The 72,089-nt window shown below is 42.7% G+C and overlaps 2 protein-coding genes across 2 annotated transcripts; one reads left to right on the top strand and one right to left on the bottom strand.

Moving 5' to 3' along the window:
- Positions 1-12,784: 12,784 nt before the first annotated feature.
- LOC106577821 (cytosolic phospholipase A2 gamma) lies at positions 12,785-48,907 on the top strand. The gene is made up of 16 exons (XM_045701420.1): positions 12,785-12,899; positions 13,484-13,539; positions 17,730-17,837; positions 18,114-18,256; positions 18,471-18,663; positions 18,912-19,008; positions 19,109-19,249; positions 19,342-19,419; positions 23,004-23,039; positions 28,469-28,636; positions 28,731-28,889; positions 30,858-30,938; positions 31,224-31,307; positions 31,582-31,736; positions 32,966-33,140; positions 48,180-48,907. The coding sequence occupies exons 2-16, from the start codon at positions 13,495-13,497 to the stop codon at positions 48,380-48,382; spliced, it is 1,866 nt and encodes a 621-aa protein (XP_045557376.1). The 5' UTR covers positions 12,785-12,899; positions 13,484-13,494; the 3' UTR covers positions 48,383-48,907.
- Positions 48,908-53,654: 4,747 nt separating this feature from the next.
- On the bottom strand, positions 53,655-58,422 carry LOC123728665 (negative elongation factor A-like). Its single transcript, XM_045700595.1, has 4 exons — positions 58,393-58,422; positions 55,255-55,569; positions 54,882-54,981; positions 53,655-53,898 (listed from the first exon to the last, which is right to left on the bottom strand). The coding sequence occupies exons 1-4, from the start codon at positions 58,420-58,422 to the stop codon at positions 53,714-53,716; spliced, it is 630 nt and encodes a 209-aa protein (XP_045556551.1). The 3' UTR covers positions 53,655-53,713.
- Positions 58,423-72,089: the final 13,667 nt, after the last annotated feature.

Raw genomic sequence — 72,089 nt, 5'->3', positions numbered from 1 at the left:
TGTTAAGGTGGGTTTCGGAGCTCTGCGAGATTTCTGTGATTTTCTGAAATAACACAAACTCATTCAACCCTCTGTAAATAAGTCAGTTCTTAACCTCTCTCGGGGAGTTGGGACGAAATTACACCATTCAAACAGTTTTAGAAACTTCAGAGTGTTTTCTATCCAAATCTACTAATAATATGCATATTCCAGTTTCTGGGCCTGAGTAATAGGTTGTTTAATTTGGGTACGTTTTTCATCTGGCCGTGAAAATACTGCCCCCTATACCTTAAGAAGTTAGCGTAAAGACTTAAAACTCAATATTCTATAAGAGCCTAACCCAAGGAGGATATGTGTTCACTTTCAGCTTCCTGTGTCAACCAGAAGTGCCTTAAAATGGTGTCATAGGGGCTGTTTCGAAGGGTTAAAAAGGTCAGATCTTTCCAAAACTTCATATGTGTGACTAGGTAACCCTCATGAACTGTAAATCAGTCATTTATCCCATCAGATGTCAAAGAAAAGCTCTCACACACACATATACACACACAGCAAGGATGGAGTGACACAGTGCGGTGCTTAAAGACACACAGAGCCTGCAATGGCATTACCATTATCTCTAGGCTGTGCTGAGTTCAACGAGATGCCCCGCTTGACCGTAGCTCGCTCGGTCTGAGCGCAGCGACCTTGAAAAAAAGTAGGCCCATAATGAAGCCTGGCCCTAAATTGCAGGTGCTTTTGGGTGACAGCGAGAGAACCGTTAGGGTTAGAAGCACAATTCGACCCCAGGAACGTTCCTGAGGTCCTCCCGATCTGTGCAAGCCTAACCTTGATCGTGTGGCATTAACGCTTAACCTGTTTAGGATAGGGGGCAGTATTTTCACGGCCGGATAAAAAACGTACCCGATTTAATCTGGTTATTACTCCTGCCCAGAAACTAGAATATGCATATAATTGTTTGATTTGGATAGAAAACACCCTAAAGTTTATAAAACTGTTTGAATGGTGTCTGTGAGTATAAGAGAACTCATATGGCAGGCCAAAACCTGAGAAGATTTCATACAGGAAGTGCACTCTGACCATTTCTTGGCCTTCTATAGCCTCTTTATGGAAAATAGAGGATCTCTGCTGTAACGTGACATTTTCTAAGGCTCCCATAGGCACTCAGAAGGCGCCAGAACGGGGAATGATGACTCTGCAGTCCCTGGGCGAAAAACTGTAGCGCATTTGGAAAGTGGTCGATCTGAGAACAATGACACGGGCGCACGCAAAAAACATAACAATTATTTTAAGAATTATAGATACAGAACTCCTTTATGCAGTCGCGGTGTCCGATTTTAAAATAGCTTTTCAGTGAAAGCACATTTTGCAATATTCTGAGTAGATAGCCCGGCCATCATGGCTAGCTATTTTGACACCCACCATGTTTGCCACTCACCAAACTCAGATTTACTATAAGAAAAATTGGATTACCTTTGCTGTTCTTCGTCAGAATGCACTCCCAGGACTTTTACTTCAACACCCAGTGTTGTTTTGGTTCCAAATAATCCATAGTTATATCCAAATAGCTGCGTTTCTTCTTGCGTTCAAGACACTATCCGAAGGGTGACACGCCGGCGCATATCGTGACAAAAAATTCAAAATATTCCATTACCGTACTTCGAAGCATGTCAAACGCTGTTTAAAATCAATTTTATGCGATTTTTCTCGTAAAATAGCGATAATATTCCGACCGGGAGACGTATCCGTTCAAACACTGAAAATGTAAAATGGACTCTTCACATGCACGCACGCCCATCTCATTGTTCTCAGATCGACCACTATCCAAATGCGCTACTGTTTTTCGCCCAGGGACTGCAGAGTCATCATTCCCCGTTCTGGCACCTTCTGAGAGCCTATGGGAGCCTTAGAAAGTGTCACGTTACAGCAGAGATCCTCTATTTTCGATAGAGATGACAAAGAAGGCCAAGAAATGGTCAGACAGGGTACTTCCTGTATAGAATCTTTTCAGGTTTTGGCCTGCCATATGAGTTCTGTTATACTCACAGACACCATTCAAACAGTTTTAGAAACTTTGGAGTGTTTTCTATCCAAAGCTACTAATTATATGCATATTCTAGTTTCTGGGCAGGAGTAATAACCAGATTAAATCGGTACATTTTTTATCCGACTGTGAAAATACTGCCCCCTATCCATAACAAGTTAAAATCGGACACCGCGATTGCATAAAGGAGTTCTGTATCTATAATTCTTAAAATAATTGTTGTTTTTTGTGAACGTTTATCGTGAGTAATTTAGTAAATTCACCGGAAGTTTTTGGTGGGTATGCTAGTTCTGAACGTCACATGCTAATGTTAAAAGCTGGTTTTTGATATAAATATGAACTTGATTGAACAAAACATGCATGTATTGTATAACAATGTCCTAGGAGTTTCATCTGATGAAGATCATCAAAGGTTAGTGCTGCATTTAGCTGTGGTTTTGGTTTTTGTGACATTATATGCTAGCTTGAAAAATGGGTGTGTGATTATTTCAGGCTGTGTACTCTCCTGACATAATCTAATGTTTTGCTTTCGTTGTAAAGCCTTTTTGAAATTGGACAATGTGGTTAAAAAAAGGAGAGTCTTGTCTTTAAAATGGTGTAAAATATTCATATGTTTGAGAAATGGAAGTTTTGGGATTTTCGAGGTGTTTGTAATTTGCGCCACGCTCTATCATTGGATATTGGCGAGGCGTTCCGCTAGCGGAACATCTAGATGTAAGAGGTTAACATAGGGCTATATATCATTTGGGCAGTATAAATGCCATTTGGACATGGTTCACTGACTTTTGGGTTTGGAAACCATCTTCCTATGATCGTACATGGCAAATGGACAAACATCCTGATTTGGCACATTCAATACTTTCATGTTGCAGTTGGACATTTCTAATGGCATTTGGCAAAAAAAGGGAAAAAAAGTGACTTTTGACTTCGACTTTTGTCTTCCTATGAAATCATATTGCAAATGGACAAAACTTATGCCTTATGTACAAGCAAAATAAAAAAATAAAAATGATGTCAATAAAATATGTGAAAAGTATGTTCATACGGTTCTTATACATGTGTAATTGACAACAACAAAAAAAAGGAAGAATTTCAAAAAACGGTCCAGAATGCACTTTTTTAAGGGGGTGATACGTTTTCGGAAAAAAACCTTTTCTTCAAAATTTGACTCTTGGGTCTTGACTTGTGTTACATTTGCAATAACAAAATTCCCGGTGGAGCGCACTTTCGCCATCTATTGGATATTTGCTGTAATTTGGCACATTCAATACTTTCATACATGTATAATTGACAAAAAATTATTGGATATTTCATTTGGACATATCTTATGGCATTTGGCAAAAAAAAGGAAAAAAATGTCACTTTTGACTTCCTATGAAATCATATTCCAAATGGACAAAACATATGCCTTATGTACAAGCAAAAACAAACAAAAAAATTCCGTCAATAAAATATGTCAAAAATATGTTCATACAGCTCTTATACATGTGTAATTGACAAAAAAAATCAAAAGAATTTCGAAAAACGGTCCAGAAAGCACTTTAAGGGGGTGATAATTGTTTTTATTTTTTTTTATCACTTTTTCAAAATTTGACTCTTGGGATTTGACTTGTGTTACATTTGCAATATGAAAAAGGTACGGTGGAGTGTGCTCGCCATCTATTGGATTTTTGCGGTGTGACACTTGGCATTTGCAATATGATTTGGATGAAACGGCGTCCAAATGAGTGGTATTGTACATCGTGTGTATGATTCGTACAGTGCCAATATGTTCCCATTCATTTTTGTCCATTTGGAGGGGGTCTTCCCTTACACACAAAACATCGTCTCCGGGATACCCGCAAAGTAATTGGAAAGTGGATTTGGCAGTGAAAACAGCCAAAAGACTGATATCAAAAGCAAAGAGAGCATGCTGACCCATACCTGGCCATGCTGGATCACAGATATACCCCGTCACAAGGAACATACAGCAGCCCTGCAATGGTGCTCATGGGAAGACACTACTTATAACCTCTCTGGGCTAGGCGGGACGAATTCGTCCCACCTACGTAACAGCCACTTGCAGCCTGTGGCGCGATTTTCAAAACCTTAAAAATCCTATTACTTCAATTTCTCAAACATATGACTATTTTACAGCTATTTAAAGACAAGACTCTCGTTAATCTAACCACACTGTCCGATTTCAAAAAGGCTTTACAACGAAAGCAAAACATTAGATTATGTCAGCAGAGTACCAAGCCAGAAATAATCAGACACCCATTTTTCAAGCCAGCATATAATGTCACCAAAACCCAGAAGACAGCTAAATGCAGCACTCACCTTTGATGATCTTCATCAGATGCCAACCCTAGGACATTATGTTATACAATACATGCATGTTTTGTTCAATCAAGTTCATATTTATATCAAAAAACAGCTTTTTACATTAGCATGTGACGTTCAGAACTAGCATACCCCCGCAAACTTCCGGGAATTCGCTAACATTTTACTAAATTACTCAAGATAAACGTTCACAAAAAGCATAACAATTATTTTAAGAATTATAGATACAGACCTCCTCTATGCACTCGATATGTCCGATTTTAAAATAGCTTTTTGGTGAAAGCACATTTTGCAATATTCTAAGTACATAGCCCAGGCATCACGGGCTCGCTATTTAGACACCCGGCAAGTTTAGCACTCACCATAATCATATTTACTATTATAAAAGTTTCATTACCTTTTGTTGTCTTCGTCAGAATGCACACCCGGGACTGCTACTTCAATAACAAATGTTGGTTTGGTCCAAAATAATCCATCGTTATATCCGAATAGCGGCCTTTTGTTCGTGCGTTCCAGACACTATCCGAAATGGTAAAGAAGTGTCGCGCGCATGGCGCAATTCGTGATAATAAAATTCTAAATATTCCATTACCGTACTTCAAAGCATGTCAACCGCTGTTTAAAATAAATTTTTACGCCATTTTTCTCGTAAAAAAGCGATAATATTCCGACAGGGAATCTCCTTTTCGGCAAACAGAGGAAAAAAATCACAAAGGCGGGGGCGGTCGGGTCACGCGCATAAGCCCAGAGTCCCTTGATCGGCCACTTGAGAAAGGCGATAATGTGTTTCAGCCTGGGGCTGGAATGATGACATTCTGTTTTTTCCCGGGCTCTGAGCGCCTATGGACGACGTGGGAAGTGTCACGTTAGAGCAGAGATCCTTAGTAAAAGATAGAGATGGAAAAGAAGTTCAAGAAATGGTCAGACAGGCCACTTCCTGTAAAGGAATCTCTCAGGTTTTGACCTGCCATTTGAGTTCTGTTATACTCACAGACACCATTCAAACAGTTTTAGAAACTTTAGGGTGTTTTCTATCCATATGTAATAAGTATATGCATATTCTAGTTACTGGGTAGGAGTGGTAACCAGATTAAATCGGGTATGTTTTTTATCCAGCCGTGTCAATACTGCCCCCTAGCCCTAACAGGTTTTAAGGGGGTGATAATTGTTTTTTTTTTTTTATCACTTTTTCAAAATTTGACTCTTGGGACTTGACTTGTGTTACATTTGCAATATGAAAAAGGTACGGTGGAGTGCGCTCGCCATCTATTGGATTTTTGCGGTGTGACACTTGGCATTTGCAATATGATTTGGATGAAACGGCGTCCAAATGAGTGGTATTGTACATCGTGTGTATGATTCGTACAGTGCCAATATGTTCCCATTCATTTTTGTCCATTTGGAGGGGGTCTTCCCTTACACACAAAACATCGTCTCCAGGATACCCGCAAAGTAATTGGAAAGTGGATTTGGAAGTGAAAACAGCCAAAAGACTGATATCAAAAGCAAAGAGAGCATGCTGACCCATACCTGGCTATGCTGGATCACAGATATACCCCGTCACAAGGAACATACAGCAGCCCTGCAATGGTGCTCATGGGAAGACACTACTTATAATGAGTGAAAATCTTCTGAGACCGGGGATGGCAAACTGTCAGCTGGAAAAGTTCAAAGAAAGACAACAGAAACAGGCAAAGTACTACGACACCTCTGCTAAGGATCTCACAGAACTGCAATGAGAGGACAGGGTGAGAGTTCAGCCACTCACAGGACAGAAACAGTGGTGGCAGAGGGCCACAGTAGTCAGACCTGTGGAGCAAAGGTCCTACGAGGTGAAGACAGAACAGGGACAAGTCTTCAGGAGGAACAGGCGACACCTGAGGAAGAGCAGAGACATAGAGGAGGATTTCCCCACTGTTGAGGAGCCTGGCACAGAGCCAGTAAACAGAGCACCAGCTGATGCCCAGCAGGGTGCTGAACACAACCTAGAGGTGAACGCTGCACCTCAACAAGAAGATCCAAACATCTCAGGTCAAGCACCTCCTGATGTAATCAACACTCCCCACACAAGGTGTGGTAGGACCTATACACCTGAAAGAATATGTGTGAAGGTAAAAAAAATAAAAAATTAATGGACAGTCAGAGACAGTAAACAAACATTCAGTTCACATTCCAGTTTATTGCAGACATGGACGACAAGCCAAAGTTAGGTGGAGTCTGCCTTTGTTGTAAAAAAATTAAAAAGAGAACATGTAGCAATATTGATGTTACTCATATTGATGTTACACAGGAAACCAGTTGTTACTTACTTGATTAATGTGCTGGTTGACAACATGCCTAGTAAAGTTTGCTTAACTATATATATTTGTCTGTCGTGACTACAACACAAAGCTTATTGAAACATGGATCATAGAACCATAACACATTCACATTGCATGCCTGGAGTTAGATCAGAGATGGAAGAGAAAGTGAGACATCTCACTGGCTCCTTGTTTCTGGTTCATAACAGAGAGGTAGAAGAAGAGAGAGGCCCAACTCCCTCTTCCCTCCCCTCCCCACCCTAGCACTAACACACTTGATTCCACTCATCAACTCACCCTTAATTAGTGGAATCAGGTGTGTTAGTACTTGGGCAAAAGCTAAATGTGTATACAGGATTGGGAAACACTGCTATAGGTAAACCTACCCTACATACACATGCACTCAGATCCTCTACTATAGACCTATAGTCTCACCACAACAGCTCTCAACTTTCAACAACTTTCCCTGTCTCAACACCATTAAATAAATATATATATTTTTTAATGTTTGCACTAGATACGTATCAGTGAAGTTCATCTGTCCCTATTCAAATATACTTATTACTTAGTCTGAATGTCTGTATGGTCTGCCAGCTTAGTGCACAAACATAACAGGCCCAAGTAATTTCACTATCCAAATATTTGTATTCATTTTCATGAATTATTATCATAGTTAAAATGTTCCACCCCCCTCTCTCTTTGTCCTCCAGGCATACCCAACACTGCAGGTCTGGTGTCCCGGCGAGGGGTGCTCTCCGTGGGGGACACTACTCCCCTGGCCCTGCTGAAGGGGGGGCTGAGGCTATCCCCCAGGTGGCAGCTCAGGTGTGGCATTATAGTGCTTATAACATGGTAATAACATGGTTGTAACATGTAATAACATTATGACTGTGCTGATGTAATAACAACACAGATAGATGTCATAGTAATAGGATACCAGGAAGAAGCTCAGGCCTGTTATGTTAAGTGTTCAATTCTTGCCATATCAGGCTACCTCACTCTATAGAAAAGGGATATGGGCTCCTGCCCTGTGGGCCGTTCTGGCTCGGACAAGGTTTACTTCTTCCCCCATTGTCTTCTCTCCTCCTTTCCTGTGGACTCCAGGTGGAGAGGGCATTAAACTGGGGAGAGGAGCATCAGTGATCAGGATGTGTTCTGACATTGGTGGAAGTATTCGTATGCCGTGCTTCCACAACGGCATTTTTGGCCATAAAACCACACCATCCTGACTGGTTGCATCACCTCTTGGTTCAGCAACTGCTCTGCAACATAGGGTAGTGCGTACGGCCCAGTACATCACTGGGGCCAAGCTTCCTGCCATCCAGGACCTCTACACCAGGCAGTGTCAGAGGAAGGCCCTAATAATCTGTCAAAAAAGAGTCCAGTCACCCAAGTCATAGACTGTTCTCTCTGCTACCGCAAGGCAAGTGGTACCGGAGCGTCACGTCTAGGACCGAAAGGCTCCTTAACAGCTTCTACCCCCAAGCCATTAGAATGCTGAACACTTCATCAAATGCCTACTCTGACTATTGACCCCCTCATTTTATATATAAAAACAATGTGCACCGATTCTCTTACACAGGCTCAATGTACACTCCCTGGACTCTAACCACATGCTACACCCCAACACACACACACACACACACACACACATTCCCTCACACGCCTCACATACGCTGCTGCTACTCTGTTTATTATATATGCATAGTCACTTTAACCATATACATATTACCTTAATTACCTCGAGTATCCTGTACCCCTGCACATTGACTCCGTACCCCTTGTATAGAGCCTAATTGTTGTTTTATTGTTTTACTATTTTCTCTTCAATTTATTACGCACATTTTTTCTTACTTACATTTTAAAAACTCTGCATTGTTGCTTAATGGCTAGTAAGTAAGCAGGTCTACACCTGTTGTATTCGGCGCATGTGACAAATAAAATGTGATTTGATTTAAATACCACATTAATCAGATATCATACTGTACCTGACCATTACAACAGATCAACGATTTGACCAAATCAGTAGTCACTGCGTTTTTCCTTTGTTGTGCAGTGTGGTAGAAGTAGGCCTAATAGTAGTACCAGTTACTGTTGGTGGGTTCCACAATCCTGCAGAGTTACATTACATTTGACAAATTGTAAATGGCCGTTATAGACCTAAGTGGAGTGGCCATCTTGGAACACAACGACTGTTCTTTCACAAACTGTTTTTAGACTACTACAGAGCCTGTGTCCAAAATCTGTCTTGCCTACTGCTTACTAAAACTACATACTATGTACTAATTGTACTACATCCTTTTTACAACATACTGTTTAGTAAAAATGTGCTAAGAACGGTGCAAGGACCCCTAATTAAAGCTGCATCAGCATCTTGGGGTCCAAGCTCAAGGCCAGATCCCCACATGGTTCTGTTTAGTCTTTAAAGACTTTAATGTTCTGAGAGATATGAAAAAACTAAGGTTTTATAACAAAGGAGGGGTACCTGCTAGGCTGCACTCCATGTGGTGCAAAACAGAGTTGGGATCAGCAGGGTTTGTGGCGCTTGTGATAATGATGCTTCAAGCCACCCTCTTCAGGAATGTGTGATGGCATGTTGAAGCAGGCAGCAGGATTTGTGGCGTTTGTGATAATGTTTCAAGCCACCCTCTTCTGGAATGGAGGAAGCAGTGTGATGGCATGTTGAAGCAGGCAGCAGGGTTTGTGGCGTTTGATAATGATGCTTCAAGCCACCCTCTTCTGGAATGGAGGAAGCAGTGTGATGGCAAGTTGAAGCAGGCAGCAGGGTTTGTGGAGCTTTTGACAATGATGCTTCAAGTCACCATCTTTAGGAATAGAGGATGTAGGGTGATGGCATGTAGAAGTAGGCAAGCCAGCAGTGTCTGTGAAGCTTATGATGAGGATGCTTAAAGCCACTTAATTTGTGAATACCCTGAAAGTATGGGCCACCAACAACAATGTTAACAATGGAGCAAATGCATCCCATGACATTTCCACATGCAAATAACAGTTGATTTGAATGATACATCTGTATTTCTTAAAAACGTTAATGTTCTGACAGATATGAGGAAACAAAGGTTTAATAAAAAGAGAGGTACCTGAATAAAATATATACTTAAACAGCTGTATCTCCTGATTGGTAGAATATATCTCTATCTGATTGCTCATTTGTAAAGCAGACAAGTAGACTAAGATATCATAAGCTCCAAGTATTAGTCTAATTTGTTGGGAAAGTGAACAAAACAGTGGGTGTTTCTAAAATAGGTTATTAAATCTTGGTCTACTTGTCTACCATTCAAATCTGAAATCAGAACAGAAATATCTACTGTCATTCAAGAGCTATCGCTGTTTTAGTAACCGCATCAGCTACTTTCATTAAGCTAACTTCCCACCGTTTATATAAATGGCATTGACCATTCAGAAATGTCAAATTATAGCACTTCCAGGGGTGAAAGTAAGGCAGTACGGTCCGGTATCGCATCCCGGCAAAATAAATAGTTGGAGTGCGCCGTACCGATAAAACATGAGCCTATAATGAAAACAAAACGTCAAGACAACTGTAGGTTATTAAACCATTATAATTAACGCCAGTCAGACAATTGAACGAATGGACTTGAAAACTGGTGGTATAGCCTACGCTCCAACATGTGATTTTGTTCGACGACAACATTGACATTTTTTGAAGGCAGATATGAGCGGCTGAGATGTGCGCGGACAGCAGTGGATGCATAAATTCTGGCCTAATGACAATCACCAAATGTCATTAACTTTTTGATGTTTTGTGTAACAGATGTCTGTTCCCATTCACCACTGTTTGGAGGCTGTAAATACATATACTGTATGTTGGTAGTGGATGAACGTGCGCGGGTAGCCTAGTAAAGATGAATGTGTGTGGGTAGCCTAGTAAAGGAGACCTTTGAAGTGATTGTTTGACAAGTGCGAGCAGACAGAGGTCCCATACCGGGAAGTAATTCATTCTACTTTCACCCCTGATCACTTCATAATTAAATGAGACAATTAGTAAACAATGAGACTTTTGACACACATAAATCAAGTCTTATTCGCATGTGCTCCAATGTTAACATTGTTGTTGGTGGCCCAGTCATTGAGGATATTCACAAATCACAAAGTAGCATGACAACATGACAAAAAACAGACACAGTATTTACATACCAGTCAGGGCAAATACTGTATATACTGTAGCAGCATCTAAGGTACAGTTGAAGTCGGAAGTTTACATTTACTAGGATTAAATGTCAGGAATTGTGAAAAACTGAGTTTAAATGCATTTGGCTAAGGTGCATGTAAACTTCCGACTTCAACAGTACCTTAAAGAATGTGAAATGTCAGAATAATAGTAGAGAGAATGATTTGTTTCAGCTTTTATTTCTTTCATCACATTCCCAGTGGGTCAGAAGTTTACATACACTCAATTAGTATTTGGTAGCATTGCCTTTAAATTGTTTAACTTGGGTCAAACATTTCGGGTAGCCTTCCACAAGCATCCCACAATAAATTGGGTGAATTTTGGCACATTCCTCCTGACAGAGCTGGTGTAACTGAGTCAGGTTTGTAGGCCTCCTTGCTCGCACACGCTTTTTCAGTTCTGCCCACAAATGTTCTATAGGATTGAGGTCAGGGCTTTGTGATGGCCACTCCAACACCTTGACTTTGTTGTCCTTAAGCCATTTTGCCACAACTTTGGAAGCATGCTTGGGGTCATTGTTCATTTGGAAGAACCATTTGCGACCAAGCTTTAACTTCCTGACTGATGTCTTGAGATGTTGCTTCAATATTTCCACACAATTGTCCCTCCCTCATGATGCCATCTATTTTGTGAAGTGCACCAGTCCGTCCTGCAGCAAAGCACCCCCACAACATGATGCTGCCACCCCCGTGCTTCACAGTTGGGATGTTGTTCTTCAGTTTGCAAACCTCCCCCTTTTTCCTCCAAACATAACGAGGTCATCATGGCCAAACAGTTTTATTTTTGTTTCATCAGACCAGAGGACATTTCTCCAAAAAGTACAATCTTTGTCCCCATGTGCAGTTGCAAACCATAGTCTGGCTTTTTTATGACGGTTTGGAGCAGTGGCTTCTTCCTTGCTGAGCGGCCTTTCAGGTTATGTCGATAGAAGACTCGTTTTACTGTGGATATAGATACTTGTGTACCTGTTTCCTCCAGCATCTTCACAAGGTCCTTTGCTGTTGTTCTGGGATTGATTTGCACTTTTCGCACCAAAGTACATTCAAGTCTAGGAGAGAGAACGTGTCCCTTCCTGAGCGGTATGACGGCTGCGTGGTCCCATGGTGTTTATACTTGCATACTATTGTTTGTACAGATGAAATGGTACTTTCAGGCATTTGGAAATTGCTCCCAAAGATGAACCAGACTTGTGGAGGTCTACAGTTTTTTTCTGAGGTCTTGGCTGATTTCTTTTGATTTTCCCATGATGACAAGCAAAGATGCACTGAGTTTGAAGGTAGACCTTGAAATACATCCATAGGTACACCTCCAATTGACTCAAATGATGTCAATTAGCCTATCAGAAGCTTCTAAAGCAATGACATTTTCTGGAATGTTCCAAACTGTTTAAAGGCACAGTCAACTTAGTGTATGTAAACTTCTGACCCACTGGAATTGTGATACAGTGAATTATAAGTGAAATAATCTGTCTGTAAACAATTGTTGGAAAAATTACTTGTGTCATGCACAAAGTACATGTGCTAACCGACTTGCCAAAACTATAGTTTTTTGACAAGAAATTTGTGGAGTGAAAAACGAGTTTTAATGACTCCAACCTAAGTGTATGTAAACTTCCGACTTCAACTGTACATCAGGAAGGCTGAGTGACACTGAGGCTTGAGTGACGTTTAAAAAAAAAATATGAAGTGACATGTTGGTACTAGCGAAAATAAAATGGTTATAGGTGTCGGCCTACTGGTTATGTTCAGTATAAGAAAATCATCCCCCAAAAATCCTACCACTCCAGTTCCACAAGGAAGTGTCACTAATTATGTGTTCCTGAGCAACAGTTAGGTGTCTCCTAGATATTATCCCAGTATCTGTCACTCCCAGAGTGTGTGTGTGTGTGTGTGTGTGTGTGTGTGTGTGTGTGTGTGTGTGTGTGTGTGTGTGTGTCTGGGCCTATATAAGATGACAGAGGATGGGACTAGAGTGTGGAGATCAAGAGGAGATCAACTGGAGGTGAAGATTAAGACTGGACTAGTCTGCTGTACTACACTATACATCTCTGGTAAGACTTCTCTGTCTATAAACTGCATGTAGCATTTGTGTTTAGTTTTACTATTTTCTTGATTTTATATATATAATAATCAAGAAAATAGTATAATATCATATTGTTGTAAAGACCTTTGTGACAATCTGTCTTTGTAAAAAGTGCTATATAAATTAATGGGATTGAATGTTGTGTAATAGAATGATGCAGGTGACCTTTATTCAAATCAGTCTAGAGTCTTTGGCTTCTAGTTTTGAAGTCACATTGATAGATGTGTTTAGGACATAGAAAATATATATTAGAGTGCCTTTCGGTTTCAACTGAGTACTATGTCCTTGAGTAATTGACTATCAAATCAAATCAAATTTATTTTTATATAGCCCTTCGTACATCAGCTGATATTCTCAAAGTGCTGTACAGAAACCCAGCCTAAAACCCCAAACAGCAAGCAAAGCATGTGAAAGAAGCACGGTGGCTAGGAAAAACTCCCTAGGAAAAACTCCCTTTATCACAGTAAAGTTATTAATTTATATAACATGTTATCAAGAGTTTTCTGACCCTTTGACATGGATAATAACAAAGGGATTGGTTTGTGTTTAAAGGATCTGTGTAAATGAATTCAACAAGAGCAATGTTGAAACCAAAAGATACTCTTAAGGTAAGAAACTCATCTTCACAATATAGAATAGGACATTTGTCTGAAAGAAACTCCACAATACTATAAAAATACCTTCTTATTGAAATGGTATGCTACTGCATAGTGGATATCGCTAAAATATATATTGAATAAAGCCCTTTTCTGTTGCTGTCAATATGAAGTTCACCAAATTGTATCACAATGAAAGGAAGCTTACTTCATTATGTTTATGTACAGTACCAGTCAAAAGTTTGGACACACCTACACATTCCAGGGTTTTTCTTTATTTTTCCTATTTTCTACATTGTAGAATAATAGTGAAGACATCAAAACTATGAAATAACACATATGGAATCATGTAGTAACTAAAAAGTCTTAAACAAATCAAAATATATTTTATATTTAAGATTCTTCAAAGTAGCCACCCTTTACTTTGATGACAGTGTTGTGTCTTTGGCTATGCAGGATTAAGTGATATGACATGCTATTCTATAAAATAATTTCTCTGTAATTAATATTACCTGATTAAGCTAATCAGATAGATAATTATCTAGAAAGTCAGGGCACCATGAAAGAATGTTTATAGTGCTGTTATCTCCTGAATAAACTCTTAAAGACCTAGTAATCTTTTACATCAGTAGCAGTCAATATTTAATTGTCACCTTGTTTAGTCTCATCTGAAAGTGGTAAATTCTTGGTTATCTTCACGAACCCTGGCTAACAAGTTGAACCAGCAATACAAAATTGGGTTTAATTATTTATTTACTAAATGCCTAAGTAATCACACAGAATTACATATACCGAATGGAACATACATTGATTACAAATTATGTCATAAAGAAAACGTCCCTGGTGGACGGAGCCGACATGATGGCTGGTTACACAAATGAAAGGGGGTTGGGTTTGAGTGAAAGAGCGGGAAGACTGAGTAACAAAGGGAGAAGCTATGCTATCGTAAATACAGTATCTTATGCATTGTAAATGACCACCCATTTGAAAAAGGAGAATACAATAAATATTTACTCTCAGCTGCGCTTCGGTAGATTGGTCATCGATGGAAGGCCGGTTTGTCCTTTATGGATCTCTGAAGAATGTTTAGTGGTGAACTGGAGCGTGGTAGACTGGTTACTCTGTCCGTCCTCTCCTAGCCCACGTTTAGCGACTGCTGCTAACTCCAATGGCTAGGAGGTATCACTTCTGGAGTGAATAAGAGTTCAAAGTTCATACCATTTACATTTATATTTACGTCATTTAGCAGACGCTCTTATCCAGAGCGACTTACAAATTGGTGCATTCACCTTATGATATCCAGTGGAACAACCACTTTACAATAGTACATCTATATCTTTTTACTATATCCTATTCCACGTATTCCTTAAAGAGGTGGGGTTTCAGGTGTCTACGGAAGGTGGTGATTGACTCCGCTGTCCTGGCGTCGTGAGGGGAGCTTGTTGCACCATTGGGGTGCCAGAGCAGCGAACAGTTTTGACTGGGCTGAGCGAGAACTATGCTTCCGCAGAGGTAGGGGGGCCAGCAGGCCAGAGGTGGATGAACGCAGTGCCCTTGTTTGGGTGTAGGGCCTGATCAGAGCCTGAAGGTACGGAGGTGCCGTTCCCCTCACAGCTCCGTAGGCAAGCACCATGGTCTTGTAGCAGATGCGAGCTTCAACTGGAAGCCAGTGGAGTGTGCAGAGGAGCGGGGTGACGTGAGAGAACTTGGGAAGGTTGAACACCAGACGGGCTGCGGCGTTCTGGATGAGTTGTAGGGGTTTAATGGCACAGGCAGGGAGCCCCGCCAACAGCGAGTTGCAGTAATCCAGACGGGAGATGACAAGTGCCTGGATTAGGACCTGCGCCGCTTCCTGTGTTGCCATACCAAGTTGCCATACTTTTAACTCATGCTATATTCTGGCTGATATAGTCGAAATTCATCCTTTCGGCGTGTATATCGTCATCTTCACGTTAAAATTCGATGCTAATTTCATTAGGTTATTATCTGAGCCATTTCAACGTGGGGACCGTCGTCCTCGGAACAGGAAGTTACATTTTCGTCAAGAGCTTTATATAGGAGGTGAGAGAAGGGCGTGTTTCATAGTTTATAACCAATGTCTCTTCACTTGGGCGGGGCCACTGAGTTGAGCATAGTTCACTCATGAAAACCCAATTCTCTCATTTGGAAGCTAAAATTACATTTCATCTTTTCACAAATAGTTTCATATTTAAACATTTAAATTGCACAACAATTCCATGTGAATCTGATAACTATAATGTGTAGACTTTCCAAGATACTAATGATAGGATGACATAAACTGTAAGAATGTCTCAGATGCCAACTGATCTGACATCATATTCATTAAGTACCAACGCATATTTTCAACTGGTTGGATTACTGAAATATGGTTCCATTTCCCACCTTTTGATGTCCCCAGAATCTCTATGTTAACCAAGGGATTTTCAATAGTCACATCAGTAGAGTAGAGAGGAAAAAGGGGAAAGGTATTTATGGGAGTCATAAACCTACCCCCCCCTCCCCCCCCAGGGCAACGTCATGACAACAGCTTCATACACTCTTGGCATTCTCTCAACCAGCTTCATGAGGTAATAACCTGAAATGAATTTCAATTAACAGTGTGTCTTGTTAAAAGTTCATTTGTGGAATTTCTTTCCTTCTTAAATGCATTTGAGCCAATCAGTTGTGTTGTGAGAAGGTAGGGGTGGTATACAGAAGATAGCCCTATTTGGTCAAAGACCAAGTCCATATTATGCCAAGAACAGCTCAAATAAGCAAAGAGAAATGACAGTCCATCATTACTTTAAGACATGAAGGTCAGTCAATCCGGAAAATGTCAAGAACTTTGAAAGTTTCTTCAAGTGCAGTCGCAAAAATCATCAAGCGCAATGATGAAACTGGCTCTCATAAGGACTGCCACAGGAAAGGAAGACCCAGAGTTACCTCTGCTGCAGAGGATAAGTTCCTTAGAGTTAACTGCGCCTCAGATTGCAGCCCAAATAAATGCTTCACGGAGTTCAAGGAACAGACACATCTCAACATCAACTGTTCAGAGGAGACTGCGTGATTCAGGCCTTCATGGTAGAATTACTGCAAAGAAGCCACTACTAAAGGACACCAATAAGAAGATGAGACTTGTTTGGGCCAAGAAACACAAGCAATGGACATTAGACCAGTAGAAATCTGTCCTTTGGTTTGATGAGGATGGTTCCAAACTCAGTGTCTTTGTGAGACGCAGAGTCGGGGAACAGATGATCTCCGCATGTGTGGTTCCCACCGTGAAGCATGGAGGAGGAGTTGTGATTGTGTGGGGGTGCTTTCCTGGTGACACTGTCTGTGATGTATTTAGAATTCAAGACACACTTAACAAGCATGGCTACCACAGCATTCTGCAGCGATACGCCATCCCATCTGGTTTGGGCTGAGTGGGACAATCATTTGTTTTTCAACAGGACAATGACCCAACACACCTCCAGGTGTGTAATGGCTATTTGACCAAGAAGGAGAGTGATGGAGTGCTGCATCAGATAACCGGGCCTCCACAATCACCCGACCTCAACCCACTCGAGATGGTTTGGGATGAGTTGGACCGCAGAGTGAAGGAAAAGCAGCCAATAAGTGTTCAGCATATGTGGGAACTCATTCAAGACTGTTGGAAAAACATTCCAGGTGAAGTTGGTTGAGAGAATGCCAAGAGTGTGCAAAGCTGTCATCAAGCCAAAGGGTGGCTACCTTGAAGAATCTAAAATATAATTTGATTTGTTTAACACTTTTTTGGTAACTACATGATTCCATATGTGTTATTTCATAGTTTTGATGTCTTCACTATTATTCTACAATGTAGAAAATAGTACAAAAAAAATAGTACAAACCCTTGAATGAGTAGGTGTGTCCAAACTTTTGACTGGCACTGTATACTGTACTCATAAGAAACTCAGAATATGAGGATGACATTAGTCTGCAACATACCACACTGTACTGTAATACATAGCTATGAATATGCATCCAGAATTACGGAATAAAATCTACTTTTCTGACAAAGTAAGAGTATAAACTGTCAGAATTATGTTTAATTATCTTAAAATAACTTTCAATTGAAATGCCATGTTACTTTATAAATGTTATGGCTCAATTAAAACAAACTGTATCATTATGAAATAATATCCTGTACAGTTTTTTCCATCTCTCGTTCATTCTGTCAGACTGTGCGTCTGTCTCACTCCATCAATGATGAAGAGATAAAATACGTGACGTTGAGGAAGACTCTGATTAAGAAGTGGCTGAAAGATCAGGGTATCAATTGTGAACTGGTGGGTACTCCTGTCTTCTCTATCGATCACTCTCTCTGGTACACATGGTCTTTCTCTAACTCCTCCCTGTCTCCACAGCCAGCTACATATGGAGCCCCCTCCCCACTCCCATGTCTCCAGCTGCCTGCTATTAGCCCCCCCCCATCATCCATATATAACGCACTGTATGATGGGACACTGATGTGAAATCCTTTAGATTTGATCTCTCTCGGTCTCCCTCTCTCTGTCTGTCTGTCTTTCGTTCTCTTTCCTTCCCTCTCTCTCCCCATCTCTCAGGAGGATGTTCCTAACATAGCGTTGCTGGGGTCAGGTGGAGGAGAGAGGGCAGCAGTGGGCATGCTGGGATCTCTGCATCAACTGGCACAGGACAACCTGCTGGGCAGCCTCCTCTACATGTGTGGGGTGTCAGGCACCACCTGGTACGTACACACACACACACACACACACACACACACACACACACACACACACACACACACACACACACACACACACACACACACACACACACACACACACACACACACACAATTATTCTTAGCAGGAAAGTTAATTTTGAATGTGCTGAAACAAATGAGGTATCTCTCTCTCACACCCTCTTACTCACTCACCCACTCACTGACACACACACAGGTGCATGTCATCTCTGTACAGCGATCCAGCCTTGTCGAAGGAGCGTTGTGATGAAATGATAAAGAAGCTGAAGGATTCTACGGTGGACTTGAGCAAAGCTGTGGAGTGGCTGAAATTGAGGAAAGCACAAAACCAGGACTTCAACCTCACTGACTTCTGGGGCGCATTCACTGCATCCTATTTCATGAAAGAGGTCAGTGTATGATTGTGTGTGTGTTTGTGTGTGTGTCTATCTGTCTGTTTGCCAGTGTGTGTGTGTGTGTGTGTGTGTGTGTGTGTGTGTGTGTGTGTGTGTGTGTGTGTGTCTGCCTCTGTATCCCCCATCATCTCTTCACCACCGTTGTTCTCTCTTGCCCCCCCTCCCACCATCTTTCCCTGCCTCTCCACCCCCCCATCTCTCCACTCCCCATCTCTTCCCCCTTGTTCTCTCTCCTGTATCAGATGCACACTCGCTGTCTCTCTGAAGATGCTAACACCAAACCCTACCCCATCTACAGCGCCATAGACCTGGACTGCCACAGACAGGATGACACTAAAGGTGACTTATGCAGGGTTCATGCAAACTTGGAAATTCAGAACTTTCTGAGTCAGACAAAGCCAATGAGTGTACATTTCTGTAATTTACCAACTTTCTGTAGGGGTGTGGTTTGAGATGACCCCCTACGAGAGCGGCTTTTCCGGATTGGGCGCTTTCATCCCCACTTCCTGTCTTGGGAGCCAGTTTGAAGGCGGGACTCTGAGAGAGAAGAGGAAGGAAATGGACATGGTTCTGCTGCAAGGTGGAGAACGCATAGACACACATGCAAACGTGCACACACACACACACACACACACATCAATTTATTGTTGTTTGTTTGTTGTTGCTGGGCAGGTATCTGTGGGAGTGCCTTTGCAGACAAGCAGGTGAACAATGCTTATGTGGTAAAAAAGATCTGGAGCTTATTTGGAGGTAAGCTACAGTACAGCATGCTAGTTAGCCTGCAACCCAGGAACAGACACAGTACAGACACACAAAGAAACAACAACAACGAAGAGAATCACCTTCAATCAAAAAGAAACACAAAAAAATGTAAAACAATACTCCAAAACACTACTAGACCATAAACTACAGGACACTACCAGACCATAAACTACAGGACAATACTAGACCATAAACTACAGGACACTACTAGACCATAAACTACAGGACACTACTAGACCATAAACTACAGGACACTACTAGACCATAAACTACAGGACAATACTAGACCATAAACTACAGGACAATACTAGACCATAAACTACAGGACACTACTAGACCATAAACTACAGGACACTACTAGACCATAAACTACAGGACAATACTAGACAATAAACTACAGGACAATACTAGACCATAAACTACAGGACAATACTAGACAATAAACTACAGGACACTACTAGACCATAAACTACAGGACAATACTAGACCATAAACTACAGGACACTACTAGACAATAAACTACAGGACACTACTAGACCATAAACTACTGGACACTACTAGACCATAAACTACAGGACAATACTAGACCATAAACTACAGGACACTACTAGACCATAAACTACAGGACACTACTAGACACTACTTTGGGGCAGGTAGCCTAGTGATTAGAGTGTTGGACTTGTAACAAAAAGGTTGCAAGATCAAATCCCCGAGCTGACAAGGTCATTTTTTATTTTATTTTTCTGTTATTTTACCAGGTAAGTTCACTGTGAACACGTTATCATTTACAGCAACGACCTGGGGAATAGTTACAGAGGAGAGGAGGGGGATGAATGAACCCATTGTAAGTTAACCCGCTGTTCCTAGGCTGTCATTGAAAATGAGAATTTGTTCTTAACTGACTTGCCTAGTTAAATAAAGGACAATACTTAAGTGATAATGCCAGTGAAGCCGGTGTTTGAGGATATTTTGGCACGGGAGTTGTTAGGTTCGAGACAAAGCCGAGGTCAGCAAACTGTGCCAATATATCCTCCAAACACCGGCTTCGAGGGCATAATCACTTTTATACAATGGGGTAGCTACATATTCAAATAATGATTGACATATTTTTATTAAAAACATTATTTTGATATATTTATTAATACTATTTCATCCTTCCACAAGATATAGTCGCAACACAAATCTAGGGTTGCTACCCAAGCCGGCCGGCCGGTTAAGTTGTTAGAGACGCGACCCAGCCGTTCAGTCTTTTTGTTCTTTATCTATGGACGCGACCCAGTCGTTTGTTCTAAATGATCTTTTGCCATATTGGCTGTGATCAGCATTAATTTTGCAGATAGATTATAGCTTCCATCAATGTAAATGTCTTCATCACTTCCAAACTCCCATATATTCTTTTGCAAATATATATACACACATACAGTTGAACTCGGAAGTTTACATACACTTAGGTTGGAGTCATAAACTCCTTTTTCAACCACTCCACAAATTTCTTGTTAACAAACTATAGTTTTGGCAAGTTGGTTAGGACATCTACTTTCTGCATTACACAAGTAATTTTTCCAACAACTGTTTATAGACAGATTATTTGACTTATAATTCACTGTATCACAATTCCAGTGGGTCAGAAGTTTACATACACTAAGTTGACTGTGCCTTTAAACAGCTTGGAAAATTCCAGAAAATTATGTCATGGCTTTAGAAACTTCTGATAGGCTAATTGACATAATTTGAGTCAATTGGAAGTGTGGATGTATTTCAAGGCCTACCTTCAAACTCATTGCCTCTTTGCTTGACATAACGGGAAAATCAAAAGAAATCAAACAAGACCTCACAATTTTTTTGTAGACTTCCACAAGTCTGGTTCATCCTGGGGAGCAATTTCCGAACACCTGAAGGTACCACGTTAATCTGTACAAACAATAATACGCAGTATAAACACCATGGGACCACGCAGCCGTCATACCGCTCAGGAAGGAGACACGTTCTCTCTCCTAGAGATGAACGTACTTTGGTGCGAAAAGTGCAAATCAATCCCAGAACAACAGCAAAGGACCTTGTGAAGATGCTGGAGGAAACAAGTACAAAAGTATCCATATCCACAGTAAAACGAGTCCTATATCGACATAACCTGAAAGGCTGCTCAGCAAGGAAGAAGCCACTGCTCCAAAACCACCATCAAAAAGCCAGACTACGTTTTGCAACTGCACATGGGGGCAAAGATCATACTTTTTGGAGCAATGTCCTCTGGTCTGATGAAACAAAAATAAAACTGTTTGGCCATAACGACCATCGTTATGTTTGGAGGAAAAAAGGGGGAGGCTTGTTAGCCGAAAAACACCATCCCAACCGTGAAGCACAGGGGTGGCAGCATCATGTTGTGGGGGTGCTTTGCTGCAAGAGGGACTGGTGCACTTCACAAAATAGATGGCATGAGGGAGGAAAATTATGTGGATATATTGAGCAACATCTCAAGACATCAGTCAGGAAGTTAAAGCTTGGTCGCAAATGGGTCTTCCAAATGAACAATGACCCCAAACATACTTCCAAAGTTGTGGCATAATGGCTTAAGGACAACAAAGTCAAGGTATTGGAGTGGCCATGACAAAGCCCTGACCTCAATCCCATCGAAAATTTGTGGGCAGAACTGAAAAAGCGTGTGCGAGCAAGGAGGCCTACAAACCTGACTCAGTTACACCAGCTCTGTCAGGAGGAATGGGCCAAAATTCACCCAACTTATTGTGGGAAGCTTGTGGAAGGCTACCCGACATGTTTGACCCAAGTTAAACAATTTAAAGGGAATGCTACCAAATACTAATTGAGTGTATGTACACTTCTGACCCACTGGGAATGTGATGAAATAAATAAAAGCTGAAATAAGTAATTCTCTCTACTATTATTCTGACATTTCACATTCTTAAAATAAAGTGGTGATCCTAACTGACCTAAAACAGGGCATTTTTACTAGGATTAAATGTCAGGAATTGTGAAAAACTGAGTTTAAATGTATTTGGCTAAGGTGTATGTAAACTTCAGACTTCAACTGTACCTTTAAAAAAATATATACATTTCCTTTATTACTCTTCAACCCTCCCCCAATTGGAGCAAACTAGTGAACAACCATTCTTAGGCCTGTATTTCCAGTTCATACATACTATATACATTTTATGGACAGTCTATTTTACAATAGTTATATATACATATATGTTACTCCTGTCACTCCTCTTCCATCTATTTCTGATGTCCATCCGGTTTGATTTCCATATCTTTCAAATTGTGCTTTTTCAAAAAAGTTCTTAACCTGTATACATTTTACGGGCACAGTATGTTTTACATTAGTTATCTTGTTGTTATTAGTCCCAACCTTCAGCTCCATTTAACCCCTTCCACCTATCTCTTAACACCATCCATATTGGATTTCTATTTGCCATATATTTTTCTACTGTGCTATGATCTTTCACAACATTTCTGAACCTTTCTATTCTCATTGTTTTTACAGATTGTAAATTGAAAATAAACATTTTTGCTAAAAGTATTATTATATTATTGATCAATTGACTATGACTTTTCAGATCCCCCAGTACTGTCATCTGCAGGGTCAGATCCAGGTAAATATTGCAATTCTTCAGCTATTCCTGGGCTTGTGGCCGTATGGACAGTACCAAAACAAATGATCTAATGATTCCTCCTCTTCACAGCAAAATCTGCAGTGCTGGGAAAGTTGTATCTCCCATATAAATAACATTCTATTGGTTGCAAGAATTTGTATAATAATTGAAATTGAAAAGTTTTGAATCCGGCGTCATTTTGCGTATCAGTTCAAAAACCATGTGCCATGGAATCGGTACGTCAGAAATCTCTTCCCAACTATTTTGCAATCTATATGGCACGGCTGTCAATTTTTTGGTCCTTAAATGAAACTGGTATACTTTTTTATTTATCACAATTTTCTTTAACCAATTATGGGTTCCTGAGTGGCGCAGCGGTCCAAGGCACTGCATCTCAGTGCTAGAGGAGACACTATAGACCCTGGTTCGATTCCATAATGTATCCCAATCAGGCCGTGATTGGGAGTTTCATAGGGCGGCACACAATTGACCCAGCATCGTCTGGGTTTGGCTGTCATTGTGAATAAGAATTTGTTCTTAACTAACTTGCCTAGTTAAATACAGTTTAAAAAAAGTTCCTTCTATTTTTGCGGTAATGCTGCAATTAGTTGGTTGTAATTTTGGGTAGAGCAGACATTTCCATATGTTTTTGTTAGCTGCATGTATGACATCACTCCACTCGTATTGATGATATCATCTACAAAGATGATACTTTCTTTTTTTCCTTTTTTTTTAATGTTTTTTTTAATCAATTACTATATTTCAGTTTAACGACAATATCTGGTGTATTATTTGTTTTGTCTTTTCTGGTGGATTTAAACATTACATTTAAATTGCAACCAACCGAGATTATTGTTATAATCTCCACCTGGCACAGCCAGACGGGGACTGGCCACCCCTCAGAGCCTGGTTCCTCTCTAGGTTTCTTCCTGGGTTTCTTCCTTTCTAGGGAGTTCTTCCTAGTCACCGTGGATCTACATCTGCATTGCTTGCTGTTTGGGGTTTTAGGCTCGGTTTCTGTACAGCACTTTGTGACATTGGCTGATGTAAAAAGGGCTTTATATATACATTTGATTGATTGTATATAGACTGTAAACTCTCCTTCCAGACTCATATCAAACATCTCCAATCCAAAATCAAATCTATAATCGGCTTTCTATTTCACAGCAAAGCCTCCTTCACTCACGCCGCCAAACTTGCCCTAGTAAAACTGACTATCCTACTGATAGGAAAACTGACTATCCGACTTCCAATACTCTACTTAGCAAATTGGATGCAGTCTATCCCAGTGCCATCCGTCTTGTTACCAAAGCCCCATATACCACCCACCACTGCGACCTGTATGCTCTAGTCGGCTGGCCCTCGCTACATATTCGTCGCCAGACCCACTGGCTCCAGGTCATCTATAAGTCTATGCTAGGTAAAGCTCCGCCTTATCTCAGCTCACTGGTCACGATAACAACACCCACCCGTAGCACGCGCTCCAACAGGTATATCTCACTGGTTATCCCCAAAGCCAACACCTCATTTGGCCGCCTTTCCTTCCAGTTCTCTGCTGCCAGTGACTGGAACCAATTGCAAAAATGGCTGAAGCTGGAGACTTACATTTCCCTCACTAACTTTAAACATCAGCTATCTGAGCAGCTAACCGATCGCTGCAGCTGTACACAGTCCATCTGTAAATAGCCCACCCAATCTACCTACCTTATCCCCATATTGTTTTATTTACTTTGCTGCTCTTTTGCACACCAGTATCACTACTTACACACCTTCATCTGCTCATCATCATCTGCTCATCTATCACTGCAGTGTTAATCTGCTAAATTGTAATTACTCTGCTACTATGGCCTATTTATTGCCTTACCTCCTGTTATGAGAATTCTGTTCCCAATGTTCATAAACTGAACTTCAATTAAACTACTCAGTCTGCACCCCAGAGTTTGTAAGGTTCTGGTTAAATGACACAGACGGAGGCCCAGCCTACAATAATCAACCAAGTTTATTCACGAGAGCTCTGAATATCATACAATGTACACAGCCTTTTATACCTAACATTTGGTCATATCATATGTCATACCCCTTACAGATGCCTCCTCCTCTTCTTTAACACTGTCAATGCTTATTTACAAGTCTTCTCCATCACATACATTGCTTATCATATCCTGCCCCATGTTACATAATCTACTGTAAGCCTAAAGGTTTCTCCCCTCCCTGGGTGGGGAGACCTTCTTCCTGTTATTAGTTTCACAGTGGTCACAAGTTGTCTGCTGTCTGTTCACCTCTCTAGGGTAGGTGGCACCAAATCGTCCCACCTACGTAACAGCCAGTGGAATCCTGTGGCGCAATATTCAAATACCTTAGAAATGCTATTACTTCAATTTCTCAAACATATGACTATTTTACAGCATTTTAAAGACAAGACTCTCGTTAATCTAACCACACTGTCCGATTTCAAAAAGGCTTTACAACGAAAGCAAAACATTAGATTATGTCACAAAAAGCATAACAATTATTTTAAGAATTATAGATACAGAACTCCTCTATGCACTCGATATGTCCGATTTTAAAATAGCTTTTCGGTGAAAGCACATTTTGCAATATTCTAAGTAGATAGCCCAGCATCACAGGGCTAGCTATTTAGACACCCAGCAAGTTTAGCCTTCACCAAACTCCGATTTACTATTAGAAAAGTTTGATTACCTTTGGTGTTCTTCGTCAGAATGCACTCCCAGGACTTCTACTTCAATAACAAATGTTGGTTTGGTCCAAAATAATCCATAGTTATGTTCCAACAGCGGCGTTTTGTTTGTGCGTTCAAGACACTATCCGAATGGTAAATAAGGGTCATGCGCACGGCGCATTTCGTGACAAAAGATTTCTAAATATTTCATTACCGTACTTCAAAGCATGTCAACCGCTGTTTAAAATCAATTTTTATGCCATTTTTCTCGTAAAAAAGAGATAATATTCCGACCGGGAATCTGCAATTAGGTAAACAGACGAAAGAAAATAAAGCATGGGGTCGACTCGGGCACGCGCATAAGCCCTTTGTCCTCTGATCGGCCACTTGTCAAAGGCGATAATGTGTTTCAGCCAGAGGCTGCCTCGATATCGTTCAGCTTTTTCCCGGGCTCTGAGAGCCTATGGGAGCCGTAGGAAGTGTCACGTTACAGCTAAGATCCTCAGTCTTCAATAAACAGAGGCAAGAACAACAACACCTTGTCAGACAGGCCACTTCCTGCATGAAATCTTCTCAGGTTTTTGCCTGCCATATGAGTTCTGTTATACTCACAGACACCATTCAAACAGTTTTAGAAACTTTAGGGTGTTTTCTATCCAAAGCCAATAATGATATGCATATTCTAGTTACTGGGCAGGAGTAGTAACCAGATTAAATCGGGTACGTTTTTTATCCGGCCGTGTAAATACTGCGCCCTAGCCCTAACAGGTTAACAGTTCCCCTTTTTCCTTGAATGTCTTGCTTACATTGCTAAATCCTTAAGCTTAAACTTTTCCTACACACACACATTAGTACCTTCATCTTATAATCACTCGGTTATACATTTTCAGGGTGAAATCATTTAGTCAAACCTTTAATCATAAAATTTTCATAACACCTCCTCATGCCATTTGCACACACTGTACACTTGTGTGTAACTGTGTTGTTGTTTCTGTCGCACAGCTTTGCATTATCTTGGCCAGGTCGCAGTTGTAAATGAGAACTTGTTCTCAACTAGCTTACCTGGTTAAATAAAGGTGAAATAAAAATTTAAAAAATGGATTGAAAAATAGCAATATTTTCAAATAACTGAAAGTGAGAGGTTAACCTGAATAAAGGGAAAAAGGCCTTTTTTTGAATATAGGGTGAGACATTCTTACTAATTTGCTAGAGAACCAGTTTGGATTAAGTATAACTTTTGTATGACTGAAGCTCTTAGTGCGAGGTCTAATGCTTTAATATTTAATCACTTCTGCCCTCCAAATTCATATTCATTATATAAATAGACCTGTTTAATTTTGTCTGGCTTGCCGTTCCAAATAAAATTCTATATTTTTTTCTCATATCATTTCAAAACTGTTGGCTAGGTGTAGGCAAGACCATAAGCAAATAGGTAAACTGGGATATGACTAAAGAGTTAATCAGGGTGGTTTTTCCACAAGGTATTTACCTTTCCATGGTAGCAAGATCTTATCTATTTTTGCTAACTTTCTATTAAAATTATTGGAATGAGATAATTTATTTCTTTCGGGATATTTATACAGAGTATATCCACATCACCGTCAGACCATTTTATTGGTAAACTACATGGTAATGTAAAACTAGTATTTTTTAGTGATCCAATACGTAATATAGTACAGTTATCACAATTTGGTTGTAATCCAGAGAGGTTAGAAAAATTATCTAGATCCTCTATGAGGCTGTGGAGGGACCCAAGTTTTGGACGTTCTTATCCCTTGCTTGCTAGCTAGCCAACTACGGCTAATTACAGTCATGGCAAAAAGCCAGAATAACAGCAATGTAGCCGCATTTGAATTTGTTTAATTAAGCTGTTTTCTAGTGACATTATTTGCGTACATCCATAAGTGGGCTAATGAGGCGTGATTTCGCATGGCATAGAAATTTGTTCACTTGTCAAGGCCACTGTTGTTCAGAGGAGCTATCCAACAAGACAACTAACAAAATCACTTCATACTGAAGCTGAAAAGACTGCAAACTAGTTGCACTTTGTTTCGTTTGACCTGTTTTCAATTGATATTTCATTGTATACTCGTTCATTACTATGGGGCAGCTGGAGATCGAATTGGTAAATTGAAACAATGTTGCAAATGTCAGAGATAGACAGCAATGTTTATACAAATCTCTGCTGTTGAAAACTAAATGTTAGTCTAAATTAAATGTGAGATTATGTCAACATGCTTTTTATAGTAGAGATCAAGTTTATAAATTGCCTGGCTGGGCTGATGAGACAGTGGATTGCGTAGTCAGATGGAACAGAGTAAATAGCTATTTTAATGTCATAGATTTAGACGTGGAATCGACACCGGCTGGAAACTGGTTTTAACCAATCAGCGTTCAGGATTAGACCCACCTGTTGTATAATAGACAATAAACTACAGGACAATAGCAGACAAACTACAGGGCAATACTAGACATTATTCAACGGGTGGGTCTAATCCTGAATGCTGATTGGTTAAAACCGCATTCCAGCCGGTGTGGGGAGGTAAATTGACCAGAGGAGGCTGGTGGGAGGGGCTATAGAAGGTCAGGCTCATTGTAATGGCTGGAATGGAATAGGCCAAGAGGACATCCTCAAGGTCCGAGGGCGACATGAGTTTTACATGTCTCAGGCAGGGTTACCACATCATGAGAGGAGGTTGTGTTTCCAAATCACCTCTTCTACACGTGACCAACCTGTTCTGTTCTGCAGGGCACGAGAGCATGAGGTTGGAGTTTGAGAGTACAGGGAAGGTAGAGGTGCGTGAGTGTGTGCCCTCCCAAGTGGTGAGGTGTGTGTCTGTGCTGATCATGTACGCTGAGGACCCAGATCCACTGAAGACAAGGGAAGTCATCACCACACTGGGACAGCTACTGAATGGTGAGACACACACATACACACACACACACACACACACACACACACACACACACACACACACAATTATCATGAACTATGTGCATAATGACTTTAGGTCTTGTGAGCAGTAAGGGCGAGATGCTGTGGAACATGGACTCTGAGAGGTGGAAGAGAACCAGCCTGGAGGAGAGAAAGAAGTTCATAGAGACAGTCAGTCTGGAGCTCATCCTCACCTCAGACAGCTGGGCAAAAGACTGGAAGGACAAACGCTACGGTAACAATGGCATAATATTGCTCCAACACCAGGTTAAACCATTGGACTACAGCCTGCACTCTGAGATAAAAGGGTTATTGGCTGTCCATGTGGGAGAACACTTTGAACAACCTTTATGGGTTCCATGTACTGTTGAAGCCCATTAAGTTCCATTCATAACCTTCTGTGTAAAAGGCTCTACATGGAACTTAAAAGGGTTCAACATGAAACCCAAACGGGTTATCAAAGGGTTCTCCCACGGCGACAGCCAAAGAACCCTTTATAGGTAGGTAACACTATGTAGTACTTTTATTCTTAGAGGCATTAGACCCTGCACCTGCTCAGGTAACACTATGTAGTACTTTTATTTTTAGAGGCATTAGACCCTGCACCTGCCATGGTAACACTATGTAGTACTTTTATTCTTAGAGGCATTAGACCCTGCACCTGCTCAGGTAACACTATGTAGTACTTTTATTCTTAGAGGCATTAGACCTTGCACCTGCTCAGGTAACACTAGCTTCCACAGTACCACTTCTATTACCTGACTTTGGCTTCATGACTCAAGACCCTGTTAGTTCACTGAGCTGATGCCTTGGAGCTGAGTTTTTTACAGGTTTGGGGACCTGGATGTAAAATGCAGTATGGTTATGTGGTAATATGGTCTTAGTGTAAGAGGGTTTATGGTACTAGGTAGTTATAAACAGTGGACATCTGTATCTAGTACAGCTCCAATAGGGGAGGCTGGTGGAGGGAGAACTCAGAGGACGGCTTATTGTAATGCTTGGTAATGGCATCATGAACGGTATCAAACACATATCAAACACGTGTTTGGTACGATTTCTCAATCCGTTTCATCCATTACAATAAACCCATGCTCCGATTTCTCCCGCCACCAGCCCCCTGTGGTTCAGCATCATGTCCAGCCACCCAGTCACTAATAGGATACGTGTTCCTGCTGTACATGATAGTGGTTACTGGCTAAGTGTGTGTGCACGCACGTATCAGACAATAACAAGAGGGATACATATGGAAGATTGGCCTGTCAGGTGTTAGATTAGGGTTGGTGAGTGGGAGTACAACAATGACTTAAATCTTGAAGATTGGCCTGTCAGGTGTTAGATTGGGGTTGGTGAGTGGGAGTACAACAATGACTTAAATCTTGAAGATTGGCCTGTCAGGTGTTAGATTGGGGTTGGTGAGTGAGAGTACAACAATGACTTAAATCTTGAAGATTGGCCTGTCAGGTGTTAGATTGGGGTTGATGAGTGGGAGTACAACAATGACTTGAATCCTGAAGATTGGCCTGTCAGGTGTTAGATTGGGGTTGGTGAGTGGTAGTACAACAATGACTTGAATCCTGAAGATTGGCCTGTCAGGTGTTAGATTGGGGTTGGTGAGTGGGAGTACAACAATGACTTAAATCTTGAAGATTGGCCTGTCAGGTGTTAGATTGGGGTTGGTGAGTGAGAGTACAACAATGACTTGAATCCTGAAGATTGGCCTGTCAGGTGTTAGATTGGGGTTGGTGAGTGAGAGTACAACAATGACTTGAATCCTGAAGATTGGCCTGCCAGGTGTTAGATTGGGGTTGGTGAGTGGTAGTACAACAATGACTTGAATCCTGAACGTCAGGAGTTCAAATCAGTTTCGGGTCAATTTTGACAAAAGTCCTTTAAGTGTTTTTGTTTGCTAATTCTTGTTGCTAATGCACCTTTTTGATAGTACCTTCCATTGACAACGTACCCTTATCCAAGCCACTCCAAGTTAATGCCTAATCCTAAACACTCAAAGTTAAGGCCTAACCTTAACTAGTGATGTTAGTTTTGATACTGGAGCTCTGAGGCATGTGTCGACGTCTCTAAGCAGCTAACTTTGAACCATTGTGCCAATGTGTGTATTACTTTATCAAAAGTATGAAATCAATGACGTACGAAGCTTCATTTCATGAGCTTTTTCAAACTGTGTGTTACATGTGTTACATGCCAGACCATGCAAATGAAGGGATGTCCACGGAGTTGAGGAACACAACGGACAAAATGTCATTTACAATCTCCCAGTTCCCCGATGGTAAAGCTTTTTTTTCATTAAATCAAATCAAACTTTATTTGCCACATGCGCCGAATACAACACGTGTAGACTTTCCCGTTAAATGCTTACTTACAAGCCCCTAACCAACAATGCAGTTCAAGAAAAAACGTACCTTTACCTTTCTATTACCTTTCTATCCAGTATGTGTGTGTGTACTCCAGTAAAGGAAGGATATAGAACAGACTGTATACTCTCTCCATCACTGAGATTATTTTTGACCAGTTGATATGAATTATTTTAAATTGGTGTGTGTGTCTCCCCAAGGGTTGTGGATTGTAAAGAACATTTTCCCTTTGGTCCAAACATGGGAATGGGGAACCACGTCCAACTTCCTCTTCAAGTTACAAGGTACAGTAACATCAGACCTCTTCCTAACATGATAACATAACTAGTATCAGTCATCAGGATCTGATGTTTCCCTTCAAAATATCAACTTTCTTGGTTGGTTCTCTTTCTCTCTCTACCCCCCTCTCTACTCCTCTCTCTTCTCGCTCCCCCTATCTCTCTAATCCCCCCATTTCTCTCTACCCCCTCGCTCTCTCTCCCCCCTCACTGTCTGTCTCTCTACCCCCTTCTCTACGCTCCCTCTCTGTCTACCCCTCCTTTCCCCCCATCTCCCCAGATACTAACGTTCCGAGCAGCATGGCATCCAAAGAGAAGATTCACCTGGTAGATGCTGGGTTAAAGATGAATTCTCCCTACCCCCCCGTCCTGCGCCCATCCAGGGAGGTTGACCTCATCATCTCCTTGGACTTCAGCGAGGGAGACCCCTTTGAGGCAAACACACACACACACACTTATTCCTATTCAAGCCTTTCAGAAGAACATGAAGTGCCTAGATAGTAGTGACCCTCTCAATTCAATTCAAGGGGCTTTATTGGCATGGGAAACATATGTTAACATTGCCAAAGCTAGTAAAGTAGATAATATACAAAAGTGAAATAAACAATAAAAATTAACAGTTAACCTTACACTCACAGAAATTCCAAAAGAATAAAAAGACATTACAAATGTCATTATGTCTATATACAGTGTTGTAACAATGTGCAAATGGTTAAAGTACAAAAGGGAAAATAAATAAACATAAATGTGGGTTGTATTTACAATGGTGTTTGTTCTTCACTGGTTGCCCTTTTTCTGTGGCAACAGGTCACAAATCTTGCTGCTGTGATGGCACACTGGTATTTCACCCAGTAGATATGGGAGTTTATCAAAATTGGGTTTGATTTGAATTATTTGTGGATCTGTGTAATCTGAGGGTAATATGTGTCACTAATATGGTCATACATTTGGCAGGAGGTAAGGAAGTGTTGCTCAGTTTCCACCTAATTTTGTAGGCAGTGTGCACATAGCCTGTCTTCTCTTGAGAGCCAGGTCTGCCTACGGTGGCCTTTCTCAATAGCAAGGCTATGCTCATTGAGTCTGTACATAGTCAAAGCTTTCCTTAAGTTTGGGTCTGCCACTGTGTACTCTCTGTTTAGGGCCAAATAGCATTCTAGTTTGCTCTGTTTTTGTATTAATTCTTTCCAATGTGTCAAGTAATTATCTTTTTGTTTTTTCATGATTTGGTTGGGTCTAATGGTGTTTCTGTCCTCTCTCTCCCTTCTCTTGCTCTCTCTCTAGGGAGTAGGGGCTAGGAGGTAGTGACTAGGAAGTAGGGCCTAGGGCACATGTCAAACTCATTCCACGGAGGGCTGTGTCTGCGGGTTTTCGCTCCACCCTTGTACTTGATTGATAAATGAAGGTACTAATTAGTAAGGAACTCCCCTCACCTTGTTGTGGAGGTCTTAATTGAAAGGAAAAACTAAAACCCGCAGCCACTCAGCCAGCCATGGAATGAGAGACACCCCTGACCTAGGGAGTAGGAACTAGGGAGTAGGGGCTACAGAATAGTGACTAGGAAGTAGGTAGTTGTGACTTGGAAGTAGGGCCTAGGGAGTAGGGACTAGAGGCTGGTTAGGAGAAGGACATTGACATAACCATACTACTGATCCTGCTCCTCACAGACGGTGTTTAGTGCCAAAAAGTATGCACGTCAGCAGAAGGTCCCCTTTCCCCCGGTGAAGGAGAGTGTGAGAGATGAGAAAGACCGTCCGCAGGGCTGCTACGTTTTCGAGGGGCGACGCCCTGAAGAGCCCACCATCATGCACATGCCCCTGTTCAACCTGCAGAACTGCAAAGGTCTGTGGTAGTCATCATAGTAGTCAGTGTCTATCTGTCTTTTATACTTGTCTCTCTGACTACACCATATTCTGACCTCTCTCTTATTTTCTGTCTCTTTGTTTTTCTGTGTCATGTCTTTTTCTTGTTTATCTGCACACACTGTCTGCTTTTTATGATGGAATTAGTATTTTTATTTTACTTTACATTTATATAACTAAGCAAGTCAGTTAAGAACAAATTCTTATTTTCAATGACGGCCTAGGAACAGTGGGTTAACTGCCTTGTTCTGGTTGCAGAACAACAGATTTTTACCTTGTCAGCTCAGGGATTCAAATCGTGCAACCTTTCGGTTATTAGTCCAACGCTCTAACCACTAGGCTACCTGCCATAATGCACTTTAAGGTGCATTACCACTACCGGGCTGGGCTGGACTGGAGTGTAGACTTCAGTTCACCTTTCAATCACCCACGTGGGTATATGTTACTAAAAACCAAATCAGGAGATGAGAGAGGCAGGACTTGCAGCGTGCAAGCATTGTGGGTGAAATGATTGAATACTGCACGCGACACGAGCAGTGTGGTCAGCATGTTAGTCTCTGTCTCAGTCTCTGTCTCTAAGTTGTTCTAAGTGTTGTGTCTGTATTAATTCTCTGGGCTCTATTTTTAACAAACCTAATGCTATGGTAAATCTAAACATTGGCGGTAGCACCATAGAAGCCATACTCAAGCGCGATCCGGACCCAGAACGGGGTCAATATGTCACGAACTGGCTTGTAGCCCATAACAAAAAGGGAGGCAATGCAGAGATCAAGGAATAACAAATATATTTATTAACTAAAGAAAACTATATACAATTAACAATGCTGTGTGTAGTCAGTAATGTACAGTGAGGGAAAAAAGTATTTGATCCCCTGCTGATTTTGTACGTTTGCCCACTGACAAAGAAATGATCAGTCTATAATTTTAATGGTAGGTTTATTTGAACAGTGAGAGACAGAATAACAACAAAAAATCCAGAAAAATACGTCAAAAATGTTATAAATTGATTTGCATTTTAATGAGGGAAATAAGTTTGCGTACGTAGATGTGATGAGGGGTGTCCCTGGCTACACCCCCATAAAATCAGGGACCACCAAGGACCCCGGAACATCACCCTAACCAAACATACACAAACAAAATACTGCCCTGATAAACGCTATCACCCTGCCCCAGCCAACCTCATCCTCCCCAGACCTCAGAAACCTTTGCGCACAGGAACCAACCTTTAAAACCTCTTATGGCTTGGCGGCAGTATTTCGACGTCTGGAAGAGAAGCGTGCCCAAAGTAAACTGCCTCTTACTCAGGCCCAGAAGCTAGGATATGCATATACTAGCATTGGATAGAAAACACTCTGAAGTTTCCAAAACTGTTAAAATAATGTCTGTGTAAAACAGAACTGATATGGCAGGCAAAAACCTGAGGAAAATCCATCCAGGAAGTGGATTTTTTGACGTGGGTAGTTTTCAATTGAATGTCTATAGAGTATCTAATGGGTTAGGACCCAGATTGCAGATCCTATGGCTTCCAATAGATGTCAACAGTCTTTAGACATTGTTTCAGGCTTGTTTTCTGAAAAATTAAGAAGAATGAGACCTTTCTGTCAGTGGACTGTAGAATCATGCAGTGCTGGTTTGCGTGCATGACTGAGTGCGCGCCCTTCATTGTTTTTCCTTTCTATTGAATATGCTATTGTCCGGTTGAAATATTATCAATTATTTACATAATTGACAACCTGAGGATTAATTATAAACATCGTTTGACATGATTCGACGAACTTTACCGGTACTATTAGGATGTATTCGTCTGCATGTTTTGACCGCCTTTGAGCCAGTGGATTACTGAACAAAACGCGCCAACAAAACAGAGTTTTTGGGATATAAAGAGGGACTTTATCGAACAAAACAAACATTTACTGTGTAGCTGGGACTCTTGTGACTGCAACCATATGAAAATCTTCAAAAGGTAAGTGATTAATTTTATCGCCATTTCTGACTTTTGTAATTCCTTTACTTGGTTGTAAAATGTTTGTATGCTTTTGTAAGCGGGGCGCTGTCCTCAGATAATCGCATGGTATGCTTTCGCCGGAAAGCCTTTTTGAAATCTGACAAAGCGGCTGGATTAACAAGAAGTTCATCTTTAAGCCGATATTTAACACTTGTATTTTTTATGAATGTTTATTATGACTATTTCTGTATTTTGAATTTGGCGCTCTGCAATTTCACCGGATGTTGTCGATGTGGGTCGCTAGCAGAACGCCTGCGCCAGAAAGGTTAAGAGGAAAGAAGAAAATGAGGACAGCAGAGAATAGATGACAGGAGCGACAGGACAATACAAAATAGATCAAATAAACAGTGGCCAGTCACGTGGACGACACACATACCCTCTGGGACCACGCATATGAGAAAACGCGTGTCCACCGATCAATAGGACCAGACGCGTTCAGGAACAGCGCGCACGAGAGAGCACGTCAGCAACGACATTATCAGTACCCCTGATGTGCCGCACATCGAGATGAAATGCCTGTAAAAAAAACACCATCTCATTATCCTCTGATTAGGACACATCATAGACCTCAAAAAGGTGAGAGGGTTATGGTCGGTGTAGACCACAATAGGTATTACACCCGACATGGCGCTGTTGGAAAACGTGACCAAACAGATAAGAGGTGAAATTAGAACATTGGTCACTCTGAATAACCTTAGGGATTCCAAACAGCGAGAAACTGAGTCAAAGCTATTAGCAGACTTAGTGGTGATAGAACGGAGAGGATAGGCAGCAGGAAACCTAGTTGTCTGACATCACAGTGATCACAGACCACTACTACCACCATTCTTCGAGTGAGGCAGAGGGCCAACATAGTCAATAATCAGATACTCAAAAGGTTGCCTGACTACGTGAATAGGAAACAGTGGTACCGGCTTAATAGCTTAACTTCTCTAGGGCCAGTGGGACGAAATCGTCCCACCTACGTAACAGCCAGTGGAATCCTGTGGCGCGTTATTCAAATACCTTAGAAATGCTATTACTTCAATTTCTCAAACATATGACTATTTTACACCATTTTAAAGACAAGACTCTCGTTAATCTAACCACACTGTCCAATTTCAAAAAGGCTTTACAACGAAAGCAAAACATTAGATTATGTCAGCAGAGCACCCAGCCAGAAATATACACCAAGCTAGCATATAATGTCACATAAACCCAACCCAGCTAATGCAGCTCACCTTTCCGATATTTATACCTCAGTTACACACCTAGGACATTTTTATATCAAAAACCAGCTTTTTACATTAGTCGCTGGTCAGAACTAGCATACCCCCCAAACTTCCGGTGAATTTACTAAATTACTCGCGATAAACCTCACACAAAAGCATAACAATTATTTTAAGAATTATAGATACAGAACTCCTCTATGCACTCGCCATGTCCGATTTTAAAATAGCTCTTCGGTGAAAGCACATTTTGCAATATTCTAAGTAGATAGCCCGGCATCACAGGGCTAGCTATTTAGACACCCACCAAGTTTAGCCCTCACCAAAGTCAGATTTACTATAAGAAAAATGTTATTACCTTTGCTGTTCTTCGTCAGAATGCACTCCCAGGACTTCTACTTCAATAACAAATGTTGGTTTGGTTCAAAATAATCCATAGTTATGTTCAAATATCCTCTGTTTTGTTAGTGCGTTCAAGACACTATTCGAAGTGTAAAGAAGGGTGATGCGCACGACGCATTTCGTGACCCAAAAAATTCTAAATATTCCATTACCGTACTTCGAAGCATGTCAACCGCTGTTTAAAATCAATTTTTATGCCATTTTTTCTCGTAATAAAGCGATAATATTCCGACCGGGAAAGCGTGTTTATGTTCAAAGAGAGAGAAAATAAAAACATGGGATCCCCTCGTGCACGAGCCTCAGTCTGATGGTCCTCTGATCGGCCACTTACCCAAGGCGCTAAAGTTTTTCAGCCAGCGGCTGGAATGACATCATTCAGCTTTTTCCCGGGTTCTGAGAGCCTATGGGAGCCGTAGGAAGTGTCACGTTAGAGCAAAGATCCAAAATTTTCAATAAACAGAGCCAAGAAGCCCAAGGAATGGTCAGAGAGGGTACTTCCTGTACAGAATCTTCTCAGGTTTTTGCCTGCCATATGAGTTCTGTTATACTCACAGACACCATTCAAACAGTTTTACAAACTTTAGGGTGTTTTCTATCCAAAGCCAATAATTATATGCATATTCTAGTTTCTGGGCAGTAGTAATAACCAGATTAAATCGGGTACGTTTTTTATCCGGCCGTGTAAATACCGCCCCCTAGCCCTAAAAGGTTAACTTCTCTGGGCTACGTGGGACGCTACTGTCCCACTCACGGTTCACACTATTCAACAGCCAGTGAAATATCAGGGCGGCAAATTCAAAACAAAAAAATCTCATAGTTCAAATTTCTCAAATATACAACTACACTGCTCAAAAAAATAAAGGGAACACTTAAACAACACAATGTAACTCCAAGTCAATCACACTTCTGTGAAATCAAACTGTCCACTTAGGAAGCAACACTGATTGACAATAAATTTCACATGCTGTTGTGCAAATGGAATAGACAACAGGTGGAAATTATAGGCAATTAGCAAGACACCCCCAATAAAGGAGTGGTTCTGCAGGTGGGGACCACAGACCACTTCTCAGTTCCTATGCTTCCTGGCTGATGTTTTGGTCATTTTTGAATGCTGGCGGTGCTTTCACTTTAGTGGTAGCATGAGACGGAGTCTACAACCCACACAAGTGGCTCAGGTAGTGCAGCTCATCCAGGATGGCACATCAATGCGAGCTGTGGCAAGAAGGTTTGCTGTGTCTGTCAGCGTAGTGTCCAGAGCATGGAGGCGCTACCAGGAGACAGGCCAGTACATCAGGAGACGTGGAGGAGGCCGTAGGAGGGCAACAACCCAGCAGCAGGACCGCTACCTCCGCCTTTGTGCAAGGAGGAGCAGGAGAAGCACTGCCAGAGCCCTGCAAAATGACCTCCAGCAGGCCACAAATGTGCATGCGTCTGCTCAAACGGTCAGAAACAGACTCCATGAGGGTGGTATGAGGGCCCGACGTCCACAGGTGGGGGTTGTGCTTACAGCCCAACACCGTGCAGGACGTTTTGCATTTGCCAGAGAACACCAAGATTGGCAAATTCGCCACTGGCGCCCTGTGCTCTTCACAGATGAAAGCAGGTTCACACTGAGCACGTGACAGAGTCTGGAGATGCCGTGGAGAACGTTCTGCTGCCTGCAACATCCTCCAGCATCACCGGTTTGGCGGTGGGTCAGCCATGGTGTGGGGTGGCATTTCTTTGGGGGGCCGCACAGCCCTCCATGTGCTCGCCAGAGGTAGCCTGACTGCCATTAGGTACCGAGATGAGATCCTCAGACCCCTTGTGAGACCATATGCTGGTGCGGTTGGCCCAGGATTCCTCCTAATGCAAGACAATGCTAGACCTCATGTGGCTGGAGTGTGTCAGCAGTTCCTGCAAGAGGAAGGCATTGATGCTATGGACTGGCCCGCCCATTCCCCAGACCTGAATCCAATTGAGCACATCTGGGACATCATGTCTCGCTCCATCCACCAACGCCACGTTGCACCACAGACTGTCCAGGAGTTGGCGGATGCTTTAGTCCAGGTCTGGGAGGAGATCCCTCAGGAGACCATCCGCCACCTCATCAGGAGCATGCCCAGGCGTTGTAGGGAGGTCATACAGGCACGTGGAGGCCACACACACTACTGAGCCTCATTTTGACTTGTTTTAAGGACATTACATCAAAGTTGGATCAGCCTGTGGTGTGATTTTCCACTTTAATTTTGAGTGTGACTCCAAATCCAGACCTCCATGGGTTGATAAATTGGATTTCCATTGATTATTTTTGTGTGATTTTGTTGTCAGCACATTCAACTATGTAAAGAAAAAAGTATTTAATAAGATTATTTCTTTCATTCAGATCTAGGATGTGTTGTTTAAGTGTTCCCTTTATTTTTTTGAGCAGTATATTTTACACCATTTTAAAGATACACTTCTCCTTAATCCAACCACATTGTCCGATTTCAAAAAGGCTTTACGGCAAAAGCATAACATTAGATTATGTTAGGACTGCGCCAACACAAGAAAAACCACACAGCCATTTTCAGGAGAGGCGTCACAAAAACCAGAAACACAGATAAAATTAAGCACTAACCTTTGACGATCTTCATCAGATGACACTCATAGGACTTCATGTTACACAATACATGTACGTTTTGATCGATATCCATTTTACATTGGCGCGTGATGTTCAGAAAGTATTTTGCTTCCAAAACTTCCGGTGAATGAGCACAACAATTTACAAAAATACTCATCATAAACGTTGATAAAATATTAAACTGTTATTCAAAGAATTATAGATCAACATCTCCTTAATGCAACCGCTGTGACAGATTTCAAAAAAGCTTCACGGGGAAAGCACACCTTTGCAATAATATGAGTACGGCGCTCAGAAAAAAACATCAGGCAATACAGATACCCGCCATTTTGGAGTCATCTAAAATCATAAATAGCATTATAAATATTCACTTACCTTTGATGATCTTCATCAGAATGCACTCTCAGGAATCCCAGGTCCACAATAAATGTTGTTTTGTTCGATAAAGTCCATCATTTATGTCCAAATACCTCCTTGTTGTTAGCACGTTCAGTAAGCTACTCCAAATGTAGGAAGCACGCTGAAAATTTCACGACGAAAAGTCAAAAAGGTTTTATTTACGTTCGTAGGAACATGTCAAACGATGTATAGCATCAATCTTTAGGGCCTTTTTAACATAAATCTTCCATAATATTCCAACCGGACGATTCCAATGTCTTCAAAAACGTTATGGAACACAGCTACCTCTCACATGAATGCGCGCCACTGAACTCATATCCTTTTCTGACTCACCAACTTCCAGGTCCTCTTGTTCGCTCTCTGTTCACTGCAAAAGCCTGAAACAAGGTTCTAAAGACTGTTGACATCTAGTGGAAGCCTTAGGAAGTGCAAAATGAACCCCTTTCCGTCACTGTGTGTTAGATAGGCAATGACTTGAAGACTACAAGCCTCAGATTTCCCACTTCCTGGTTGGATTTTTCTCAGGTTTTTGCCTGCCATATGAGTTCTGTTATACTCACAGACATCATTCAAACAGTTTTAGAAACTTCAGTATTTTCTATCCAAATCTACTAATGATATGCATATCCTACCTTCTGGGCCGGAGTAGCAGGCAGTTTAATTTGGGCACGTCATTCATCCTGAATTTCCAAATACTCAAAACATACTCACCTGCCAAAACCGCAGCTTCAGAGAATCTTCACTTTCATTTGTTAATGTATGCGGCTAGACAATCAGGGATTGTGTCCTTAAATTGCTCTAGCATAAATCAGATCACACAGCCCCTGGAAACACCAGCGATTAAACGGTGAAGATACCTCTCGTGCAAACTCAACATGAGTCTGTTTATCAGCCTTTTTTAAAGTTCTAAATCGTTGGCGGTAAGCCTCAGGAATCAATTCGTAAATCTGTAACACAGCCATTTTAACCTCTATGGGCTAGGTGGGACGCTTGCGTCCCACCTACGTAACAGCCACTGGCAGCCTGTGGCGCGATTTTCAAAACCGTAAAAATCCTATTACTTCAATTTCTCAAACATATGACTATTTTACAGCTATTTAAAGACAAGACTCTCGTTAATCTAACCACACTGTCCGATTTCAAAAAGGCTTTACAATGAAAGCAAAACATTAGATTATGTCAGCAGAGTACCAAGCCAGAAATAATCAGACACCCATTTTTCAAGACAGCATATAATGTCACCAAAACCCAGAAGACAGCTAAAAGCAGCACTCACCTTTGATGATCTTCATCAGATGACAACCCTAGGACATTATGTTATACAATACATGCATGTTTTGTTCAATCAAGTTCATATTTATATCAAAAACCAGCTTTTTACATTAGCATGTGACGTTCAGAACTAGCATACCCCCCGCAAACTTCCGGGGAATTCGCTAACATTTTACTAAATTACTCACGATAAACGTTCACAAAAAGCATAACAATTATTTTAAGAATTATAGATACAGACCTCCTCTATGCACTCGATATGTCCGATTTTAAAATAGCTTTTGGTGAAAGCACATTTTGCAATATTCTAAGTACATAGCCCAGGCATCACGGGCTCGCTATTTAGACACCCGGCAAGTTTAGCACTCACCATAATCATATTTACTATTATAAAAGTTTGATTACCTTTTGTTGTCTTCGTCAGAATGCACACCCAGGACTGCTACTTCAATAACAAATGTTGGTTTGGTCCAAAATAATCCATCGTTATATCCGAATAGCGGCGTTTTGTTCGTGCGTTCCAGACACTATCCGAAACAGTAAAGAAGTGTCGCGCGCATGGCGCAATTCGTGACAATAAAATTCTAAATATTCCATTACCGTACTTCGAAGCATGTCAACCGCTGTTTAAAATCAATTTTTACGCCATTTTTCTCGTAGAAAAGCGATAATATTCCGACAGGGAATCTCCTTTTCGGCAAACAGAGGAAAAAATCCCAAAGGCGGGGGCGGTCGGGTCACGCACATAAGCCCAGTGTCCCTTGATCGGCCACTTGAGAAAGGCGATAATGTGTTTCAGCCTGGGGCTGGAATGTCAACATTCTGTTTTTTCCCGGGCTCTGAGCGCCTATGGACGACGTGGGAAGTGTCACGTTAGAGCAGAGATCCTTAGTAAATGATAGAGATGGAAAAGAAGTTCAAGAAATGGTCAGACAGGCCACTTCCTGTAAAGGAATCTCTCAGGTTTTGACCTGCCATTTGAGTTCTGTTATACTCACAGACACCATTCAAACAGTTTTAGAAAATGTAGGGTGTTTTCTATCCATATGTAATAAGTATATGCATATTCTAGTTACTGGGTAGGAGTGGTAACCAGATTAAATCGGGTATGTTTTTTATCCAGCCGTGTCAATACTGCCCCCTAGCCCTAACAGGTTAACCTGACACTGTCGACTACACCAAGAGCTGAATATGCTTCCTGCGCTTTACCAGTCAACACACACTGCAACATTAAACTGTGATCAGAATCAGGCCAGCTCCTAGCGTCAGCAACACCCTCAAACAACGAAAAAAAAAGTCTCTGGGTCCTTCTCATTAAATTTTAAATTTTGGCAACAGCCGTACGTTTTCAACAGTATCAAATGTGTCCGTGGCACGACCGAGCGAGGAACAACCGCTAGGTAAATCAGGGTCACTTTCACAAAGCAAACTCTCCCCCGGAATCTTTCCTTCCCTAACTAATTCTAGCCGCTCTTGTTGCAGCTTGATTTTAGCACACGCCAAATCCGGTTTAAATTCCAATTCCTTTTCATACTTAACACGATCATGCTCCAGTTTAGCTTGTTCTTGCTCTAGCTGTAACAGAAGCAGTTCTTTCTGCTGTTCAAAAGGAAGACTACTAGGGCTAACAGACGGAGAGGCCATTGTAACAAAACAGGGAGACTGCTGGGGCGGTGGCGAATCCTTGTCAGAGGCTGCCACAGTGGTAATGTTGATTATACCACTTTGCATCAGATTGGCCTTCAATATCAACCTAACAGAATTTGACGTTTATCACTTATTTCAACCTGGTAGTGATTAGTGATCTTCAACAGCTGTTCTTTAGTACATAATTCTAACAGTTCCTCTGATGGAACGCGAATGAACTCATCTACATTAGACGCCATAGTCACAAGTAACTACTAAAAATAATCTTGCTCTACCCCTCTGCTGAGCACACCAGACCACAACAAGAGAAACGCAAATCACACTGGGTACCACAGGATAGAGATGAGATGCATAAGGAGCTTCCCCAAATCCTACAATAACTCAACCCTAGTCTTCATGCGGATTTGCGGTGTGTAATTACGCACTGTAGCCCGCTGGCATGGGGGGAAAAAACTGCACGGATGTGCCCCCGGGACAACTGCTCCGTCCACAGACACCACACAAAAAAAAAACATGCCCAACGTATTTCAAAGTGGAACATGTCACTAAGCCTAACAGGGAAAAAGATAGTCTATAGCTCCAGGTAGCAGGTGGCACTACCCTACCTAAATCTCTCATTGGAGGTACACAGCAGGTTGAACTCTGCTCCTCAAACCAATGTCCCAACAGCGAGAGGAGCAAGAATTCCCAGCCTGGGCAGGGGCCTGGAAACGAACCAATGTTACTCTCTCCAACGCAGCACATAACCAATTATCCACTGCAGCGGCAAGTTTAACAAAGGCAACCAACACTGGTCCTACCAAACAGCGCAACTCAAAACAGCTGTACCAAAAGATGCAAACAAAGCACCTACAGAGTTTATCAAACACTAACTCCACATTTTCTCCCAAACAAAATACACTTACCAGTTAGCTTAACGACACTAGAATTAGGCCTATTGGCATACTTTTCCATTCAACGCACCATTTGATGACATCACCGGACAACCAAAATCACTGATCCGTCTAAGGCACTATACCGAACACTTATAAGACAATGCAATGAATACCAACCAAAACGCATCCCAATTAGCATTAATCCCTTATAATGCAACAAAATACTATACGCAAAAATGTCTAGGAACCAACCTTATAATCCTGGATGAGCCCCCACTTGTCACGAACCGGCTCGTAGCCCGTAACAAAAAGGGAGACAACGCAGAGATCATAGAATAACAAAATATATTTATTAACTGAGGTAAACTATATACAATTAACCATGGGGTGTGTGTGTTGCCTTATGTAAGGGAGTAGTTGCGTACATAGATGGTGATAATGAGGGCCGTTGAAAGGTGCCAAAACAAATAACCCACAAAATGCCACAACCAAAAATAACAGTGTGTCTGCATGGAGTGAGTCTCCTCAATGAACAGGGGAAAGGTGAATTTATCCTCGGGACACACCCAAGCCCAGGTGTGTCCCATTTCCCTGACAACCATCCCGGCTCCACCCACCGACATCCTATTAAGGAAAACAAGAGCAAAGAAAAAGAATTCGGCAGACAGAGTGGGAGGTTGTCACACTCGGACCCGCGGACCATATAGACCCTGTTATGGGTCTGGATCCGGACCGCATTTGAGTATGGATGCTATAGTGCTACCGCCAACGCTTAGATTTACCATGGCACTAGGTTTGTTAAAAATAGAGCCCAGAGAATTAGAATACAGATACTTACAAAACTTGTTTTACTCAGTCAGGCTTTGATCCCAGGTATCATAAACACACATAAGACATGGACAAATGTGTAGAAATTAGCTTTAAAACTTCAAAATGTTCTCTCCGCCAACAACAGGTGTGTAAACAGTTTGGGGTCGATTGGGTTGCGAGGTGGGGGTTTGTTACTGTGCAGATAATTGATGATATCATCCAGTTATCACCTACAGCAAGGTCAAACAAGTTAATGTTTTCGACAATTTACTAAACTACTTATTTAGAACCATATAGTTACAGCAAGTCATCACAAAGACAACAGGAGGAGGGTCTATTTTTCTCCACTTCCTGTCTGACTGACGTGCCCAAAGTAAACTGCATGTTACTCAGGCCCAGAAGCCAGGATATGCATATAATTGGTACCATTGGATAGAAAACACTTTGAAGTTTGTAGAAATGCTAAAATATTGTATGAGACTATAACACAATTGATATGGTAGGAGAAAATCCAGAGAAAAACCAACCGTAAAATTATTTTTTTGAGAGCCCATGCTCTTCCAATGGAACGTATAAGGTCATATCCAAATCCAGCTCCCAGTTTGCAATTCCTATGGCTTCCACTAGATGTCAACAGTCTTTGTTCAAGGTTTCAGGCTTGTTTCTACCCAAACAAGGAAGAATTGAGTTTTAGTACTGGGAGTCAGAGTTGGAAGAGGACGCGCACCTGCAATTTTGCTTTCCTATTGAACATACTTATTTCCGTATGAAATATTATAGTTTAATTATATTTTAGGGCACCTGAGGATTAAATAGAAACATATTCTGACTTGTTTTGAAGTTTAGCGGAAGCTTTTTGGATTCCTTTGTCTGCAGGTTGAAAGAGTGGATTACTCAAATCGATGGCACCAACTAAACTGACTTTTTGATATAAAGAAGGAACTTATCTAACAAAACGACCATGCATGTTGTAGCTGGGACCCTTTGGATTGCAAATCAGAGGAAGATTTTCAAAATAAGTTAATATTTATTCGCTATTTGTGATTTTATGAAGCCTGTGCTGGTTGAAAAATATTTTGATGTGGGGCGCCGTTCTCAAACAATCGCATGGCATGCTTTCGCTGTAAAGCCTATTGTAAATCGGACAATGCAGTTAGATGAACAAGACTTTAAGCTTTTAACCGATATAAGACACTTGTCTTTACCCAAATGTTTAATTTACATCATTTTAATGATTATTTATTTGAATTGCGCACCCTCCAATTTCACCGGAAGTTGTCGACAGGTGTCCCCCTACTTGTAGACTAGTTCAACGCCAATTCCATCCTCCTCTCTTTCATTTTGGCAAAACGGTCTATGGCTCTGACATACAGTACACTTTTATTTTTTGTTGTCATAGGCTAGCAAGTATTTTAACTAAGTAGCTTAACTTCATCACATGGGCAACAATGAACCAGCTAAGTTTGCTAGCTAGTTAATGTGAGCTACATATAGGCTACTACATGGGCAACACATACTGAGACAGTGGGGCAGTGTTTCCCCTGCTTGGATGATTTCGCCAGTGAGACTCAGCCACTTGCAAATTGACTTAAACATTATGAAAACACAGAGAGAGGACATAAATTATTTCATAATTGAAAATGTTTTATTGGTCAAATATTTGGGGAAGCCTAGCTTCCCTTGGCATCCATGACTACAAGCCACTGCTAGGAAATTGTATGACCGGACCTTCTCAAATAGTACTTGAGTACCCCTGCGTTTTAGGTTTGGGGTTGTTTAAGAAATATTTTAGCTATTTTCACAACCAAAAAGTATCAGTGCACTGCTGGCGCAAAAGGACTGGGTTTTGATGAATAAACAAGTTGTGGGTATGACGAGGCTTGGCCTCTCACTGGCCAATCAGAACGTGCTCCACGGCAAAATGTGGTTTCTTCCATTTGTGTATTTAAGGTATTTTATGTATTGCCCTGAAGTCAATTCCAATATTAGTCCGTTATAGTATGTTAAATGGCTTACATAAACAAAATATAACCTATCTTTGCTAAATAAATTAACTTGAACCCATTTGCTGTCCACATTGTTCAAAGTAATTACATGGTTGGCTTCAATAGCATTCACACTGATATAGGGGCTAGGCCTACTGTAAATTGCATTATGGCTGAGCATGGACATGCCAAACATTGTCAATAAGCAAAATGTAATTAATTATTGATAAGGCCTAAAAAGAGAACGAATAATTCTAAACAAAACAACAACTAATTTTAAATAGGCTATGTCACACTTAGAGGTACCATCATTTCTCCCAGTGGGCATATAATATTAAAACAATGCAGCACATCCAAACTTTTCACAGTAGCAGGACAAATATCCAATAAAAAGGGAGAATGTCCACTCACCATTATACTGCTCCCAAATAGGCCTACTGTATGTTTTATGAACATAATCGGAACCATTTCACAGATCAGATCGCATTCACACATCTCCAGAAGATGTATTGCATGCGCGGCACAGACGTTGTAACCCTAAATCCAGGAAGGTGAATCATTCTAATAAGATTGTTTTTCGTTTAATTGTATTACAACCAATCTTTTTTTAAATGCATGTAAAATGTAATCGGCAGGATAAAAAGACACTCATTGCTGTTGAACCATCATTCGTTATAGGGAGGGCTTGGGTTTTGAAAATATGAAACGGAAAACATGCAGGTGTTACAGGTTACAGATAACTTCTAAATATGAGGTTTACCAGTGTTCACCGAGGTTCTCATCTCTCGTTTCATGATGGGAATGGACACGTAGGTTTTTGCGCACGTCCAAAACAGGACCTCATGGCTAAAATAAATGTGGGCCTGCCTACAATTCATAGATACAAAGTGTCACGTTGCGTCAATTCGAATCTGGTATTAGGATATAAACAAACCATGCAACTTAGTTTTGCAATGATTATTTAATTCATAAATAGAATGATAGTACAAATGGAAAATGTGATGTTCGTATACGGTCTCGCTGTGACACCACGCAGGGCAGACAGAGAAGAGAGCGTCACATCCTATTGTTCTCCCTTATATACTCTGACAGATATAGTTCCCGCTCAATGCTGGCCTGTCAGAGTGAGGAGGAGCGTGGTTTAAACTTGCTCCTCCTAACGTCGGCGTGTAGGCTGGTCCCAGCGTCGTGACGCACTTCCTGTTGCCGGTTGTAGTTCTTCTTGTCTTCAACAGTTGATTTACTCGTAGTTTATGTACTTAGCATAGCTTCCCCAGTATATTATATAAGTTATGCATACAAATAGCCAGTTCAACCCTAACAAAAGGGAATGTCAGTTCACTGTTTTATTCCTATGAAACTTCATATTTTAATAACGTTTTGGTGATTTTAAGATTTATTTCCAAGCTGTCTCAGGAGTCAAACCCTTTATCGACATTATTGACTACTTTGCGATTGCTCTTGTTCCATGCGCATATGGGAAGTGTGTCACCCCAAACAACAGCTTTTGGTTGGTCTTAAATATCCCAATCAGCGGTTGCTGAAATTAGCACTTTGGATCATGTTTTTAAGGACACACCTCAAATATTTCCACTCCTCCCATCTGAGCGCAAGCGAGTTGATATAAGACAGGTAAATTGCCTAACCCGGCGTTAGGACTGGAAAATGCCAGTGGGTCCGTTTTTACATGACGAAATGGCAAACGTACGTGTATTTGACACTAGTGTCGCCTTAATCCCCCAGCTGTAAATAGAACCCTCTGTGTTCAATATGTTCAAAGTTGTGTTATATAAGGTTCTCTGTTCTCTTCCTAGGCGAGGAGGAGATTAAGAAGGAGAGGGAGAAGTACACAACGTTGCACCAGCACTACGATGAGCCTGAGTTCGAACACCTCCTGAAGAAGGCCAAGGACAACATGAGGAACAACAGATACAGGATCCTGGTACAGATCATTATGGCTATCCAACGCAGAAAGAATCGCAAGTCAGTGGTTCGATGGCCTGTATCTGTGGTGTAAAGTACTACAGTATTTTTTGGAGTATCTTCACTTTACTATTTATGACAACTTGTGCTTCACTACATTCCTAAAGAAAAGTATATATTTCTTTACACCATACTCTCCCTGACACACAAAAGTAGCCTACTTGTTACATTTTGAACGCTTAGCAGGACAGAAAATGTATAATTCACGCGTTTATCAAGAGAACATCCCTACCTGTTAGTCCCTACTGCCTCTGATCTGGTGGACTGATTAGAAGCACGTGCTGCTCATCTGTGTTCCCACCAAATGCTGATTTAAAATGATGTGTACCTACACACTGGAGAAAGCTGAACCGTCTGTGTATACCATCCCTAATGCATTAAAAACCTTGATTTTATTTTTGAGTGCAGACACATCACACCCTTCGTCTGAATTTGCGGTTTTTACGCACAAACCAAGCTTCTGGGAATGCTTGATTGTCCCCTTGATTAGAACTCACTAAACACAAATGCTTATTTTGATGTTGGAGTGTGCCCCTGGCTGTCTTTGAAAAATAAAATGGTGCCGTCTGGATTTGTAATTGAAGTAATGTGAAATTATTTATACTTTACTCAAGTATTTTACTGGGTGATTTAAACTTGAGTCATTTTCTAAACTCAGCAAAAAAATAAACGTCCTCACTGTCAACTGCATTTATTTTCAGCAAATATATATTTATATGAACGTAACAAGATTCAACAACAGACATAAACTGAACAAGTTCCACAGACATGTGACTAACAGAAATGTAATGTGTCCCTGAACAAAGGGGGGGGGAATCAAAATCAAAAGTCTGGTGTGGCTGCCAGCTGCATTAAGTACTGCAGTGCATCTCATGGACTGCACCAGATTTGCCAGTTCTTGCTGTGAGATGTTACCCCACTCTTCCACCAAGGCACCTGCAAGTTCCTGGACATTTCTGGGGGGAATGGCCCTAGCCCTCACCCTATGATCCAACAGGTCCCAGACGTGCTCAATGGGGTTGAGATCTGGGCTCTTCGCTGGCCATGGCAGAACACTGACATTCCTCTCTTCGCACAGCTTTGAGATTGCCTGCAATGACAAGCTCAGTCCGATGATGCTGTGACACACCGCCCTAGACCATGACGGACCCTCCACCACGATCCTGCTCCAGAGTACAGGCCTCGATGTAACGCTCATTCCTTCGACGATAAACGCAATTCCGACCATCACCCCTGGTGAGACAAAACCGCGACTCATCAGTGAAGAGCAGTTTTTGCCGGTCCAGCGCCGGTGGGTTTGTGCCCATAGGCGACGTTGTTGCCGGTGTTGTCGTCTGGTGAGGACCTGCCTTTCAACAGGCCTGCAAGCCCTCAGTCCAGCCTCTCAGCCTATTGCGGAGAGGCTGAGCACTGATGGAGGGATTGTGCGTTCCTGGTGGAACTCGGGCAGTTGTTGTTGCTATCCTGTACCTATTAATTTCCTGTTACACTTTACATTAGAATTATCACTGAGCCCACCGTTATGTCTATTTAGGTGGAATCTACATTTATATAGCTATATTCATAAAAAATAAAATTGTGCAGAGAAGGTTTTTCCATGTTACAATCATTTCAGCACCATTACAATATTGAAATAAGCATGCATGGACATACTTATCTTCGATTGTATATAATTTCACTGCCATCAGGAAAGCACAAAAGGGTGTTTCAGAACTATGTTGAAACTGGTGGTCAAGCTTCATGCCCGTGGTCTGGTTTTGTATCCCAGCAGGTAAGATTTATTTGAAAAAAAAAGTTTTTGGGGGGTGAAATGCTAATTTCTAGTGACTTGTTTTGAGTAAAGGATACAGACAAATCTTAGCCTTGTAATTTGCTTACATTTTAAGGCAGGCCTTGCAGAGGAGCACTTACTCTGGTACAGTCCAATCAGTCTTAGGGACATTCATATGAGTGGCGGCTCGTGATTGACTGAGGCGGACGGCCTGCTGAAATGTTTGGACAGAAATGCATTTCATTACCTTAGCCTATAGTTTAATTAAACCAGTGAAAATCAACAGTTCGCCAAGAAAATAGGGTTTTTCAACAGGTCCAGTGCTGCGAGATCCATAAATTCAACTAAATGCCCCAAATCATGTGTTAATTAAAAAGCCTGACTGGATTGACATAACAGAATACCACCAGTCCTGATAGAAATCAGAAATGACTGCAGATCAAAAACACAGTTCCAGCATAACTGAAATTGCAGAGAAAAGCTTAATTGTCAACTATATTGCCTTGCAAAAATAAAAACCTTATCCTCTCCTCCATTAGTGAATAAGAATACAATTTTGGGACATACAAATGGTAAACATTCAGGGCCATACACCAAAGCAAAGCGCCAGTCTGAGTCTACTGAAGGATTGGGCCTCATCAAGTAGCAAGCAATGAACATTCAAGCTGTGTTGGCTAATCTGGAAATTAATTCCACCAACCTTTCATCTTGTAGCCTAAACCTCTGTCATGAGCATGACAGTCAATCCGAAGGTCAGGTGCCACACAAAGTCAGTGCTGTATTGATTATGGGTTACTTTATTCCTGATTTCAGATTGTAATGACATATACAGTATACTCACAGCCGCTCATCCCACCACGAGATGCTGCCTGTTGGCGCCAAAATCCCATTCGTTTTCACATCTGTTGACCATGATTACTGCCTGCTGTTGGAATGGAGTTAGATCAGAGCGGTTAGGGCGTTCAAAGCTCCACGACCCAAGAGGTGCAATAGACTTGAAGCAGCAGTGCATTTCTTCTCAGAACCGCTAGCTGTCAATGTAATCTAATGTAGCGGTCCTGGATGCTAAAACATGCCCCCCTCAGAGCAATGAAGCCAACTGAAATAGTTTGGAACATATACTGCTCAAAAAAAGAAAGGGAACACTTAAACAACACAATGTAACTCCAAGTCAATCACACTTCTGTGAAATCAAACTGTCCACTTAGGAAGCAAAACTGATTGACAATACATTTCACATGCTGTTGTGCAAATGGAATAGACAACAGGTGGAAATTATAGGCAATTAGCAAGACACCCCCAATAAAGGAGTGGTTCGGCAGGTGGGGACCACAGACCACTTCTCAGTTTCTATGCTTCCTGGCTGATGTTTTGGTCACTTTTGAATGCTGGCGGTGCTTTCACTCTAGTGGTAGCATGAGACGGAGTCTACAACCCACACAAGTGGCTCAGGTAGTGCAGCTCATCCAGGATGGCACATCAATGCGAGCTGTGGCAAGAAAGTTTGCTGTGTCTGTCAACATAGTGTCCAGAGCATGGAGGCGCTACCAGGAGACAGGCCAGTACATCAGGAGACGTGGAGGAGGCCGTAGGAGGGCAACAACCCAGCAGCATGACCGCTACCTCCGCCTTTGTGCAAGGAGGAGCACTGCCAGAGCCCTGCAAAATGACCTCCAGCAGGCCACAAATGTGCATGTGTCTGCTCAAACGGTCAGAAACAGACTCCATGAGGGTGGTATGAGGGCCCGACGTCCACAGGTGGGGGTTGTGCTTACAGCCCAACACCGTGCAGGACGTTTTGCATTTGCCAGAGAACACCAAGATTGGCAAATTCGCCACTGGCGCCCTGTGCTCTTCACAGATGAAAGCAGGTTCACACTGAGCACATGTGACAGACATGACAGAGTCTGGAGACGCCGTGGAGAACGTTCTGCTGCCTGCAACATCCTCCAGCATGACCGGTTTGGCGGTGGGTCAGTCATGGTGTGGTGGCATTTCTTTGGGGGGCCGCACAGCCCTCCATGTGCTCGCCAGAGGTAGCCTGACTGCCATTAGGTACCGAGATGAGATCCTCAGACCCCTTGTGAGACCATATGCTGGTGCGGTTGGCCCAGGATTCCTCCTAATGCAAGACAATGCTAGAGCTCATGTGGCTGGAGTGTGTCAGCAGTTCCTGCAAGAGGAAGGCATTGACGCTATGGACTGGCCCGCCCGTTCCCCACACCTGAATCCAATTGAGCACATCTGGGACATCATGTCTCGCTCCATCCACCAACGCCACGTTGCACCACAGACTGTCCAGGAGTTGGCGGATGCTTTAGTCCAGGTCTGGGAGGAGATTCCTCAGGAGACCATCCGCCACCTCATCAGGAGCATGCCCAGGCGTTGTAGGGAGGTCATACAGGCACGTGGAGGCCACACACACTACTGAGCCTCATTTTGACTTGTTTTAAGGACATTACATCAACGTTGGATCAGCCTGTAGTGTGGTTTTCCACTTTAATTTTTGAGTGTGACTCCAAATCCAGACCTCCATGGGTTGATAAATTGGATTTCCATTGATTATTTTTGTGTGATTTTGTTGTCAGCACATTGAACTATGTAAAGAAAAAAGTATTTAATAAGATTATTTCATTCATTCAGATCTAGGATGTGTTATTTTAGTGTTCCCTTTATTTTTTTGAGCAGTGTATTTAAACCGTAAAATGTAAAGGCTACAGCACTTATGAGTGTTTTAAACATACTTTATTTTGGACTATAGGGTGCCGCCCCAACACGCTAATGGACAAGCCGCCACTGAATACCAGTGAGACTGCATTGTCTTACGACAGGTGTCGTCATGCTAGTGCAACCCCCGTTGCCTGAACTTCCTGTCTTGAAGAGTAATCCGACAGATCAGTGTGGACGAAGCTGTCAACAGTGCGTCTTTACCATAGACCACCTTTACCCTAATCATCATGATCTTAGAGAGAGATGTTCTGAAGGACTTATGTTAAACACTCTGGAATCTGAACATGTTTTCACTTTATTTTCTTCCCTTCTTGGTAAGCTGCAAACGTCCCATTATTTACCTTCTCACAATGAAAAACACAGACAGTTGTAATAACGACTTTCTCTTGACATAGTGTGGCATGCTTGTACCTTTAATAGTAAAGCAAGTGTTAAGTTGTCTTATCAAAATAAGGTATAACTTTGTACCCCTCCCCTTACCAAACATTCAGGAATCTGAGGGGACATATAAACAAAAACAGAAAAACAAACCAATGGGGGGAAAAAAGTTTTGAGTATCCCCCCTGCCTGGCAATGCAGGAACTTTCAAAGAGGGAGCCATACCCCCTTAACCTGTACCCTCCTATCCCTCCCACTTAACCCTCCCTAGCCCCTCACACACTGAATTTGGCCCATGTGTGTATGCACAAGTGTGTGTGTGACAAGTCCCTGTCCACCAGAGGAGGATTTGGTCTGTGTGTTGATGCTTGCGCATGCAAATGTATGTATGTATGTATGTATGTATGTATGTATGTATGTATGTATGTATGTATGTATGTATGTATGTATGTATGTATAGTCCCGACAGGCAGGCCAGCAGCCTCCTCAGGAGGCGTTGGTGATTGGTTTGTACTTCTTGAGGCGGGTCCACTGTCCTGTGGAGTAGTTCATCTCAAACACTGTGTCCACCAGCATGGTGGTGCTGCCCGTGCCATCCGCCTTGGGAAGGATCTCTGTGTGTTCACTCAGCTTTATCTGGATAATGTCCCCCTGCTCCGGACATGGGTTCTCTGGAGGAGATAGATCAGTTAGATGTTCTAGAGTGTTAGGGTAGAAGGGTTCTCTGGAGGAGGGGATAGATCAGTTAGACGTTCTAGAGTGTTAGGGTAGAAGGGTTCTCTGGAGGAGGAGGAGGGGATAGATCAGTCAGACGTTCTAGAGTGTTAGGGTAGAAGGGTTCTCTGGAGGAGGAGGAGGAGGGGATAGATCAGTTAGATGTTCTAGAGTGTTATGGTAGAAGGGTTCTCTGGAGGAGGAGGAGGGGATAGATCAGTTAGATGTTCTAGAGTGTTAGGGTAGAAGGGTTCTCTGGAGGAGGAGGAGGGGATAGATCAGTTAGACGTTCTAGAGTGTTAGGGTAGAAGGGTTCTCTGGAGGAGGAGGAGGAGGGGATAGATCAGTTAGACGTTCTAGAGTGTTAGGGTAGAAGGGTTCTCTGGAGGAGGAGGGGATAGATCAGTTAGACGTTCTAGAGTGTTAGGGTAGAAGGGTTCTCTGGAGGAGGAGGAGGGGATAGATCAGTTAGATGTTCTAGAGTGTTATGGTAGAAGGGTTCTCTGGAGGAGAAGGAAGGGATAGATCAGTTAGATGTTCTAGAGTGTTAGGGTAGAAGGGTTCTCTGGAGGAGGGGATAGATCAGTTAGATGTTCTAGAGTGTTAGGGTAGAAGGGTTCTCTGGAGGAGGAGGGGATAGATCAGTTAGAGATGTTGTGTGGTGATATGGTAGAAGTCAGACATTTTCAACTAGCAGTGAGGGTAAGAGTGCTAGGTGTGTTTGTGTACACATGTACATGTGAGTAAATAGCCAGTTAGGCTTAGATTTGACCCCCACCAGAGGGCTTGCACATATCCACATTACAAAAACATTACTAGTATGTTAAACTCACAGTATACGACTAGGTGGACATACTCCAGGGAATATTTCTAATCCATTGCAAAAAGCTATTACTTTTTACTAAAATGAGGGAGTATTTTGCAGAAAGCAGTACAGTACCTCTGGATCCAGCCATGAAGCCAAGGATGAGCGCTTTCTCTGGTCTGGTAACCTTGTTGGCCGTCTTGAACATTTCCTGAGCAGCATACATCTGGTCTCTCTGAGGTTACACACAGCGGCACAGAGGTTACACACAGCGGCACAGAGGTTACACACCACTAAGGTAGGTAAAACAACCACACATCAGCCATTGCAAGTAAACCACCATTCCACATACCGTACTACAATCTCTACAGTCAATGTTTGTATGTAAGCATAGCAGTCTCACATAGTAAGTAGTACAGATTAGAACGCTCGCCCAATATAATGGTTATTCTAAGTAGAATACTAGTGTGGATATTGGAAGTCCCAATGATGCCTTGAGCCAACTCACTGTGAGCGAGAGGTTCTTCTTGGGCTGGGGCTGCTGGGGCGTGGGCGTCGGGGACTGGGGGGGCTGTGTGGTGGGGGTCTCGGGCTGCGTGGCGGTGGCGGCAGCCGGGGGTCCGTTGCTGCTGGCGGGGGTGCTGGCTGGCGTGCTGGGCGAGGCGGGGGCGGTGGGGCTGGTGGCAGTGTTGCTGGCGTTGTACATGGGCGTCCTCTGTTTGAACTGGCCCGGGAGGGTGCTGGTGGCACGGCCGGGCGTGGCTGGCCCCCCTTGGCTGGCGACCCGACTGCAGGGCGTCACGTCCCAAACCACCTGCGTTCGCTAGAATGAAGTACCAGTTATCGACATGAGACTATCGCTATATCACTCTGCCAGTCTGAGAAGATTGGATAGGAGTAACTACAGAAAACTTGTCTGGAGTGCAAGGAGTGGAATGTTAGCACAAACCGACTGATACCCAGGCTAGCCAAATGGAGGGTTACCCTGAGATCTGAGTAACAGCTCTGTAGGTGTCTCACCTGGCTGTGTCTCTGAACTGGGAAGGATTGCTGCTTATTCCCGGTATTTTGCAAACCTATTTAGGACAGGATGGGACAACCAATAATAATTATTATTATTATTATTTAGATGGGGGTACTCAGAGGAAGTGGGAGGTAGGAGGGGCCGGAGAGGAGGGGGGGTACTAAGAGGAAGGGGGGACGTAAGAGGGGAGATACTAAGAGAAAGGGGGGAGATAGGAAGGGACAGGTAGGAAGGAAGAGGTACGGGGAAGCTGAAGCCCTCGCCACCATCTGTCAGAACAGAGAGTGTGCCAACAGACAGGACGGGACAACCAGGCACGCCAGCCCAGGCCGTGTGTGATGTGATGTGTGTAAGATACACACCACTTTAGTGTTGCTGTAACTACAGATCAAACATTTTATTAATAGATTAGTAATAGTTCAAATGTGAATAGAATATTAGATATTAATAGATTATACATATTCAAGATGATTCTGCTAAAGATGCACTCTCAAACCATTGTATAATTTCAGCTAGTAGTTTTGAAAGTGGTGCTCATGAGCCAAAAGTGGTCCCCGTTTTTTGTATACTAAGCCATTAAATTGTGTACTATGTCATCCAGTTTGTATGATATGTTACGTCCTGCAAATTATTATTATCATAATCGTTATATATTTTTGCATGATATGTTACGAATACAATTTGTTGTGCTTTAAGATCCTGGAGTGCATCTTTATTAGCGATTAATGTCATGCATCCCAAATCGCACCCTATTCCTTATATAGTGCACTACTTTTGACCAGGGCCCACAGGGTTCCATTTGAGACACAGCCTTGGTCTCTGGTAAAAGCTCAGAGGGATCCCACAGTATTAATTCCTAAGCTGCTGGTTTCATGGTTCAAGAAGCGCCATCCCGTTTATTTGACTTCATTCCGATTCAATTTATTCGATTTAGAGAAGCTAAATACCACTTAGCTGTAATTATCTCTGTACGGGGGTCACTAACTTCAGATAGGATGAAAGAAAGAGGCAACTGACATTTTCAAACTCTTCTTTACCCAGTGTGTAATACCTACGTTTCAAGCAGACCACCATAGACCATGTGGACAAGAACGCCAAGGTAACCTGTCTAAATAACTATCGCATGACTACATGTAGCACCCACATCTGTAGCCATGAAATGCTTTGAAAGGCTGGTCATGGCTCACATCAACCCACTCCAATTCGCATACCGCCCCAACAGATCCAAAGATGATGCAATGTATATTGCACTCCACACTGCTCTCTCCCACCTGGACAAGAGGAACACCTAAGTGAGAATGCTGTTCATTGACTACAGCTCAGCGTTCAACACCATTGTGCCCTCCAAGCTCATCACTAAGCTCAGGACTCTGGGACTGAACTCCCTCTGCAACTGGATCCTGGACTTCCTGAGGCACCACGTCCAGGTGGTGAGGGTAGGCATCTGCCACACTGACCCACAACACGGAGGCCCCTCAGGGGTGCGTGCTTAGTCCCCTCCTCTACTCCCTGTTCACCCACGACTGTGTGGCCGCGCACGACTCCAACACCATCCTTAAGTTTGCTGGCGACACGACGATGAGACAGCCTATAAGGAGGATGTCTGTGACCTGGTAGTGTGGTACCAGGACATCAACCCCCAACGTCATCAAGACAGAAGAGCTGATCGTGGACTACAGGAAATGAAGGGCTCGAGCACGCCCCCCCCTCCACATCGACGGGGCTGTAGTGGAGCGGGTTGAGTTCCTCAGTGTCCACATCACTAAGAAACTATCGTGGTCCACACACCAACACAGTCATGAAGAAGGCTTAACAATGCCTCTTCCCCCTCAGGAGGCTGAAAAGATTTGGCACAGGCCCCTCAGATCCTCAAAAACATTTACAACTGCACCATTGAGAGCATCTTGACTGGCGGCATCACCGCTTGGTATGGCAACTGTTTGGCATCTGACCGCAAGGCGCTACAGAGGGTAGTGCGTACAGCCCATCTTTGCCATCCAGGAACTCCAAACCAGGAAATGTCAGATGTAGGGCCTAAAAATGGTCAAAGACACCAGCTACCCAAGTCATAGACTGTTCTCTCTGCTATCGCACAGCAAGCGGTACTAACATGACCCTGAACAGCTTCTACTCCCAAGCCATAAGATCGCAAAATAATTAGTCAGGTTAGCTATTGGTTAACTATTTAACTATTTGCATTGACCCTTTTTTGCACTAACTCTTTTGACTCGTCACATACAGTACGTTGCTGCTACTGTTTATTATCTATCCTGTTGCCTAGTCACTTTATCCCTACCTATATGTACATGTCTACCTCAACGACCTTGTACCTCTGCACATTGACTCGGACTGGTCTCCTGTGCATTCAGCCACATTCTCGTTACGCATTGTGTATTTATTCCTCATGTTATTATTTTTCTATGTTCTCTTTTTTCCTCTCTCTGCATTGTTGGGAAGGGCCCGTAAGCATATCACTCTTAGTCTACACATGTTGTTTACAAAGCATGTGACGAATACAATTTGATTTGATAGGCTAGGATCAGAGAAAGGAGGAGAGAAGACAGAGAGACAAGACAGAGGGGGGGGGTGTTGGAGGAGAAGAGAGAGTACCCATTGGCTCACCTGTGTGAGACAGGTGGTGGAGTCTAGCATTCTAGCTGGCAGGGGGTTGGAAAAACTGAAGCGAGAGCCTCAACTTCTCCCTCCTCCCTATTCTCCTCCTCCTCCCTATTCTCCTCCTTCTCCCCCCTCCCTATTCTCCTCCTTCTCCCCCCTCCCTATTCTCCTCCTCCTCCCTATTCTCCTCCTTCTCCCCCCTCCCTATTCTCCTCCTTCTCCCCCCTCCCTATTCTCCTCCTCCTCCCTATTCTCCTCCTCCTCCCTATTCTCCTCCTCCTCCTTTGAGAAACATTGGCTCTGAGAAGAAGGGATCAGCTGGTTAAGAGTCAGACATGGAGAACTAGGAGCTAGCTTGACTAGAGAGGGGGGTCATAGGACCCTGGTAGATGGGGATGGGAGTAGACAGTAGGGTGTGAGGGTATCATAGCCCGGGTTTGAAGGAAGTGGAGAGGACTCTACCAGGGCAGTAAGGAGGAATCGAAGGAGGAGAGAGCTATTACAAAAGCTTTAAACACTATTTCATTTGGAAAGATTTTTTCCTCAGGATTTTAATGTGACAGATTTTTTTATTCTAACTGGTATAGGAAAAGAATATGCTTCCTGCCGTGGGCGTGCATTGGTAGGAGAATATGGTGTGATGTTATGATATGACCCACCCTCCCTCCATAACCCTTTTTATTGTGCTTAACAAGATTATTGCCTATCCATTCAGATGAAACCTATGAAGGTAATTCAGTTGATAGGCATTTAGTCTAGACAGTGCACAACCTTGCTGTGTGTGTGTATGTGTGTGTGTGTGTGTGTGTGTGTGTGTGTGTGTGTGTGTAAGATTAAACAAAAGCTCATTAACAGCTTGTGTCCGCTTTAGTGTGTGTTCACACTTGATACAGATCATCCCTTTGTTAGGGTTAAGCGTGCCTGCGTGTGTGTGTGTGTGTGTGTGTGTGTGTGTGTGTGTGTGTGTGTGTGTGTGTGTGTGTGTGTGTGTGTACATGCACAACTCGGGTCCTCTCACTGCTACAGTTGGAGGTTTCGTAAAAAATCCCTTCCCCTCCTCTTCTGTAAATCACTAACCAAAACCCTCTGTTAACGTCTAAGATGTTGTGAGGCAGAGGAAGATGTGCTTTTTTCTGTGTCTCACCCACTCACTCATAAAGATCAGACCACATGATTGGTTACCCAAGATCGGATCATATGATTGGTCACCTGGGAGTAAAGTGTTTTAGAAACAATAATGTTTTTAACATCTCATTTTGCCTCTTGTTGGGTCCATTGCTCTTTACCAGTATCGATTAAAAACCATTTTTTTGAGAAGCGCTTTTGCAGTTCACATATTTTTGGGGTGTGTCATTGAACAATGAATAAGCCACTTACTGAAATTTGCTATGAAGTTAGTAGAGATTAAACTCAGTGACATCTAGTTAGATTGATACCCCTCTCGAATGGACAATCAAGAATGTACTAGAACTGGAATTAAACTTTTTCTCTCTCTCTTTCTTTATCTCTTTCTTTCTCTTTCTTTCTCTTTCTATCCATCTATCTGTCTTTCTCCTTCTTTCTTTCTTTCTTTCTTTCTTTCTCTCTCTCTTTATCTTTCTTTCTCTTTCTATCTATCTTTCTTTCTTTCTTACTCTCTCTCTCCAGGTGATGTCTAACCCAGCTCTCCACAGCTACTGTGACTTCCTCAACAATAAAGAGAGGGAGCGGAAGGATGGAAGGAACGTTTATCTACTGTGTGTATAGCGAGCTTCCTCAGCTGACGAGCTAGAGAGAGTTCCCAAGGGAGACCCTACGTGGAGCAAACCTTCCCCCATATCCCGATCAAATGCTTCCATTTTCTACCTTGCCATCTTTCTCTCTCTCTTTGTCTGACACACTCTGCCTCTGTCTGACACACTCTGCCTCTGTCTGACACACTCTGCCTCTGTCTGACACACTCTGCCTCTGTCTGACACACTCTGCCTCTGTCTGACACACTCTGCCTCTGTCTGACACACTCTGCCTAAGTCTGACACACTCTGCCTCTGTCTGACTCTGCCTGCATCTGTCTGACTGACTCTGTCTGACTGCCTCTGTCTGACTGCCTCTGTCACTGCCTCTGTCACTGCCTCTGTCACTGCCTCTGTCACTGCCTCTGTCACTGCCTCTGTCACTGCCTCTGTCACTGCCTCTCTGACTGCCTCTGTCACTGTCTCTCTGACTGCCTCTGTCACTGTCTCTCTGACTGCCTCTGTCACTGTCTCTCTGACTGCCTCTGTCACTGTCTCTCTGACTGTCTCTCTGACTGCCTCTGTCACTGTCTCTCTGACTGCTTCTGTCTCTGTCTCTGTATCTCTCTCAGCAAAGCTATAATAAGCAGCAGGTACAGTGAGTGATAGTAGTGAAGTATCTGCACCCACTAACCCCCCAGAACAGAATGAGATCACTGTCATTAGCAGGGAAGTGAATAGTGGCTAACAGACAAGTAGACGGCGTCCCAAATGGCACTCTATTCCCTACATAGTAGCCAGTAAGGCTCTGGTCAAAAGTAGTGCACTATATAGGGACTAGTGTGTCATTTGGGATGTGTAAGTAGACTGCTCTGTCTAGGCAGGACCCGGTATGGGACAGGCTCTGACCCAGACTGAGATATGAGGACAACAACCCATTAGGTCGCTCTTATCACTGCCCTGGGGCCCAGGAATCAGGTGGCTGTAACTGTTGAGTCACCTTGGCCCATCTACCTATGTACTGTGTGGAGCAGACTAGATACCTTCACTGTAGAGAGCAAGGTTGAGTGAGTCCCAAATGGCACCCTATTCCCTACATAGTGTACTAATTTTGACCAGAGCACAATGAGCCCTGGTCAAAGGTAATGCACTATATAGGGAATAGGGTGCCATTAGGAATTGGGCCCAAGCTTCATAATGTTGAAGTTAGGAACTTGGTAAAGGAGCTTGGTTTTAACTTGTGCCGAATCACGCCCCTCGTCATGTCTTGTAGAACAACAGGGGCTGCGGGGGTACGTGCTACGCCATTGTTTATAACTAGCTAGAAGTTATCTAAGATGTGACAAATAAATGATCTCCAGCTCAGCACTCCAGCTATGTATCTGGTTTGCTAACTTGCTAGCTAAGTGGCTAGACGGCAAGATCAAGCCTCTCGGTTATGGCATAGCCAATCAATCCTCTCCTGGAACAAGAGCCTTGCTGTCTAATATTTGTTTTGTGCATGCAGAAAATTGTGAGTAGCCTTTTGAGATAGTTGTAGAACTTTATGAGCTGGAATATCTGTCATTGCAATTAGTTTATGTTCGCTTGCTCATGTTAGCATTTAGCTAGCGTCCACTATGTAAATTCTGAGTGTGTGCGCAGCCACGCACCTCCTCCAGGACTGCCGCGCAGAAGACATGCCAGGCCGCGCAGAGACACAAGAGACTGAACGTCACTGAGTTCCCCCCATTAGTTAGCACTATATACATCAACGTTTTTTCTGTGATCGAATCAACATTATATCAGCCCCTTTCCAATGCAACAAACCGAAACAAATCTAACTTTGCAAGATTGAGTCTGATTTTGTTGTAGGCAGAGCCAAATCGTAACAGAGTATAATTCTGTTGGCCGGGGTAGCCCATAATAGGTCTTTCAATCACCTGTGAGTGAGCGCGCTTTTCAGATCAGTTCAGATCAGAGCTGCATGTGCACATTTGCTGATATTCTTTTCTAGTTAGCGAGTTATTAGCCCAGTTCTAGATAAGTATAGTTCAGCAACGGGGAGTGACTGCTTCCTACAAGATCACAAAACGTGGAGGCTACACGTTGTACATCCTGGAGGAGCGACAGGGCACTAGGGTCAGTCACTAGAGGGGACATGGTGGTTAGTGGTACATCCTGGAGGAGAGACAGGGCACTAGGGCCAGTCACTAGAGGGGACATGGTGGTTAGTGGTACATCCTGGAGGAGAGACAGGGCACTAGGGTCAGTCACTAGAGGGGACACGGTGGTTAGTGGTACATCCTGGAGGAGAGACAGGGCACTAGGACCAGTCACTAGAGGGGACATGGTGGTTAGTGGTACATCCTGGAGGAGAGACAGGGCACTAGGGTCAGTCACTAGAGGGGACACGGTGGTTAGTGGTACATCCTGGAGGAGAGACAGGGCACTAGGACCAGTCACTAGAGGGGACACGGTGGTTAGTGGTACATCCTGGAGGAGAGACATGGCACTAGGACCAGTCACTAGAGGGGACACGGTGGTTAGTGGTACATCCTGGAGGAGAGACAGGGCACTAGGGTCAGTCACTAGAGGGGACACGGTGGTTAGTGGTACATCCTGGAGGAGAGACAGGGTACTAGGGCCAGTCACTAGAGGGGACATGGTGGTTAGTGGTACATCCTGGAGGAGAGACAGGGCACTAGGACCAGTCACTAGAGGGGACACGGTGGTTAGTGGTACATCCTGGAGGAGAGACAGGGCACTAGGACCAGTCACTAGAGGGGACACGGTGGTTAGTGGTACATCCTGGAGAAGAGACAGGGCACTAGGACCAGTCACTAGAGGGGACACTGTGGTTAGTGGTACATCCTGGAGGAGAGACAGGGCACTAGAGCCAGTCACTAGAGGGGACACGGTGGTTAGTGGTACATCCTGGAGGAGAGACAGGGCACTAGGGCCAGTCACTAGAGGGGACACGGTGGTTAGTGGTACATCCTGGAGGAGAGACAGGGCACTAGGGCCAGTCACTAGAGGGGACACGGTGGTTAGTGGTACATCCTGGAGGAGAGACAGGTCACTAGGACCAGTCACTAGAGGAGACACGGTGGTTAGTGGTACATCCTGGAGGAGAGACAGGGCACTAGGACCAGTCACTAGAGGGGACACGGTGGTTAGTGGTACATCCTGGAGGAGAGACAGGACACTAGGACCAGTCACTAGAGGGGACACGGTGGTTAGTGGTACATCCTGGAGGAGAGACAGGGCACTAGGACCAGTCACTAGAGGGGACACGGTGGTTAGTGGTACATCCTGGAGGAGAGACAGGGCACTAGGACCAGTCACTAGAGGGGACACGGTGGTTAGTGGTACATCCTGGAGGAGAGACAGGGCACTAGGGCCAGTCACTAGAGGGGACATGGTGGTTAGTGGTACACCCTGGAGGAGAGACCGGGCACTAGGACCAGTCACTAGAGGGGACACGGTGGTTAGTGGTACATCCTGGAGGAGAGACAGGGCACTAGGACCAGTCACTAGAGGGGACACGGTGGTTAGTGGTACATCCTGGAGGAGAGACAGGGCACTAGGACCAGTCACTAGAGGGGACACGGTGGTTAGTGGTACATCCTGGAGGAGAGACAGGGCACTAGGACCAGTCATTATTGTACAATAAAGTGGCAGGAAAGCAGATCATAATGCAGTGTGTGTGCTCTCATGGAAGATAATTACTAAAATTGACAAATTCCTGTGAACATTATGCAGAAAGTATAGTGTCGTATTACTGTAATAATACCTTATAAGGCAGTCTATTCAGTGGGGTATATTTAGAAATGGACATGTGTTTGATATTGAAGTACAATGAAAAGACTCCTCAATATAATGAGATGGGATGAGTTGCCCTGGTTTCCATCCATTATAGTCTAAATGATTAAAGATTAAAAGAGAAATCAATAGAATGGGCCCCTTGAGACGTATTATTATTGTGTGTGTGTGTGTGTGTGTGTGTGTCGAGGTGTGTGTGTGTGTGTGTGTGTGTGTGTGTGTGTGTGTGTGTGTGTGTGTGTGTGTGTGTGTGTGTGTGTGTGTGTGTGTGTGTGTGTGTGTGTGTGTGTGTGTGTGTGTTGAGAGAGAGAGAGACCAGTATCATTTTACCCTGAGTGCTCATGTCAGCAAAAACGTATGAAACACACATCAAACATGAAACTGTGGTAGAGCTCAACTGCACTCTATGGATCTCAAACTCAACGTTTGTAATGAGAAAACTACAGTGTTCTATTCACAGAATCAGAATGAGTAGAACAGGCATCCCCTTCTACAGCTTCTATTTCTATTGTCTATCCTGCATGTGGGCTGTTGATAATCAGGGACAGTGGGTCGTAGAGACTGGAGAGACACAAACACAGTCAATTAGCAGTTTTAAGACCTCCCACCTGCTGCTCTCACTCTTTCCTGTCTCTACATGCCCCAAATCGTTACTTCTCTACCTACCCTACAACAGAGAGTGTGGGTTAGGTGGGTGGGTCTCACTTTACAGGAGAGGTAGAGACCTAATCTCTCCTCAGGTTTCTATGTTTGGATTAAATCCTATTGATATTGTAAATATTGGGGAGATAATTTGACCCATAAATCCTCATAAGACTGTGTGTGTGTGGGGGGGGGGGGGTTGTTGTGATGCTAAATTGTTGCATTTCCAATAAATTAAACAGGTCTAAGAATTACTTTGGTTATTGTTGATGTTGAATTTCATTTGTCTTTGTATTATGTTGCAAGACAGTAGGTTTTACAGGGGTGACTGACTGTCCATAGATAATATAGGCATAGGACTACAATAAAACAATCTGCATTATTGAAAATGCAGCAACATTTATGTTACTTGCATTGTCCCTTTAAACAGGCTAGATGAGAGATGGATTTGGCCTAGTTAAACAGGAATTAAAACATCGTTTTTCATACCTTAAAAGATTTGTGGCCTATGCAATTTAGCCAAATGTAGCCTATAAGAAAATGTCCAGCAATAGAGGCAGCAAAGTGAACAGATTGCAGTCAGAGGCATAAAAATGTACCCTACATGGTTTATCCTGCATGGTTCTTGCCCTAGCACTACACAGCTGATTCAAATAACCAACTCATCATCACGCTTTGATTATTTTAATCAGCTGTGTAGTGCTAGGGTAAAAACTAAAACGGGGGACCCTGTCCTAACCACTGACCTGCATTGCGGATGGTGTTTCCCCCACCCCTCTGAATACCCCTGTATATATCAATGATGTCGCTCTTGCTGCTGGTGATTCTCCTATCCACCGCTACGCAGACGACACCATTCTGTATACCTCTGGCCCTTCTTCGGACACTGTGCTAATAAACCTCCAAACGAGCTTCAATGCCATACAACTCTCCTTCCGAGGCTTCCAACTGCTTTTAAATGCTAGTAAAACTAAGTGCATGCTCTTCAACCGATTGCTGCCCGCACCCTCCCGCCCGACTAGCATCACTACTCTGGACGGTTCTGACATAGAATATGTGGACATCTACAAATACCTAGGTGTCTGGTTAGACTGTAAACTCTCCTTCTAGACTCACATTAAGCATATCCAATCCAAAATTAAATCTAGAATCAGCTTCCTATTTTGCAACAAAGCCTCCACTCACGCTGCCAAACATACCCTCGTAAAATTGACTATCCTACCGATCCTTGACTTCAGCGATGTCATCTACAAAATAGCCTCCAACACTCTACTCAGCAAATTGGATGGAGTCTATCACAGTGCCATCCGTTTTGATACTGAAGCCCCATATACTACCCACCACTGCGACCTGTACGCTCTCGTCGGCTGGCCCTCACTACATATTTGTCACCAAACCCACTGGCTCCAGGTCATCTATAAGTCTATGCTAGGTAAAGCCCTGCCTTATCTCAGCTCACTGGTCACCATAGCAACACCCACCCATAGCACGCGCTATAGCAGGTACATTTCACTGGTCATCCCCAAAGCCAACACTTCCTTTGGCCGCCTTTCCTTACAGTTCTCTGCTGCCAATGACTGGAACGAATTGCAAAAATCACTGAAGCTGGAGTCATATCTCCCTCTCTAACTTTAAGCATCAGCTGTCAGAGCAGCTTACCGATCACTGTACCTGTACCTAGCCAATCTGTAAATAGCACACCCAACTACCTCATCCCCATATTATTACTTACCCTCTTGCTCTTTTGCACCCCAGTATCTCAAATTGCACATCATCATTTGCACATCCATCACTCCAGTGTTAATGCTAAATTGTCATTATTTCGCCTCTATGGCCTATTTATTGCCTACCTCCCTTCTCTTCTACATTTGCACACACTGTACATAGATTTTTTTCTATTGTGTTATTGACTGCACGTTTGTTTCTGTGTAACTCTGTGTTGTTTGGTTTTGTCGCACTGTTTTTCTTTATCTTGGCCAGGTCGCAGATGTAAATGAGAACTTGTTCTCAACTGGCCTACCTGGTTAAATAAAGGTGAAATGAAATAAATAAACAAACCCCTCTGATTGTATGACAGTTGGTTGCGCAGTGTTTTTACGTATAGCAATACTGCCACCTTGTGGCACAACGTAGGAATGACATCGTGGATTGCATTCAGGAAAGGATTTTTGTAAATGCAGTGATCGGTGATTTGTGAGCGTGCGATGTGCCAATATAATGATTGGTTGTCTACTACCTTGTACATGTATTTGCTTTTGGTGGTTTACTTGCATTACATTACATATTCTTATTACGTATTCAACACAGCCGCGGGAAGTACGGGTGCTGAAGATGCTCCAGTACCCCCTGTTGATGAGATGGTAAAACAAAGAATTTGTGTTGCTATTAATAACTATTTTCTGTTGCATTACTGATATACATGAACATGTTTTGATCATGATATTCTTTTATGTATTCAGTTGTGGGAGTTTGGAGTCTGAGATTCTCTTGCTGTATAGAGTTTAGGTTGAGTTAAGTCGGGTCTCTCTCCCCTCTTCTCTTCTCGCCCCCTTGTGCTGGATTGAGGTGAACGCTTTTCTCCGCAATGGATCGCATAGATGTCCATTTGTGCTCAGTTTTAATAGGCACAGTCTTAGTGACAACACCCCTCTTGTTATCTCTCTCTCACATACACATCCTTTGTAGTTACACAGTACAAAGAAATGTGCGCTCGGTTCACAACTGTCTATTCCTAGGCAGCACGTGAGTTAAGTTTGGGGAGCTTACAATTTATCCTACCATCTCTACCAATCTGTTTGCCAGTTATTATTTTCATATTGCGAAATTTCGTGAAACAGTTTAATTTCAATAATAACGTTTTCGTTTCTCAAAATCATTGTCACGTGGTTAATAGTACAAATCGGAATTAAAATGATACAAATCCTAGAGTTAAAATCACACTGATGGGAGACCACCAGCCTCTGCCATATGGGCACGTTGATTCACCGTGAGCCATTGGCAGCTAAAGAAATGAGCGCATGGAACTAAGAGAGACAGGATCCTCCGAGTTTCCTGTGCCAGTGAGCTAGAGACATACAGCTGATTTGGCAAAGGGAAATGTGTTCAGGTGTTTTATGAAATTTCCACTGGATATATGGGATCCTCAGAGCATGACATTTAGGCCTGGTGATTATTGAAGGGGGACTGTTGGAAAGATTTGTCAAATGCTGTGAGGAACTATAATCACTTACAATAGAGTAAAAAAACGGACTTAGTTGACTTACAGTGTAAGGTGGAGAAAATAATTACTGAGAAATTCAGTTTATTTGTGGTGGTGAATTAAGACCATCAGAAATCAGACATCCATCACCGAATGGGCACTTTCCTACATTTGCCGCAGCAGGCCAGTTAGTCTACTTCTATACGTGCTCAGCCTACTTCTATATGTGCTCAGCCTACTTCTATACGTGCTCAGTCTACTTCTATACGTGCTCAGTCTACTTCTATACGTGTTCAGTCTACTTCTATACGTGCTCAGCCTACTTCTATACGTGCTCAGTCTACTTCTATACGTGCTCAGTCTACTTCTATACGTGCTCAGTCTACTTCTATACGTGCTCAGTCTACTTCTATACGTGTTCAGTCTACTTCTATACGTGCTCAGTCTACTTCTATACGTGTTCAGTCTACTTCTATACGTGTTCAGCCTACTTCTATACGTGCTCAGCCTACTTCTATACGTGCTCAGCCTACTTCTATACGTGCTCAGTCTACTTCTATACGTGCTCAGTCTACTTCTATACGTGCTCAGTCTACTTCTATACGTGCTCAGTCTACTTCTATACGTGCTCAGTCTACTTCTATACGTGCTCAGTCTACTTCTATACGTGCTCAGTCTACTTCTATACGTGCTCAGCCTACTTCTATACGTGCTCAGTCTACTTCTATATGTGCTCAGTCTACTTCTATACGTGATCAGCCTACTTCTATACGTGCTCGTGCTTCGTCAACATTAAGAGGACAGAGCAACCAGACATATGCTCATTGCTCACATGGAGCGCTCCAAACAAAATACTATGTAACAATTAACAAAACTCGTAAATGATATGAAATAAACCAAAACTTGTTTCTCACAAGTGTAGCAGGTTGTGAAATCTGCAAACAATGTTTCCAAAGTAGAGGTGCAGCACCTGAAAAATCAGAATTAAAAAAACGTATTAATAAAAAGAAATATACATAGATATTTTTTTTCTCTCCATAAAATAGTGCACTGGGCCTTTACTACTCCTGTGTTAGCGGAACCCCCACCCCCATACAGCTTCCAGTGGCTATCCCAATATGGCTCAAATTCACTAGCTAGCTAACCAACAACTGTAACGATGTATTTGAGACAAGTGCTGATTGTGCAAATGTATTTCTGTTTTCAATAAACACATTTTACATGTTATCAACAATCTAAGCCAACCACGTCTGTTTTGCCTCATAGTTGTTCACGCGTTGGTTTTGTTGCTAAACAACCAACCCGTCTATATCGGTTTAAAGTTTAGCCACGGCTGACCTGATAGCAAGGTCGAGGATGGTTTTGAATTCCACTGTAACCCAAATATAGATTGTAGCAATATTGATGTTACTCATATTGATGTTATACAGGAAACAGAAACCAGTTGTTACTTACTTGATTAATGTGCTCGTTGACAACATGCCTAGTAAAGTTTGCTTAACTATATATCTTTGTCTGTCGTGACTACAACACAAAGCATATTGAAACATGGTGGCAGCGGTACTCAAAAGAACCTGGATCTCATCGATGTAAATGAAGAACACATCCCAGGCGCAGTGTTGCCATCTCCTCAGTAAGGAAAGTAGCTATTGGCTGTCCTAAAAGTTGCTAAATGACATAATCTCCTAATTTGCATAATTGGCCATGTGCATGTAATTGTGATGGATGCTGTAGGAGAGAGGAATAACGTCGTGGGAGAGACAAAAAGTGAGTAAAAAACACCCTAAATATGTTTAGAACTACAAATGAGCAAGCTGCAGAGAGTGGCACACACAGCAAATAAGAACCAGATATTTGAGACCATACTCCTCCTTCACTACTTTATGGACCCCATTGTTAATCTCCGTCATAACAGAGGCATTGTCAGTCCCTATCCCCAGGAGTTTCTCTTTTTTTAAGACAACACTTTGAGGAAAGCCACAACAGCATGGGCTATAGATTTGGCATCTCCTCCCTCCAACTCAACAAGCCCCAGAAATGTTGATACAATTGTCTGCTTGGTGTCACTAAAGTACCTTATCACAACCCCCAGGTACTTAAAAACACTTACATCCGTGGACTCATCGAGGAGGAGGCTGAAACGCTGGTCACCCACATCTGTGACCAACTTTTTCAGAAACTATGGTGCTAGAACACCATTAATCATTTCTGTGCACTTTGAAGTGGGTAGCAGCAGTGGAGTCTGAGAAAGCAGCTCTACATGCTTCTACAATGTGATCACATGCCAGCATGGAATAGTGTTCAGCGATAGCTAATGCCATGGTGGCCTCAGCCTTTTTTGCAGAGTCAATTTTTTTAACCAAATGGCAGCTTGTTTTGGGTGGAACTGTTATAAGGCTTTTGAGTTGCCGTGTGTTTTTTTACATCACTAATTTTGGTGTAGAAATCAGCCTTACAATACAGGCAGTATGCCTGTGTATCATCTCCAATAAACGGTTTCAACCAGCCTTTGAATTCAGGGTTTGATTCCCACTCCTTTCTGTATTTTTGAGTGTACAGTTTAGACTGAGACATGATGAGCTAGCCAGCTAGATGTTTAGCTTATGTCACAGAGAGGCACACACACAGTGGACAAGGTGAGTAAGTTACTGAGGCTGTGTGAGTCAAATGCAGTGATTTATTTTTGTGCAGTGATTTATTTTAGACAAAGAACATTTTACATTTAGATCCCGCCCTGAATGTAAGCCAGCGCGGGTTCAGCCAGCAGCGGCTTTCCGCATGCTCGATTCATTTGCAGTCTGGACGCGGAGGGGTGAACATCTCCTGCTCTGACTGCAGCTGGGAGGGACTGATGCGCGAGGACTGGGCCACCTGTGAATGCTTTGGGACGGAAGTGGGGCCCATGGCAGCACCCATTGCTCATTGAGAAGAGTAAGAATGATACGTGCTTTCACGTCAGAGTCTCCAAAAGTCTCCACTAACACCAGAAAAAGTCGCCAGATTTGTCGCTAGTCAATTTTTTGAAAATGTGTCGCTAGAGGGGTCTGAATACTCACTAAATATAGCGACAAAGTCGCTAAATTGGCAACACTGCACAGGAGGCAGTGCCGCGTTTACAGGCTAGTCATTGCGCCAAATGTCTACATTAGCTGGCTATCGTGAGTGACTCTATGCTAAAAGCTAGCTGGCTATTGGATACAAGCAGATTCGTGAGTAGCTAACGTTCCATTCTATAACTAAATCGCCATGGAAAATGCACTGAAACCTCCGGGAAAAATAGACTTTGATGATTAATTTAGCACTGACCTGGAAAAAGATGGAAAGAGGAATTCAATTTGTACATGGCTCTTACAATGAGAGAAAAACCTGATGACTACAAGATTTGTGAGACCCTATGTGTGGGCAGTACAAAAGACAATCTCTCTGTTGAGGAAGTAATTGCAGCACTGGATGCATTTTGTGATCCCAAGAAAAATGAAACAGAGAGATTATTTTTTCATGCGAAGTCAGGGACAAGATGAGAGTTTAGACAAATATCTCACTGAATTGAGGACTCTTGTGGCCACCTGTAACTTTGGAGTAATCACAGACTCTCTTATCAGGGACAGGATTGTGTGTGGCACGTGTGACCCACACTTAAGAGAGCGCTTACTCAGAGAGACTGATCTCAGTTTAGAGAAATGCATACAGATTGGAAGAGCTGCAGAAATTGTCCAGACAGAGAGCTGAAGTCATGTGCAAGGCCCTGTAGCAGTGCATGCAGTAACACAGAAAGAGAGGCCGAGAGGGAGAGGAGACCCTACAGAGGGACAGAGCATTATACAATGCAGATATTGTGGACGGACACATGAGAGAAAAAGGAAAAATGCCCTGCATATGGACAAAAATGTAAATCCTGTGGAAAAAGAATCACTTCTCTACAATTTGCAAAAGTGCAGGGACCAGCAAAGAGAAACAGAGTCCTGGCAATGGAAAATGCGTCAGCTGACTCAGAGCGGTGAGGATGTTCTGTGCATCACACTAGGGCCAAAGTCAGAGAGCATCAACGTGGTGCAGGAGAAAACCACAGACCCCAATGCAGCTCTCTTTGTAACCATGCTGGTCAATAAAAAAGTCAGTCAGATTTCAGCTAGATTGTGGTGCTAGTTGTAATGTTATCCCTGCAAACCTCATAAAAGCCAGTCACCTAGAGCCCTGCAGTCAGGTATTGGTGATGTATAACAAGAGTACTCTGACGCCACTGGGGAAGTGCACACTTAAAGTGATCAATCCATGCAATAAGAAAACCCACCGAGTTCATCGTAGTCAACAAGAATGTGCACAGGCCCATTCTAGGAAGTAAGGCT

This window comes from Salmo salar, chromosome ssa18, assembly GCF_905237065.1.
Source record: "Salmo salar chromosome ssa18, Ssal_v3.1, whole genome shotgun sequence".
NCBI lineage: Eukaryota > Metazoa > Chordata > Actinopteri > Salmoniformes > Salmonidae > Salmo > Salmo salar.
This window is presented reverse-complemented; position numbering and strand designations above follow the sequence as displayed.

Coding starts and splice junctions, on each gene's coding strand:
- LOC106577821 (XM_045701420.1), top strand. CDS start 13,495: ATGAATTCAACAAGAGCAATGTTGAAACCAAAAGATACTCTTAAG. Junction 19,009..19,108: donor CAGACAGGATGACACTAAAG/GTGACTTATGCA, acceptor AACTTTCTGTAG/GGGTGTGGTTTGAGATGACC. Junction 28,890..30,857: donor CTGGAAGGACAAACGCTACG/GTAACAATGGCA, acceptor GTTACATGCCAG/ACCATGCAAATGAAGGGATG.
- LOC123728665 (XM_045700595.1), bottom strand. CDS start 58,422: ATGCTAGACTCCACCACCTGTCTCACACAG. Junction 55,570..58,392: donor CCACCACCTGTCTCACACAG/GTGAGCCAATGG, acceptor ACTTCATTCTAG/CGAACGCAGGTGGTTTGGGA. Junction 54,982..55,254: donor AGAAGAACCTCTCGCTCACA/GTGAGTTGGCTC, acceptor GTGTAACCTCAG/AGAGACCAGATGTATGCTGC.